Source organism: Cervus canadensis, chromosome 11 (assembly GCF_019320065.1).
Source record: "Cervus canadensis isolate Bull #8, Minnesota chromosome 11, ASM1932006v1, whole genome shotgun sequence".
NCBI lineage: Eukaryota > Metazoa > Chordata > Mammalia > Artiodactyla > Cervidae > Cervus > Cervus canadensis.
In genome coordinates, this window is record NC_057396.1 from 73,974,259 (window position 1) to 74,046,347 (window position 72,089).

The window sequence follows — 72,089 nt, forward strand, 5'->3', positions numbered from 1 at the left end:
GAGTAAAGTTAGAAGTGGAAGGTGCCTCCCAGGTGTTGTCTGTGGTAACAGGAGAAATCATTTTCTCACTTGTGACTCACAATCCTCTCATCTAAGGAAATGTGCCCTTGTCATCATTAAAATGGTTCAGTGTCTTTCTGTCCTGTGAGTCTATTTGACTTTGTGGCCGCTCTTGCTGTTGATGGGGCCAGGATGGAAGGAAACCTTGTTACGTTAATAACAGCAACCATCATCTGAATGGGTGTTCCTGGCTTATGAAAGTAATTTTATTTGCTTACTTTATTTGGTTGCCCCAACAAAGCTATGATGTAAATAGGCCAGGTAATATTATGTACCCACCTGTTTTACAGATCAAGGCAATGTGTGAGAGACATGGCCAATTTCACAGTAGGGTATTGAGGAGCTGAAATTAGGACTGAGGTTCCTGCCTTCTAATCCAGTCAGTCATCCTTACTTAATGCCCAACTGAAAATATGATTTCTCACTGCCAAAATGTTTCACATTTGGAAAAAAGGGAAGCTTTTGAGGAAATAGGATATCAGAGAAAAGCCATGTGAAGGTAGCCACAGGTAAGTTGGACTTTCCCCAGGTTGAGTTCATGCCATGTTACCACCAAAGCTCAGATCCATTTCTCCATTCCATTCTTCCATGTTTAATGCAGTGTCTCTCCCTTGAAAAGTTAAATCTCTGCTTGATTCTCCCCCACTGAAGAATCTGAGCTGGATAATACTCTTTTAGGATGGGGAGTAGTTGGTCAATGGGGACTGTTTCTATCTTGTCACATGTTCCTCCAGTCTTCCCCTCCTCACGTGCCTGTTCTTACCAAGGTGGAAAGATAGCTACCTTTATGCTAATTCCACCAGCTCCCGGGAAGCTATTAGAGTCCAAATGTGTCCACTGCTCATGATTGTAATACCACTTGATTCCCCTTTATTTTTGGTTTCTTGGCATGAATGTTAATGAGTATTGACTATGGAGTCAGACATCCCTGTGTCTGAAACTCTCCTCACCCTCTCCTACCTGTGCCATGAGGCAAGTTGCTTGGCCTCCCAAAGTAACAGGTTTTTATCTATAAAATGAGATTAATTATAGGACTTGCCCCGTGGAGCTGTTGTGAGGGCTAAATGGAATAATACCCATTCCACACATGAAAGGTGCAACTCAGTACTTACTGCTTGCTTGGTAGATGCTCATAAGTATTGGTAAGCATTTTAATAATTCAGAGTTAAAATATAGAAGCACTCTTCATATACTTGATAAAATTCATCTTACCATCTGGGCTTCCCCAGTGGCTCATTGGTAAAGAACCTGCCTGCTAATGCAGGAGATACCGGTTCAATCTCTGGTGGGGAAAATCCCCTGGAGAAAGAAATCTTACTGTCCAATTAGAAGGAATAACATTTACACACAGCTTTTTCTTCCTCCTCCCTTCCCTCCCTTCCTCCCTCTCCCTTCTCTCCCTCTTCTGTCCTTCATTTCTTCCCTCCCTCCCTCTTTCTCTCCTCCTCTCAGCCTTCCCTCTTTTCTTCCGTCCTGTAGACTGAAAAAAAGGCACAACATGAGAGCTGTGACTTAAGTTTTACTGGAGGCAAAATGAGGAATATTGCCCTGGAGACAGGATTTCAGGGAGCTCTAAGAAACTGTGCCAAAGAGGTAGCAGGGGAGTCAGTATACATGTGATTTGAGTGAAGAAGGGTAGATGCAATCAAGCACACCTTTTGGCAGAAGCTTGCTGCTAGTCACAAGGAGCAGATGTCACCATTAATGATCTTAGTGTTTTTCTCAGATGTGAGGAGTTGCAAGATTTGGGCTCATAAAATTTTCTCCTGGAAATATCTAACTATCTGAGTAACCCTTCTGCCAATTTTTCCCAGAACACAGTGCCTCATTCCTTATCTCCTCCCTGAACTCATTTCAGAGGGTGTTGAAGGTCAGCGGCTGCAATGGTTCATGATTTATTGCTTGTAGAGGTAGCAGGCAAGTGCCAGTTTTAAGTTGACACTTCATTTTTCCCCTCCTTCCTATCCTCAGCCCACCCCCTTCCTTCCTTCCTTATTCACATCTTTACTGAGCATCTCTATCATGTGAGGCAGTTCCTACTCTCATGGATGCTGCAGGTTACTGTAGAAGACAAATTATTAAAGTAATTACACAAATGGATGTAAAATTATACCTCTAGTAATTACTACAGAGCTACAGAGTATATCACAGGAGGTCTTGACTCAATAGGGAAGCTTCCCTGAAATTGTTACCAGGCAAAGGGCTCACTGCTTGATGTGCATAAAAGCCAACATTATATATACACAGTTGTTCAGTCATGTCCAACTCTTTGTGATCCCATGGACTGTAGACCACCAGGCTTCTCTGTCCATGGGATTTTCCAAGCAAGAGTACTGGAGTGGGTTGCCATTTTGGCACCAGCTTTTGAGAAGTTTTATTTTTAGGCTAACTGGCAAGGAGATGGGGGGCAGGGCTCAAATCTGTCTTTGATCTGGGGTCTGGTTAAACTTTTATGAATTAGTGGTAGCTGGGTTGGTCTGCAGAAATGCTGGTGGAGCAGGTTGCCATCAGTGAGCTTTGGAACATGGTCATCTATGGTAAAATATGGTTCAGGTTTCAACATGGGATCTTCAAGGACCATGGGCCCTTCACTTCTAAAAGTATTCTGGCATTCAAGTTCCAGCCATGCCCTGATCCTTTGGTTTCCTGGGGGTTGTGGTGGGACCTTTGGTTCTAGGCGTTATTTGAGGTCAATGATTCTCTCTTCTGCACTCACCTTGGCTGCCTGGCTTGCATTTGGTTCTCTTGTCTTTGAAAAAGTGTCAGAGACTTGTTAGAAACAGAACCAGTTAGGGGTGGTTCTGTGGTTCCAGGATTGCAGGTAAGTGGCAACTAACCAGGTGAGGAGTGAGGGCAGGGCTGGTGACAGAGCAGTTCAGACACTGGATTCAGAAGCCGAGACCCTTCAGCAGAAGAGTGTGTGAGCCTGGAAGGAAACCACCTGGGCTGAAGAAGAGGCAAGTAGTATAAGGTGGGGCAGGGCCCATGGGGGAGGACCGATATGTATAGTCTGTTGGCAGTCACCAGGTTTTCATCTTCATTTCAAGAGCCATGGGAGTCTGTTGAAGAACTGCAGGTAGGGCTGTAACATAACTTTCATGAACCACTTGGTATACAGGCATGTCAACACAAGTTCCTGTACCTGATGCCTAGTGAGGCCAAGGAAACTCAAATGGAGTTTGGAGCAGAGAAAAGTTCATTGCACGGCTGTGCCAGGAGAGGAGGTAGCTCAGGCCCTGAAAAGTCTAGACTTCCCAGAAGGATTTTGGCAAAGCAGCTTGTAAGGGCATGTGAGGGGGAGGTCCTGGGGTTTGGGATCAGCCTGTGTACAGTTCTCTGACTGGTTGATGGTGAGGCACAGAGGTTCCCATCCTCAGTTCTTGGTCAAAAAGTAGTTCCTCCTTTTGGGGGGGGGGGGGGGTTGGATAGGTTCCTATATGCAAAACAATTCAGGAAATTTGAAACTATTTTCTGGCCCCTCAGAGAGGAGCTAAAGCAGAGAATGTGCCATGATCACCTTTTGAGGGGAGCTGTTCCCAGGAGGCCCCATAGGGTCCTGCTTGGTTATGGAGACAGAAAGAAGTCTGGCCAATCAAACCATCTTTATTCCTGTGGCCAAAGAGCAGAGGGTGGAAATGATCTGCAGGATGGATAATCTGAATTCTAACCCAGTGCTCAGTGATCTGGGGAGTCATGAAATTTGCAGGCCTTGGGTCTCCTCCTCTCGGGAGATTATTGAACAAGCTGTTAGAAAACAAAAATTCAACTGAGTAAATTTGATGATTTAATTGGCTTTATTCAGTGACATGAATAAAGTTAATCAAATGGGGCTTTGAGAGGCTGGGCAAATGGAAGGCTTTTATTGGAAGAAGGGAGGGGCAAGGAAGCTCTCAGCAAAGTATATTTAGGGCAGACACCTTTTTTGGTGATGGGGAGAGGATAACAAGGGTTTTATCCTCTTCTTCTTCTGGGCTGGGGGCAAGGATGGAGAAGGGACAAAACACAACAGATTACCTCCTAGATAGCTGATCAAAAAAAAATTACAGATAGTTGATCAGAAAATTACAGACAGTTGATTAAAATTACACTTTGGGGAAGGTTGAAACTGCAAGTAAGTCAGGCGTTATAGAGGTTTGGTATCATGACCTTTAGCACAAGTGACACTTTGGGGCCTGAGACTTCCTCTTTAACACAGACTTACGCACATCCACATCATGTTTCTGGATGCTTGTAGTAAGCATCCATCCAGAGGGCTGCGGACTTCTTCAGGGCCCTGCGAGAGGAGCAGACAAAATTGTGAGTAGGTGAGACTCAGGTCAAAAGGGCTACTTCATGGAACATTTGCTTTTTTACTTAATTCAGGGCAACATCGTCATTTTCAGCTGTATCTGAAAAATGTCTTTTTATTTTGCCAGTAGGGTGAGTCAAATACACTGACTTATGTATTAGAATGTGAGTCCACCTTTTCTGGCTTCCCAGGTGACTCATTGGTAAGAATCCGCCTGCCAATTCAGGAGATGCAAGAGATGCAGTTTCTATCCCTAGGTTGGGAAGATCTCCTGGAGAAGGAAACGTCAGCCCATTCCAATATTCTTGCCTAGGAAATCCCTTGGACAGAGGAGCCTGGCAGTCTACAGTCCATCACCATTTCTATATGGAAGAGATTGAATTTTTCTTTCAATTATTTTTCTTCTGTACTCCAAAACATCACTTATCCTTTTCTCCATATTAAAAGAAAAATCTCTACTGAGTCTCTACAAGATAAACCATATATGTATACCAACCTATCCTGTATCCACCTACATCTCCTACTTTGTAAAGTTAAAGACTTTTCTAGGCTCTGGTGATACAGCTGTGAGTAGGAGTGGTGAGAGTCTTTCCACCTGGAGCTCTGGTCTACATTGAGAGATACATATTACATAATTTATTACCCAATATGCTATTAAATCATGATTGTAACAAGGATCAGAAATGAAAAGAAACAGGGGCTGTAAGAGCATGTGACAGGTTTAGTCTTGGGGGTAAGGGAGAACCAAGATGGAGAAAAGACCTTTTAGGTGAGCTTTGGAGGGTGAATGGAACTTGAGAAGATGACAGGAGGCAGGTGGCAAGTTGGGGGATTATTCTAGGTAGGAGAAAAGGTGACCAAGGATGTGTCATGGCCAGGGGCAGGGAGTTATGTAGCAGCTGAAGGGAGGTCAGGTATTGGGAGGGCAGGAAAGGAGGAGGGCAGTGGTAGAAAGTGAAGATGGGTCACTGTTCAGGGATCAGATCTGACCAGGTCTAGCCTTGCTGGCTTATTTATTCATTTTAAAAAGATACTCTTGCTTTTCTTTTTCCTAATTTTAAGATGAATTATACAACCAAAGTTTTGGCTGTTAATTTGACGAGCACAGGATTCTCTAGGGAACTATGAATGCTTCAGGATGAGTATGGATTCTCAGTTCCTATAGGAAGAGTCACCCCTGCCTGTCCCACTGAAAGGTTGTTGTTGAACGATAAGATGCCGGGATTCTTGGCCTCCGGAGGAGACGAATTCAATCTGGGGCCAGAGATGAGGCTGGATCGCTCAGAGCTTTTGTGTAATAAAGTTTTATTAAAGTATAAAGGAGATAGAGAAAGCTTCTGACATAGGCATCAGAATGGGGCAGAGAGCACTCCCTGCTAGTCTTCAGCTGGATGTTATATAGCCACTAGCAGTCTGTTAATGAAAAGAAAGGAATGCCTTAAAACTCAAAATGGCACCAGATAATTCACCCCAGGCCATAAAACGATTGACTTGAATCTTGTAGAAGGGCAGATTACCATACAAATAGTTTCATTTACATAGATTAGGGGAACAATATCTGACTATAACATACTGGTTTGTCAAGTAGGTTGAGCCACTTGGCGAACCAACTTGAAGACAGAGTCTGGGGTACATTAACAGAGCTTAAGACAAACATTTCCATAAGAAAAATGTATTGGTTAACTCAAGGTTTGAGAATAGTTAGCTTCAGGTGAAACCAGGTGTCATGGCAACACAGCATTTTAAGAGAAACCTCCTTTTAAATTTGTAGAGAAGGAGAAAAATATCGATAGTTTGTTTCCTCCTGCCACTTAAGACAGATAAAAATGTCTGGCACTTGCAGCCTATTTCCTCCATTTGGAGACCCCTGGCCTTCCTGCCTGTTACCTTCTCACCACCAGACCCTGCAAGCATCTTAGTCTGCAACCCTGGACCAGATAATTTGAGAGTCCCTCCCATTGGTTAAGTTCTAAAGCATATCAAGGCTCTGTGGGTGATACAAAGGCAAATAATACAGAACCCTGATTTATAAGAAGCTTGAAATTTAGTAGGCCATCAAGGCATTTTCACTAAGAAGTACCCAGAAGGCAGCAGGTAAATGGTAGGAATTACTGTTATCATTTCTGTGTTAGTGTTGCTCCTTATAGAGCCTCATGTCCATGCTGGGCACATGGATGTTCCTTAATAAATAGCCATTGGCTGAGTGATTCATAAAGCAGTGAAGAGTCTGGGGACCAGCAGTGAAGGGAAATGAGAGCTGTGGGTTGGAGGGACTGTTATTACCTGGCAATATCTCCAAGTGCCTTCAACATGGGCTTATTCACATATGGCAGTCCATGCTTGGCACACAGCGACTTCACCAGAGGTGCCACCTTGTGATAATTATGGCGTGGCATTGTGGGAAACAGACTAGGGAAACACAGAAAGGAGATATAAAACTTCTCAGACCTAAGGAGAAACCCAAAGTTTGCATTCCCCCTTTACAAAATAAAATGATATCAGCCACGCAGACCCAACCTTGACCTTGCACAATACTTTTGTTCTGGAAAGTTAAAAAACTTGCTGGCAGACTCATCTTATCCTTTAACCCACTACAAGCCTTTTGGGTGGCAGATGTTTAAGAAGAACTAAGAGAATATGTTTTAGCTCCTTCAGCTGTTTATTTTTGGCCTGATCAAATGAAAGTATACCATTTAGAACTTTCTACCATTTAGAACTACCCAGAGAACTGGAGATACTGAACTGCCCACCCCTCCCCTACTGATCTCTGTCTTAGTCTCTGTCTTTCTAACTTCCTTAGCAAGAATAGATGAATGCATATTAAGTCATGGTAAATAGCTAAAAGTCCTAGCAAAGGAATAGAAGTGAGGAGAGGTGGATTTTTAATTCCAAGTTTTCATTAGTCAACCAGATGACCATCTTGGATGTAAACCTCTCCTTTAATAAAACTGTGACTAATAATCTTTTTTGTTTGTTTGTTTTGCTGAAATTTTCAAGCCCTAATATGAGAAATAGAATGAAAAAAATTCCTTGAACAAATAGAAGTCTTGTTCCTTCTTTGACTATCATAGACTCACATGGTTTAGACAAAGAGAATGTGGAAAGCCTCGTCCCTGATACTCTGGAGAAATTGCCTCTTAATGTTTTAACTTGCATCAAGGTGTGAACTACCCGTTTCCTCTCTGTAACTGACCCATTGGTAAAGTATTTACAGATACCATTTAGAAATTGCAGCAGGGACTCCACTTCATTTATTTTGTAAACTTGGCTCTAAAGACACAGATAAGTAAATATTTGAAGTATAGCATAGTTAAGTTTGAACACAAGTTGGTTACCCAAGTGTCCTGATTTTTCTTAGGTTTTGCCAACAAAGCAAATGCAAAGAAATCACCAATTCCTAAGCCCATAGGAATCTGGAAACTGAGTCACTGATACTTTTCCAAGATTTCACTCCATTTACTCACAATTGTGACACTTCCTTCATTTCTTTCTTCCTTTCTTTATCATTGCTGTTAATCCTTTAGAGAGCCCGGGTTCATTTTTTTCCCTTAAGATGGTGAGTCTACTGCTCCTCCCTGGACTATATGGAGGGCAGTTATTAGTGACAGCCCTTTGCCCTTTATCGTGAACTATTTCTCGTACTCACTGGTGCTCAATTTGGAAGTTCAAGTGCCCAGTGAACCAGTCATTGAAAAAGGACTGTTCAACATTACAGGTGGCCAAGACCTGCAAAGAAAAAGCTTACGTTAGATGTAAATGAACTCATGTCAAACAAGAGATTTAGTTACTCTTTTAGTTATTCATCATTCAACAAGTGCTGATTGAGTATGCATTTTGTGTAACAAACCATGATGAATAGAAATTAGTCCCAGATCTCAGGGACCTTATAATTATAAGGGAAATAAGGCATTTTGCTAAGAAGTATAGATAAGGCAATAGATATGAAGAAGTAAATAGGATCTGAGAGGACTAAGTCACTATTTGCCCTCAAATTCAGAAGACTAAGGTATCACGAGTAAGGACTTTGGCAGATGGAAGTGGGATTGTAGGACTCTGGTAGAAATTATAGGAGTTTGAATATAATTACCACAGGATAGACTTAAAGGACTTCTAAATGGGGAATAAAGCATACAAGGGCTTTAATCAAGGGTTTTGTGCATATAAATGCATTTATTAATATATACAAGTAGCTTCCTTTTTAATCTAATGTATTTTATTTTATACAAAGACAGACTGAGAAGAAGTTCATGGGATTCTCCAGACTACTTGGAACACTTATGAATGTGACTTTTATTCAGTGCCTTTCTAAGATTTAATTCTTGTTTGGGTTGTTGCCATTTTGAATGTTATTTTTGCAGATGCTCTATGTCAGGGTTCCTCGAAGTGTACGTTAGAGCACCTTGGGATTCCCTAGAACACTTTCAGGGGATCTTCAAGGTCAAAATGATCCCCATAATACTTCTGAGACAGTATTTGCCTTTTTCATTCTCATTCATGCATGCTTATAGCATGGGTTTTACCAGAGGCTATTAAACATAGGATGATGTCATCACTCTGATGTTAACCTTTATTGGCTTTAAATTAATTAATAGATACTTTAAAACTCTGTTTCAATTTCAAATACAGTAAGTATCAGTGGATATATCCTCCACAAATGAAAGCTCTTTGATGTTCTCAGTAACTTTTAAGAGTGGTTTCTTGACCAAAATGATTGAGAACCACTGCTGTGTGGAGTGTCCACTGAATCTGGAAATGGGCATGAAGAAGGAAGCAGTATGATGCCTGGATTCTCCAGTTTACACAACACAGCCAGTGTCAGGCTTAGGGGGCAGTGGTATTCTGCATGGGTCACAAGTCTTTTAATTGTTAACAGCATGCTTGCAGAGAATGCAGAGGCTGTTCTCTGGGCCCCACTATCTATACAATGAAATGAGGAGGATTCCAGGGTTCTCCCTTCTGTTATTCTAGGAGTGTGAGATTTGTTGAAAGGCTGTATCATGTTGAGGCAGGTTTAGTAAACCTTGCCTGTAAAGTGCCACACAGTAAACGTTTTAATTCTGCATCACAGCTACACAGTTCTGCTGTTTTAGAATGAAAGCTATCATAGAGAATATGTAATGTATGAGTGTGGCTGTGTTCCAATAAAACTACAAAAACACAGACTGGACTAGATTGGCCCTGTGACTGTAGGTTATTAAGCCTTGGTTAAGAGCAAAGTTTCTGAAATCAAACTGCTGAAGTTTAAAACCTGCTTCTAGGGAACTCCCACTGGTCCACTGGTTAAGACTGTGTGCTTAACACAAGTTTGATCCCTGGTAGGATAACTAAGACCTTGCATGCCACACAGTGTGGCCAAATAAATACATAAAACCTGCTTCAAAAAAAAAAAAAAAAAAAAAAACCTGCTTCTACCACTTATCAGCTGTATGATCTTACACAAGTTATGCAACTTCTTCATGCCTCAATTTTCTCATTTGTAAAGTGGGAATACTCTGAGCATGTAGCTACATGTAGCTACATCTAACGTAACTACATGCAAAACAGTTGACGTGCCTGGCAAGCCTCCAATAAATATTATATGAGGTAAGCAGGTGGTAATCAGGATGCTTTGGTGGATACTTTCCCAAGAACAGCATTATTACCTGAGTGCTGAACCAGTCCTTGTTCTCCTCTTTGCTCATTTTCATTGGTATGTGGCTCATCTGGGTAACATATGCAATCCAGGGACTCTCAAGAAAGCTTTAAGAGAATAAAAGGAAGTTTAGATCATTCCTTGTGGAGTTTCAGTTCCGGTCACTGGGCTTGCATACCCGCTGGCAGATCTGGCCAAGCATTAGAGGGAATGGTAGTGACTCAAAGGTTCCAATAAAGTGGTGGTTATTTGATTTTCATCTTTGTAGACCTTTTATATCTGAATATTACACACTAGGTATCAGTCACACTCCCTGTCTTGCAGCCTACTGTACCAGAGCAGCGTCCCCAGTATTTTCTGTAGGCATTGGTGCAAGGCTCAGAAGATCCTAGATAACTGAAGGTCAGGCTTCCCTGGTGGCTCAGTGGTCAAGATTCCATCTGCCAGTGCAGGAGATCTGGGTTTGATTCCTGGGTCAGGAAGATCCCCTGGACAAAGAAATGGCAACCGACTCCAGTATTCTTGCCTGTGAAACCCCCAGAGCAGAGGAGCCTGGCAGGCTACAGTCCATAGGGTTGCAAAAGAGTCAGACATGACTTAGCGACTAAAGCAACAACAACTTAAGGATATATGCAATGTGTTTAACAGCTTGGCTGTTGTCATCAGATAGAACTGGGTACAAGTTGTGATTTGGCACTGCCACTGGCCCTTATTTGCTCTTGAATAAGTGATTTAATTTCTCTGAACTTTAGTTCTCTTACCAGAAAAATGAAATTGATACTATCTACATTGCCTGGTTATGTATTTTTGATTACATCAAATAAGATAATGCATGTAAAGCCTTTAGCAAATTGCCTGATGCATAGTAGCTACTGTTATGGTTATGAATAGTAATGCAAATGAATGAGGAAGGAATATATTGGGAAGTTGAAGAGGGTTATTAAGTTTAAAGTCATTCTGATTTGGGGAAAATCTCTAGTCATAAAATAACTTTTTAAAAGACTGGCCTCCTATTATCTTTGGTAAGTATTATGATGTCCAGCTGGATTACAGTTTGAAGGATTTGGTGATCAGGCAGAATGCAATTGTCCTTTGAGAAACGTGTAGGTCCACTTAAATGTGGATATTTTTAAGTAAACACATATGCTACTACAAGATTAGTGGTTGCCTGAATTCACAGTTGTGGAACCACATATATGGATAGATGACTATGGAGCTTGAATATCTTTGGATTTCGGTAATTTAGGTGGGTCCAGGGATTAATCTTCTTCAGATGCTGAGGGATTACTATACTGCAATTGGGAATTGATCACGTGGGAAAAAAGGCAAGATTGGGCAAATTCAGTTTCCAAGAAACTCATTCAACTATTTCATCTGTTTTATCCTACATTTTCTTGGAAATGTCTCAGCTACAAGAAGGAGGTCTGGTGTCATAATCTGCTAATCATTGCTAATCATAAATATCAGAAAAAGGTGAGAGGACCATCCGGGTAATAAGAGTAGGATAATATTATTGTTTTCTTACTTGATTAAGTATATGAGCCCCATGGTTCCGAAGATTCCATAGAAAGGACCAAATGTGATGAAATAGCGGATATAAAAGCTGCTGACCCAGGCAATGTCCTGCGGAAAGAAGTGCTTGAAAGTTAAGCTAGTGGAAATAAAACTGGCTAAATCTTATATCCTGGTACTCAAGGAAGCTACATCTGGAAAGGACCAAGCATTTACATTTTTCCCTTTTCTACCAGCCTGATCTAGCTTTAGAGAAGGAATCGAGTTACTCACCTTCCAGTCCCTTCCGTGGTACATCTCTAGAATGGATTTCAGGTTGAGATATACTGGTATGAGAAGGGGGGCCCCAACTGAAAACAAAAACAAAAACAAAACAAGAAGATGGTGAACAAATGAGCAGATATGATTCTTATGCAAGCTAGTGGGAGTTGATCTCCTTAACATGCTACCCCTGGAATATTGCCCCTGAGAAGGGATGCAAGGTGGAGATCCATAACCACACTCTGGATGCTGCTGGGCTTTTAGAGTCTCTGAGGCTCAACCAGGACTTTGGTTCAAGCTCCCTTAAGGAGACTAGGGAAGCTTTGAAGATCCGAGTCATTCTTGATGAAGGTATCCTGGAAGGGATTCTGCTCTGAGCCTTTAAGTTTTCTCAGGGTCCCTGGAATCCTTCAATCCTTCACGATCCTTCGTGTTGGACCCTGTCACAACATGTCAAGATGGCAGATACAGAGCGGGCATACTGTGTCTGGCCAAATAGTTATTTGCCTGCATCTCTCCCAGGACCAGTGAAGTTGCTTGGAGCACATAGGAGTCATATGGACAACCTTCAGATTTTGACAACTCTCTCCTTGATCAAACTTGAGTTGGATGCTCTGGACCCCCTTCCTGACTAAGCTTCACATTTGACCTGTAAACTTTCAAAGCCTGTGAACTGTCAGCACAGATGATTTTGTCCACCCTACACACTAAGAGACTTGCACAAATGTTAGAAATCGTTTCTAAGAACAGTTCAGGGCCATGCTCCTGGGATGACTCCAGTCCCCTTAAAATTCTTGAGAAAGTTCAAGACTGTCCAAAGAACTTACTACTTGTTCAGTAGGCTTCTGACCTTCTTTTTATTCAATCATTTGTTAGAAAACTTACAATTATAAAATTCATACTGTGTCCCTCTGGAATGGATTGTCCCTAATCCAGAAATGTCTTTCTCAAGGACATGGGAGTCATCTCTTTGAAGTACAGTCTTGGAGGATCGGGCTGTGTCCTGAGGCCTTTGGGAGGGTAAGGAGTTTGACTTTGATAAGCACCAGTGAGAAGACACACATGGCTTAACCACATGACCAGCTTTCCCTCCCTTTATCCTCTTTCCCTAATTTCCTTTAGCATGTCCCAGTGTTTTAAAAGTCTCCCCCCTTTCATTTCTGAGAGTTGAGCTCAGCTTATACTGAAGTACCTTTCCCTACTACAGGAATCTGCATGAAAGCTGTCTCGCCACCTTTAGGAAATGTCAAGCTTCATCTCTCTTTGACAGGTTGAGTAGGACTCATTTGTACCTGTCATACTAAGTTAAAGACATTTGAAAGAAAATGACAAATTAAACAGCTCCTGAGGATGATGTGGTTTGTAAGCTGGGCATGCTGCAGTGAAGCTACAATATTCATCCATTCCTCGTAAGCTAAGGCTGTATTGTTTTACTACACACAGGAGGAGAGTTCAGACAAGAGACCCCAACAGTTTTTTCTTATGTGAATACACATCTGTCTGGGCTGGAATAGTTACCTTTCAAACTGGGGCACCAATGTCCTCCATATCCTTTTTGATCATGAAAGAGAATAACCGCATTAGGATAAGTCCTCAGAATTCTAGCACTGGAAGAGGCTGCAGTGGTGGTTGAGCCTCGTGTCTCAGAAAATGGACTCACAGGCCACCCCGGTCAGGCAGGAGACAGATGACCACTGGTGGCCAGTGTTTGGGCGAGCCAGACCATCTGCAACCGCTTCTCAATCTTAACACTGCTGGCATCTTAGGGTCAGATAATTCTTTACTGTTCAGGGCTGTTCTGTGTCCTGTAAGGCATTTCACAACATCCCTGGCTTCTGCCCCATGGATGTCAGTACGATTCCCCCCACCTTTGTTGCAATAATTAAAAAAGTATCTATACGGTGTCAAATGTCCCAATGGGGGCAACTATGTTCTTAGGTGAGGACCACTGATCTACAGGAAATGTTTGGAATCTTCCCTAATTTGGGTTTCTTTTACAAATGAGTAAGCATGTTTTAGATGAGCATATTTTGGGGTCCTAAACTTTTCTTTGTGAGCTATCATGAGTTTGACTTGGTTAAGAGCAGAACATTTTTGCTTCTAATATTTTCATGGGTATTAGCATTATTCAGCTACCCTATTTTCTCTCAAGCCTAGAATATATCCAGATCTATCTTATATATGTGTGTGTGTGCATGTGTGTGTGTGTGTATCTGTCCACTAAAATACCTTCTCCAGCTGTATGTAAGCTGTGGGAACAGTCAACTTTCTTCCACACAGAAGCTCTGCAGGTGATTTTTATTCATGAGACTCTACCTATAGTCAGTGCTTGAGCATTCTTTTCCTACTTTTCCTCCCTATCCATATACCACTATCCTTTTCTTCTTCATAAGTATTGTATTTATCCAGGACGAGAATCACAGATACCAGACCCCTTGATTGGCATCCTGCCTCCCATCCTTCTTGGAACATCTCCTTCCCTGTACAGTAGCCAGAGTGATGAGATGCCCATTAAGAATGCCTAATCACTCTTCTATTTTCCTTTTCATATTTCACCCAGGTAAGTCTGAAATAAAGCATGCTGCTTTTTTGAGGCACAACTAGACATGGGATCATCTCTCTGTGGGAGATTTCAGTCATGCCTTCTGGTTTGACAACAGTTTGCTTCAAGGAAATGGGAAGATAAGGATTGTGGCCCCATGTGTGACTCACCCATGTAGAAGTACAGGTGCTGCTTCTCGTAGTTGATGTATTTGATTTTACTGTTGCCATACTGAATGGAGAGAAAATAAAACTAAAGTAAGAACAATATAGACTTCTGTTATTATACTCAAGGTCGTGTGTGTGTGTGCACCCATGCGTGTGTGTGTGTGTGTAGAATACCTATAGAAAGAGCCATCTGGTCAGAGTTCATTTACTGTCAAACTGAAGCCACTGAAGAACCAGAATTGAAGGGGAAGGAAATACTGTGGTGCCTTTTTCTTTATTTAAATGTGGGCAATTCTTGCAGGGGTGGCTTATTCCATTTGACTTCAGGGATTGTAATCGTTTATTATTATATCCATGGGAGCCATTTTGAAATTTTTGTCCTGGTGTGGAATGGAACAGTGATGGAGGAGAAATATTTCTGATAAGTTTTCAAGGTCTTTTTCAACCTATGTGCTTAGAATTCTGCTTGAAGCTCAGGCTACTTGTATCCATTCATCCATTTAACAGATATTTGTTGAATGGTTGTGTTATAAAACACATAGTCATAACCTCTAGTATCTACTTCATCTTTCCTCCTTTAAGTCCATTGTGGATCTCATCCTGTGATTTACTCATTTTTAAGGCATGATAATATATAATCTTACCACTGGAAATTTGAGTCATTTTCCAGGGGTCTTCTTAGTTAACTTAGTCTGTACCCAAATGCACAAGGGCAGCAAATATCTTGAGAGGAGGCATAGAAGTAATGGTTTATCTCTATTACCTAAGAGACACTTAATAAACGTCTAGCTGAAGTAATTAATGAATGAATGATAATTCAAATCTCTATAATTTTACCATATGTTTAGTCAGTTAAAACACTGTGAGCCAAAAACAACAACAACAACAACAACAACACTGTGAGCCATGTTTGATTTTTGCCTTTCCTCTTCTTTTAATGCTTTCCCTTCTACATATTTCTTCTGTTATTTGGATATTAGACTTGACCTTTCTTTCTCTTACTATCATGAATAAAAATAAATGTCATGGTGATAAAATAATGATAGTTATTTACAGTTACTCCCATCTGGATTTAAGTGGTAGGAAACTACAAACAAAGCTAGTTGAGGTGATGGAATTCCAGTTGAGCTATTTCAAATCCTGAAAGATGATGCTGTGAAAGTGCTGCACTCAATATGCCAGCAAATTTGGAAAACTCAGCAGTGGCCACAGGACTGGAAAAGGTCAGTTTTCATTCCAATCCCAAAGAAAGGAAATCCCAAAGAATGCTCAAACTACCACACAATTGCACTCATCTCACACACTAGTAAAGTGATGCTCAAATTCTCCAAGCCAGGCTTCAGCAATACGTGAAATGTGAACTTCCAGATGTTCAAGTTGGTTTTAGAAAAGGCAGAGGAACCAGAGATCAAATTGCCAATATCTGCTGGATCATCAAAAAAGCAAGAGAATTCCAGAAAATCATCTATTTCTGATTTATTGACTGTGCCAAAGCCCTTGACTATGTGGATCACAATAAACTGTGGAAAATTCTGAAAGAGATGGGAATACCAGACTACCTGACCTGCCTCTTGAAAAACCTGTATGCAGCAGGTCAGGAAGCAACAGTTAGAACTGGACATGGAAAAACAGACTGGTTCCAAATAGGAAAAGGAGTACGTTAAGGCTGTATATTGTCACCCTGCTTATTTAACTTGTATGCAGAGTACATCATGAGAAACGCTGGGCTGGAGGAAGCACAAGCTGGAATCAAGATTTCCAGGAGAAATATCAATAACCTCAGATATGCAGATTACACCACCATTATGTCAGAAAGTGAAGAGGAACTAAAGGGCCTCTTGATGAAAGTGAAAGAGGAGAGTGAAAAAGTTGGCTTAAAGCTCTACATTCAGAAAACTAAGATCATGGCATCCTGTCCCATCCCTCCATGGCAAATAGATTGGGGAACAGTAGAAACAGTGGCTGACTTTATTTTTTTGGGCTCCAAAATCACTGCAGATGGTGATTGCAGTTATGAAATTAAAAGACGCTTACTCCTTATAAGGAAAGTTATGACCAACCTAGACAGTATATTAAAAAGCAGAGACATCAATTTGTCAACAAAGCTTCATCTAGTCAAGGCTATGGTTTTTCCAGTGGTTATGTATGGATGTGAGAGTTGGACTATACAGAAAGCTGAGCACCAAAGAACTGATGCTTTTGAACTGTGGTGTTGGAGAAGACTCTTGAGAGTCCCTTGAACTGCAAGGAGATCCAACCAGTCCATCCTCAAGGAAACCAGTGCTGGGTGTTCATTGGAAGGACTGATGTTGAAGCTGAAACTCCAATACTTTGGCTATCTCATGCGAAGAGCTGACTCATTTGGAAAGACCCTGTTGCTGGGAAAGATTGAGGGAAGGAGAAGGGGACGACAGAGGATGAGATGGTTGGATGGGATCACCGACTCAATGGACATGGATTTGGGTGGACTCTGGGAGTTGGTGATGGACAGTGATGCCTGGCATGCTGTGGTTCACGTGGTCACAAAGAGTCGGCTGCTACTGAGTAACTGAACTGAACTGAAACTTGAAAGAGGGAGTTGGTGGGAAATTTTGGAGGGTTGGCTAATATAGGTGAAGGGTTGATTTTTGAGTATTGTTCCAAAGGAGAAGTCTAACTTTTCCAGAGTATGAACACAGGACCTGGCCCCTACAGGATTTAATTAATACTTGTTGAAGGAATGAATATTTGAAGAACGTGGTACAAACTGACAGTAAAATGGGAAGAACAGAAATGTTTAGGGCTTATCCTTATTAGTTTTGTTGTGAAACAATTGGATTTTAGAGATTAAATGATTTTAAGTAATGTGTTGTGCAGTTGCTTTGAAGTTAAAGTATACAGAAACCTAAGGCTTGAGGAATATGTCTCTAGAATGGTGGAGAAGTGATGATGTCTCCATCCTCTGTGAAGAGGCAGCATGTGATCTGGATACAGTTCTATGAAAGACACTTCTGGGGGGAGTCAGGCTGCCTCATGAACTCCAGTGAGACAAATCTCCATTGCTTTGAGGGAATGAGGAGAGAAGTCAAAATGTCATAAGTTTAGTGATCAGCCGAGGAGTTCACAGGGATTCCCTGGTGGCTCAGACTGTAGAGCGTCTGCCTGCAATGTGAGAGACCCTGGTCTGATCCCTGGAGAAGGAAATGACAACCCACTCCAGTATGATTGCCTGGAAAATCCCATGGGTGGAGGAGCCTGGTGGGCTACAGTCCATAGGGCCTCAAAGAGTCAGACATGACTGAGCGACTTCACTGCAGGAGTTCGCAAACTTTAGAGAGCTCTGACTTGTTTGTGGAGTCATGGTGAAGAACAACTGAGTGAAGACTACAAGGTTTCTTTCTTTCTTTATATCTCGGCAGGAGACTTTTTCTCCTAATTGAAAGAAGGTTGTCTTCCCAAACTGGGAAAACCTATTTTCAGAAAGTTGCACAATTCTGGTTACCACAAAGTCCACACAGCAACTGACCAAGCTACACTTCTTTGTTGTTAGAAAGCACCTAAATTCTTCCAGAAGGAGATAGAGCCTCTGCCTAAGCACTTAATTCTCAGGATTTATCATTTCCTCTCAAGGAAGGATAACTTTCTGGGTTATCCTTATACCTTCTATGTTGAAAGCAGACTCTAAAAATCTTGGTAATAATCCTTACATGCTGGTTTTTAAGCTGAGGTTTAAGAAAGTCAACAGCTGAGACATTCTGGAGTTTGTCTTCCTTTTTCTGTTGCTTAAGAGGTCTGAATTAGAGGTGAGGTCCTAAGTGTATTATGAGGCATTTGAGCTGAGTTTCATGTGTAAATGAACCAAAATGAACATAGAAATAAAAATAACAACTTAGTTTCTTCCAACAGCTATAATTAGTTGACATATGTAGACGTTTTGTGATTTAGCACTTGTTGAGTGTTCTGCCATGCCTTCTATGAGTGATTTAGCCTGAAAGACTTTTAAGATCATTTAGTCATTGATTCCACATTTTATTCTTTCTTTCAAAACCAGATTCACTTACTTAAAATCTATATCCTGGACTTAAAAGAAGAAGAGATGCTCTGAAATCATGCTTGAAGTCAGAATCTCCAGCCTGATCTCCTCAAGACAAAGGTGTAGACCTTTCCAAGAACGACTTCCTGAAACATTTCTCTAGTGCTTAGGATTTCTAAACATACCTTGACAGGTTGTAAATCTCCAATAACAAAAAGTGGGCCTACATCAATATCTGGGTCTTTGGGGTAGATGTTTGTTTTGACATGATGTTGGAAGTGCCGGTTATTCCACCATTTTGCAGATAGGCCCTGAGGAGAAGAGAACATTCATTAGCTGCAAGATTTCTCTCCTGAAATATCTTTCATTATCAGAGTTTTCCAAAACTAAAGAAAACCAACCCTGAATATTCATTGGAAAGACTGATGCTGAAGCTGAAGCTCCAAAATACTGACCACCTGATGTGAAGAGCCAACTCAATGGAAAAGTCCCTGATGCTGGGAAAGATTGAAGGCGGGAGGAAAAGGGGATGACAGAACATGAGATAGTTGGATGGCATCACTGACTCAATGGACATGAGTCTGAGCAAACTTTATGAACTGATGAAGGACAGGGAAGCCTGGTGTGCTGCATTCATGGGGTCAGAATGAGTTGGACATGACTAGCGCATGAATAGTAATAATCAGAGTTTTCTGCCTACATCTCCAAAGTTTAATTAAGATATGGATTCCTGGAACATGCTGTCCCTCATGCCTGGGTCACAGCATGATTCTCTGGCTAGAGGTTTTAAAAGCCTACCAGCAAATAATTATCTTATCCAGGAACACAAATTCCAGCGTAAAACAACTCCTGATAATGAAGAAGAATAAAAACCATTGAAATGTCTTTCCATCTTTCTTTTTATTGTCCTCCTTTTAAAAAGAAATATGAAATAGGTAGAGCAGAGAGTACACTTCTTATTTTATAAATAAAGAATCTTCAGCCCTAAAACTAATTAGTTCTGGGAAGGAAATGGCCCCAGGGTTCCTACTTCAATGAATATTTTAAAGAGTCATGGATCTGAAGTCATCTCCTATGGGGGCTTGCCTCTGATCATCACATGTTCAAGCTTCAATGATCTCATTAAATATAAGTGACAATAAAAGCATTTTAGTTGATGCTGAGCTCATATCACCTCTGATTAAGTTGTTTGGGATTTTCTATCTTTCAGTGAATATCTGAACATTTTAACAGAGAAAAGGATTTGGAAGCACATCAACTTAGTTGCATCCACTGGGTGTATAAATGCTTCTGTGTGGTTTGGGAAAATTATCTACCCTTTGATGTTCAACTTCATCTTCAGTAAATATAGTATAATATAATGACATTTACCTGTATGGGTTGTGTGAGGAAACATGAGATGCTGTAAGTAGAATGCTGGCATATTGAGATATTCAATTTCTCTTCTCTTCCTCTATTATGTTAATCATTTATAGAAAAATACGCAATAGTCATAGTTTTTATTGCATATTTGACATCTCTCAAAAATTGATTAACACGTATTTTAGATCTGCAGTGCTCAGTAGAGTAGCCATTATCTATGTGTGGCCACTGAGCATCTGACCACTCAAATTGAGGCAGGCCGTGTAAGTATATAATACATACTAGATCCAAAGCCTCAGAATGAAAAAAGAAATGTAAAATATATTAATAATTTTTATATTTCTTTCATGTTAAAGTGAAAATATTTGGAATATATACAGGAGTAATAATGTTGGAAGAGGGTGTTTGCTGTGACAGGCCAGTGTGTTCTCTTGGCAAAATTCTTTTGGCCTTTGCCCTGCTTCATTCTGTACTCCAAGGCCAAAGTTGCCTGTTATCCCAGGTGTCTCTTGATTTCCTACTTTTGCATTCCAGTCTGCTATAATGAAAAGGGCATCTTTTTTGGGTGTTAGTTCTAGAAGGTCTTATAGGTCTTCATAGAACCATTCAACTTCAGCTTCTTTGGCATTAGTGTTTGGGGCATAGACTTCGATTACTGTGATATTGAATGGTTTGCCTTGGAAATGAAAGAGATCATTCTTTCATTTTTGAGATTGCATCCAAGTACTGCATTTTGGACTCTTTTCTTGACTATGATGGCTACTTCCTTTCTTCTAAGGGATTTTTGCCCACAGTAGTAGATACAGTGGTCATCTGAATTAAATTCACCCATTCCAGTCCATTTTAGTTCACTGATTCCTAAAATGTCGATGCTAACTCTTGCCATCTTCTGTTTGACCACTTCCAATTCTCCTTGATTCATGGACCTAACATTCCAGGTTCCTATGCAACATCGCTCTTTACAGCATTGGACTTTACTTCCACCACCAGTCACATCCATGGCTTGGCGTTGTTTTCACTTTGGCTACATCTCTCCATTCTTGCTGGAGTTATTACTCCACTCTTCTCCAGTAGCACATTGGATACCTAATGACCTGGGAGTTCATCTTTCACTGTCATATCTTTTTGCCATTTCATACTATTCATGGGGTTATCAAGGCAAGAATACCGAAATGGAGTACAAAATGAAGCAGGGCAAAGGCGAGCAGAGTTAGCTAGACTTGGATTACTGTGATACTGAATGGTTTGCCTTGGAAATGAACAGAGACCATTCTGTCATTTGGTTCTTCACCAAATCCTAGAACATCAGAGAAAAGCTGAGATCCAGTTGAAGTCCTAATTTTAGAGATGAGAACTCTGAGAGCCAGAGATGAAATCTGACTTGTTCGGGGTTGCACAGTGAGCATTATCAGAGCCAGGGCTGAAACCGACGGTCATCAATCCTTGTACTGTTATCAGGTTTCCACCCATCATTCCATTCCTGCATCCATCCCTTCATGCATTCCACACATGCTTATGGAAGGCCTACTGCATGTTAGGCACTCTGCTAGGCGCTGCATTTCAGGGGTGCATAGGGCAGTGTGCCTATCCTCCTGGAGCATATGTGAGGAAGATAAGACCAACTGCCCCTGCTTTTTCCAGCAGTCTGGGTTTTGCAACCCTCAACTCTTAAACAGAGCCATCTAACTTTCCTTTGGTTTCTCTCTTTTGTTAAACTTTTCTCTATTCTGCATCTTTTGTTTTATTTATACATAGTCCTCCCATGGCTAAAATGGTTGGCTGGATTCCCCTAGCCCCCCAGAGGTACATGTCCAGATCCCTTCTAAGAATATCCCTACTCATGACTTTATAGGGTATATCTCCTGAGAGGTGTTTCTTTAGTGGTGTACCAGGGATTGGGCCAAATAGTTTATTGGCTAAGAAAAAAACAGAACTTCTTAATAAAAATAAACCTTTCCTCCTAAACAGTTAAAATTCTAATTTTAGCATATATGTTATAATGTTATGTTATATATATATATATACATATATATATATATATATACACTTATATATATTCACTACATTATTTGTATATTTACATTTACTTTTGGGATGTGTGCTAAAAATTTTTGCTGATAAGCATATGTAGAAACCACTGCTTAGGGAAATGACTTTCAGAATCCCATCATAGTCCTAGAACATTTACCTGGATATGACTCATCACAAATTTTTGCATCAGGCGGTTCCACTTGGACTTCTTAAATATGGATAGGTGTCCCATGTCATGTTGCAGAAATGAACCCTGAGCCTGGAAGAGACAGGGTTGCAGTCAGAGAAGTTGACAAGGAAAGAAGAAAGCAGTAAGTGGGCCCGCTGGTGGGTTCGGACCCCATGAGAACAGTGGAGATCTCTGTATCTGTCACACTTGCTGAGTGCTTTCCCGTCCCTGTACCTTTGCACAGGTGGCTCTCTAAGCCTAGAATCTTCTCTCTACTGTCAGAATCGTCCAGTGTGGAATGGAAGGAGGATGCCTTTGGAGTCAGGCTGACTAGGGCTCTGAACTGTCCTTCACCACTTTACAAGTTATACAACTCTTGGCAAGCTAGTCGGTGGCTCTGAGCTCAGTTCTTTGTCTGAGAAGCAGGGATTATAACATTATACCTTGCTCATTCAGCTGTCTTGCAGCCAAAATACATGTAAAATTCCTGATAATCCTAAGCAGTCAAACAAGTATTTGTTTCCTTTATTGATTCCAAAAGTTGCTTCTCAAAGAATAAAGCAGGTTGACTTTTCAAGAAAAAAATTAGCATATAAAATTTTGTAATTAACATTGATGTTAATTCTCCATGAAACCATCCCCAATTGCCTCAATTGGAATTAGATGCCTCTTTCTGCTCCAACAGCTCATGCTTGTTTCTTTCCCTTCTGCCTTGTATTGTGTCTAGATATTTAAATGACCATCTCCTCCACTGGATGACTGCTGCCCAAGTGCAGGGTCAGGTGTGTTTCCCTTTGTGTCCACAATACAGTGTTGTGGGCATAGAAGGCCCTCTTCAGAGATCTGTGCTTCATTCAAAGGATCTATCAATTGCCCTGATACATGCCAGTTGCTGATTGCCATTTCTGCAGAATCCATGATCCTATTATCATGTAATAATAAGTAGACTCTCTTCATAGACTGATGTATTGATAAGTATTGGTGAAGTGAGGCTTTTGGCTAGGGTCTCAGGGAATTTTTTTAAAAATACATATTATATATATAACATTTTAAGTAGAATCTTTTATTATTAAACAGCATGTATAAATAGTGAATACACACACACACACACACACACACACACACATATATAGATACATACATATAGGTATGAATTAATGCCAGGAGAAATATCAATAACCTCAGATATGCAGATGACACCACCCTTATGGCAGAAAGTGAAGAAGAACTAAAGGGCCTCTTGATGAAAGTGAAAGAGGAGAGTGAAAAAGTTGGCTTAAAGCTCAACATTCAGAAAACTAAGATCATGGCATCTGGTCCCATCACTTCATGGCAAATAGATGGGGAGACAGTGGAAACAATGTCAGACTATTTTTTTGGGCTCCAAAATCACTGCAGATGGTGATTGCAGCCATGAAATTAAAAGACGCTTACTCCTTGAAAGGAAAGTGATGACCAACCTAGATAGCATATTAAAAAGCAGAGACATTACTTTGTCAACAAAGGTCCATCTGGTCAAGGCTATGGTTTTTCCAGTGGTCATGTATGCATGAGTTGGGCTGTGAGGAAAGCTGAGCACTGAAAAATTGATGCTTTTGAACTGTGGTGTTGGAGAAGACTCTTGAGAGTCCCTTGGACTGCAAGGAGATCCAACCAGTCCATCCTAAAGGAGATCAGTCCTGGGTGTTCATTGGAAGGACTGATGTTGAAGCTGAAACTCCATTACCTTGGCCACCTCATGCAAAGAGTTGACTCATTGGAAAAGACCCTGATGCTGGGAGGGATTTGGGAGCAGGAGGAGAAGGGGACGACAGAGGATGAGATGGCTGGATGGCATCACCGACTTGATGGGCAAGAGTTTGAGTAAACTCCGGGAGTTGGTGATGGACAGGGAGCCCTGGCATGTTGCGATTCATGGGGTCGCAAAGAGTCAGACACGACTGAGCGACTGAACTGAACTGAACTGTATGTGGGGCTTCCTTTTTCATGGTGGCTAAGATGGTAAAGAATCTGCCTGTAATGTGGGAGACTCGGATTTGATCCCTGGGTCAGGAAGATTCTCTGGTAAAGGGAATGGCGTCCTATTCCAGTATTCTTGCCTGAAGAAATCCATGGACAGAGGAGCCTGGTGGGTTACAGTCCACGGGGTCTAAAAAAGTTGGAAACAACTGAGCGATTAAAAAGAAAAAAAAAAAAAAATAAGTTCACGTATGTGCATATAGTCTTAATAAAATCATTGAACAACCATTAAAAATGTTGGTTTTTTTAATGAATGAAAGATAAAGGCAAAGGTTACATGGTCTAGAACAGAACTTCAGTTACTGACATTGTGTGGATAATATCGGGCAAAGGGTAGCAACTGTCAAGGATATTTACCACATGCCAGTCTCTGTGCTAGGCACTCTACAGAGTAACTTGTTTAGTTCTCCTGAGAATATTTTCATAAAAAAATCATTACCCTGTGTTACAGATGAGAGAACTGGGGCCCAGTGGGTTTTGATAACTTGCTGGTGTCAGACACTGATGAGTAGCTTGCCAGGAAGTGCTGGGCAGCCACTGACACCAGTGTAAAGAGGGAAGAAAAAATTCTGAGGCTTCCCATAGATCCGCTGCCTGGGCTTAGGACACCTACTTACCTGAGCAACCGTGAGAAGAAGAGAAATGAGCATTGTGATAAGCCAGCCATTGCCAAAATGCCACACTATTACCCAAGCCAGGGCTTCCAAGATCAAGACCTGGGCGAAGTGAAGGAAGAAGAACCCCAGGTTGGCAGTGAACATATTCATGGTCTCTAATGTCCTCCGCAGTTCTTGGAAATCTTCCACCAACTGGGACTGTGAGATAAATATTCAAGAAAGGAATTAGTTCCTTCAGTGGAGAGGGAGTACAGATGAACATAATTATTAATCTATTTTAATAATTAAATCTATGATGCTTTAATTTTATGAATATACATTTATTTATTTAATAAGTATAATTATGCATAATTTAAACAAAAAAAATTTTTAAAAATTAACAGAAGCAAAATGCTTAAAATAAGTTACGAAATTTTTTTTTTCTGGAGAAGAGGCAGATGAGTAGTCATTTGTAAAGTGTCCTCAAATTGTTATGGGACTTATACTTCTTTTTTTTTTGGGGGGGTGGGGGGTTTCAATGAAGAGATACATATCTCTAACAATTCTCTTTTTAAAACTGATTAATTAAAAAATTTTTGACGCAGATCATTTCTTTGGAAGTCTTTATTGAATTTGTGACAATATTGATTTTATTTTATGTGTTTTTTTTTTTTTTGGCTGTGAGGCATGTGAGATCTTGGTTCCCTGATGAGGGATCAAACCTGCACCCACTGCATTGAAAGGAGAAGTCTTAATGACTGGGCTGCCAGGGAAACCCCCCAAAAGTAGTTTTCTACTTTTCAGAACAAAGAGTTTTATTGACATGTAGGTGATGAACAATGTTGCATTGGTCTCAGGTATATAGCAAATGATATATATGTGTGTTTATATACACATATTGTTTCTTCAGAGTCTATTCCATTCTAGACCATTATGAGATACTGAATATAGATCCCTGCCAAACAGTAGGTTTTTGTTGTTTGTCTGTTTTATATGTAGAAGTGTGTATCTATTAATAATAGTTGCCTTTTTAAATCAATGTGTTGTTTGATCTCTGATTATACTTTGGGGAACTTTGCTATCTACATGGATCTGTGTTACTTTCTAAGTTATCAGCTGATAACATAGATAAGTGGCTGGCTTATCACAATATTCATTTCTTTTCTTCTCACGGTTGCTCAGGTAAGTAGGTATCCTAAGCCCAGGCAGTGGCTTTATGACTGGCATATCAATATGCCAGTCTTTAGCATGTGCAAAAGACTTCTCTATGAATGACAGAGTTCACTTAGATTAGCTCAAAGGATGAATGTCCTGTGAGATGCTCAGAAGCTCTACAGGAGTAAGACAGGGTTTCCTGTGGTATTAGTGTGTGTGTCCGTTGGTTGGAGGAGTCCTGATTCTGTGTAGATGCACTGTGCTTATGTATGTAGGTCAAGTGCTAGCACTGATTTACAAACTTGCACATCATACTCGAGAGTCAGTGAAAGGCCTGGGAAGAAATATCTTCTTAGCTTAATGACTATAATGGGTTTGAAACTCAGACTGTTGAGAAAGTGACCAGGATATAACAATGAAAACTGGATTGTTCAGATGTAAAAGAGAAGAGAACTTTGAAATAATAATAAAAAAAGAGCTATGAATATAATCCTAGAAGCAAGAAAATTCATTTAAAAATTCACTGATAAAACTTTTAAATGATCCAATCCCTGAGAAAAATCTGGATGGTCTCATCTCTAGAGGCCCCATGAACATCAGAATTCTGGTGGCCATAGATAACTTTAATAGATCACACAAGTGTGCTAGTCAACAAAAGAGTCTGAAATACAGTACTTGGGTGCAAAATAAAAAATTAAAGATGATTTCTGTTCATTCCCAAGGGAAACCATTCAATATCAGAGTAATCCAAGTCTGTGCCCTGACCACTAATGCTGAAGAAGTTGAAGTTGGATGGTTCTCTGAAGACCTACAAGACCTTCTAGAATTAATAGCAAAAAAGATGTCCTTTTCATCATCAGTTCAGTTCAATCAGTTGTGTCCAACTCTGCGACCCAATGGACTGCTACATGCTAGGCTTTCCTGTCCATCACCAACTCCTGGCGCTTAATCAAACTCATGTCCATTTATTCAGTGATGCCATCCAACCATCTCATCCTCTCTTGTCCCCTTCTCCTCTGCCTTCAATCTATCCCAGCATCAGGGTCTTTTCAAATAAGTCAGTTCTTTGCATCAGGTGGCCAAAGGATCGTACTTTCAGCTTCAGCATCAGTCCTTCCAATGAATATTCAGGACTGATCTCTTTTAGGATGGACTGGTTGGATCTCCTTGCAGTCCAAGAGACTCTCAAGTGTCTTCTCCAACACCACAGTTCAAACGCATCAATTCTTCAGTGCTTAGCTTTCTTTCATCATAGGGGATTGGAATGCAAAAGTAGGAAGTCAAAAGATACCTGGAGTAACAGGTATGCCTGTTACAAAGTAACAAGCTTTGCCTTGGAGTACAAAAGGAAGCTGGACAAAGGCTAACAGAGTTTTGCCAAGAGAACTAACTAGTCATGACAAACACCCTCTTCCAACAACATAATAGATGACTCTACACATGGACATCACCAGATGGTCAATACAGAAATCACATTGATTATATTTTTTGCAGCCAAAGATGGAGAAGCTCTATATAATCAGCAAAAACATGACTGGGAGCTGATTGTGGTTCAGATCATGAATTCCTTATTTCAAAATTCAGACTTAAATTGAACAAAGTAGGGACAACCACTAGGCCATTCAGGTATGACTTGAGGGAAATCCCTTGCACTTATACAGTGGAAGTGAGAAATAGATTCAAGGTATAAGATCTGACAGACAGTGCCTGAAGAACTATAGACAGAGGTTCATAACATTGTACTGGAGGTAGTGATTAAAATCATCCCCCTGGAAAATAAATGCAAAATGGCAAAGTGGTATCTGAGGAGGCCTTACAAATAGCTGAGAAAAGAAGAGAAGTGAAAGGCAAAGGGGAAAAAGAAAGATATACACATCTGAATGCAGAGTTCCAGAGAATAGCAAGTAGAGATAAGAAAGCCTTCCTCAGTGATCAGTGCAACGAAATAGAAGAAAAAAATAGAATAGGAAAGACTGGAGATCTCTTCACAAAAATTAGAGATACCAAGGGAAAATTTCATACAAAGATGGGCACAATAAAGGACAGAAACCATATGGACCTAACAGAAGCAGAAGATATCAGGAAGAGGTGGCAAGAATACACAGTAGAACTATACAAAAAAGATCTTAATGACCCAGATAACCATGATGGTGTTGTGATCACTCACCAAGAGCCAGACATGCTGGAGTGTGAAGTCAAGTGGGCCTTAGGAAGCATCACTAACAACAAAGCTAGTGGAGGTGATGGAATTCCAGCTGAGTTATTTCAAATCCTAAAAGATGATGCTGTGAAAGTGCTGCACTCAATATGCCAGCAAATTTGGGAAACTCAGCAGTGGCCACAGGACTTGAAAAATCAATTTTCTTTCCAATCCAAAAGAAAGGCAATGCCAAAGGATGTTCAGACTTCTGCACAATTGCACTCATTTCACACAATAGGAATTAATGCTTAAAATTCTCCAAGCTAGGCTTCAACAGTATGTGAACTGAGAACTTCCAGATGTACAAGCTCGATTTAGAAAAGGCAGAGGAACCAGCAATCAAATTACTAACATCTGTTGTATCACAGAGAAAGCAAGAGAATTCCAAAAGACATCTACTTCTGCTTCATTGACTATGCTAAAGCCTTTGACCATGTGGATCACAACAAACTGAGGAAAATTCTTCAATAGATGGGAATACCAGAATGCCTTATCTGCCTCCTGAGCAACCTGTATGCAGGTCAAGAAGCAACAGTTAGAACTGGACATGGGACAATGGAGTGATTCTAAATTCAGAAAGGAGTACATCAAGGCTGTATGTAATAACCCTGCTTATTTAACTTCTATGCAGAGTATATAATGCAAAATGTCAGGCTGGATGAAGCAGAAGCTGGAGCCAAGATTGCTGGGAGAAATATCAATAACCTCAGATATGCAGATGACACCACCCTTATGGCAGAAAGTGAAGAGGATCTGAAGAGCCTCTTGTTGAAGGTGAAAGAGAAGAGTGAAAAAGCTGGTGTAAAATTCTACATTCAAAAAATGAAGATCATGGCATCCGGTCCCATGATTTCATGACAAATCACAGTAACATTATACTGGAGGTGTTGATCAAAATCATCTCCAAGGAAAAGAAATGCAAAAAGGCAAAATGGTGTCTGAGGAGACCTTACAAATAGCTGAGAAAAGAAGAGAAGTGAAAGGCAAAGGAGAAACAGAAAGGTACACCCAACTGAATGCAGATTTCCAGAGAATAGCAAGTAGAGATAAGAAAGCATTCTTATGCGAACAAAGCAAGAAGTAGAGGAAAATGATAGATTGGAAAAAGCTAGAGTTCTCTTCAACAAAATTGGAAATGTCAAGGGAACAATTCTTTCTAAGATGGGCATTGTAAAGACCTAACACAAAAGAAAATATTAAGAAGATGTGGCAAGAATAAACAGAATTATACAAAAAAACTCTAATGACCCAGATAACCAGGATAGTATGGTCATTCACCTAGAGCCAGACATTTTGGAGTGTGAAGTCAAGTGGGCCTTAGAAAGCATTGATATGAACAATGCTAATGGAGGTGATTATAGCTAATGGAGGTGATGGAATTCCAGCTGAGCTATATCAAATCCCAAAAAGATAATGCTACTATAGTGCTACACTTGGTATGCAAATTTGGGAAACTCAGCAGTGGCCACAGGACTTGAAAAATCAATTTTCATTCTAATCCCAAAGAAAGGCAATGCCAAAGAACATTCAAAGTACCACATAATTGTTCTCATTTCACATTCTAGCAAGGTAATGCTCAAAATCCTTCAAACTAGAGCTCAATAGTACATGAACTGAGAACTTCCAGATATACAAGTTGGATTTAGAAAAGGCAGAGGAACCAAAAATCAAATTGCCAACATCTGTTGGATTATAGAATAAGCAAGAGAATTCCAGAAAAATAAAACAAAACAAAAAACCTGCTTCACTGACTACTCTAATATTCCTCTGGGTTTAGTGTTTCTTCTGACCCTTTGTGGATCACAACATGCTGTGGAAAATTCTTAACGAGATGGAAGAGGTAGACCTGCCTCCTGAGAAACCTGTATGCAGGTCAAGCAGCAACAGTTCGAACCAGACTTGGAACAATGTGCTGGTTTAAAATTGGGAAAGGAGTATGTCAAGGCTGTATATTGTCACCTGCTTATTTAATTTATATGCAGAGTACATCATGTGAAATGCTGAGCTGGATGAAGCAGAAGCTGGAATCAAGATTGCTGGGAGAAATATCAACAACTTCAGATAAGAAGATCATACCACTCTGATGGCAGAAAGTGAAGAGGAACTAAAGAGTCTGTTGATGAAGGTGAAAGAGGAGGGTAAAAAAGCTGGCTTCAAACTCAACATTCAAAAAATGAAGATCATGGCATTCAGTTCAATCACTTCATGGCAAATAGATGGGGAAAAATAGAAAGTGACAGACTTTATTTTCTTGGGCTCAAAAATCACTGCAGCTGGTGACTGCAGCTATCAAATTAAAAAATGCTTTGCTCCTTGGAAGAAAAGCAGTGACAAACCTAGACAGCAAATTAAAAAGCAGAGACGTTACTTTGCCAACAAAGGTCCATATAGTCAAAGCTGTGGGTTTTCCAGTAGTCATGTGTAGATGTGAGAGTTGGACCAGAAAGAAGGCTGAGCACCAAAGAATTGTTGCTTTTGAACTTTGGTGTTGGAGAAAACTCTTGAGAGTCCCTTGAACAGCATGGGAATCAAACCTGTCAGTCCAATAGGAAATCAACCCTGGGTATTCATTGAAATGACTGATGATTAAGCTGAAGCTCCAATACATTGGCCACCTGATGGAAGAACAGACTCATTGGAAAAGACCCTGGTGCCTGGAAAGGTTGAGGGCAGGAAGAGCAGGGGGCGACAGAGGATGAGATGTTTGGATGGCATCATGGACTCAATGGACATGAGTTCGAGCAAACTCTGGGAGATAGTGAAGGAACATGGAGGCCTGGCGTGCTGCAGTTTATGGGGTCGCAGAGTCAGACGTGACTTACTGACCGAACAACAGCATCTCGGCTCCTACACCTTGTCACAGGAACCGGGCTCTGTGTCCAGGCTGTCTGCCTGAGGGCGCACTCATCCCAATACAGTGCATTGCTTCCTGACACACAGCCTTGAGGGATGCACATGGGCCTAAGGAGTCAGCCTAAGTATTCCTCTTCATCCTGCACGTAACCAGTCCTGTCTCCTCAGATTCCTCTTATCCCCTTGTGAGTTTGTTTCTTCATTTTTTAAAAGTGGAAATAATTCTTTTCTTTCTGCCTCACAGTGATATCTGGATCACCACTTTGTACAAAGTAGTTCAAAAGAATGGTACAATCGTAAGCTGTTTTAAAACATGAAGTGCAAAAAAAAAAAAAAAAAAGGAAGTGCTTAATATTAGCTAAAATCCCTTTAAGCTTTATGTGCAACCATTCTAGTGAATTCTAGTTTTATGGAGGCCCTGCCCTCTGAAGACAGTTTTTCAGTCAACCAAATCCTTGGTGAAAGAAAAGTGGTGCTTTTCATGGGGAATACCCAAATGTTTGGAGCCAGAAAGAGGTGAACTGGAGTTCCCGTTCTTTGCTTTTCAGAAGGTAGTTTATTCTCCTGGAACTGTAATTTCTCCAATTGTAAAAGGAACTATAGTTAGGATATAGTCACATCATTGATCCAACAGCTATTTATGGAATTCCTACGACAAGTCCAATCCTGTGCCGGTAGGCACTGAGGACTCAGGGATGAGCAAACCTGACGCAGCCTCTGCTCTCACGGAAACTGGTTCAGCAGGGAGCACCGAGCAGTTACAAGCAGACATGGAACAAGAAAGCTATGTGTAAGCTGCGGGGCAAGAAGTAGGTAGTTAGAAACAGGAATTACTGTTTGGCACAGGGCCAAGCATTCCATTCCTTTGTTTCTCAGAGGTTTAAGAATTCTGAGGATCTCAGGAGGATGACATTGCTTTGAAGTACTTGGAATCTACTCATTTATGCTATTGAAGGTCCTCCCAGGCAGGATGGCTAGTTTCCCACAGAAAATGATAAGTTGGCCCTGAAATATACCTCGTCCCCATCCCTCTGCATACTCTTGAGTCCCAGGACCTCACTCACGTTTTTGTTTCTCTCCTGATTGGGCTCTTCTGGAGCAAGCTCTCCGATGAGCAGTGGTTTAAGGTACAACCGCACAATGTCAGGGTCCGGATGCATGGCTCTGAAGACGTCCTGTGAATCAGAAAGAACTGTTAGAGGCTTAAAAATTACACGCTTACACACAGATATCTCCGCTTCCTTACTTTGTTCTGTATTGAGCTTAGGAATTAGAACAAACCATGTTATAGAGCATTTACTTCTAACTCTAGGTTGACACTTCAAGTTCATTGATGAGAATTACCCTTGGAATTCCTCTATGAAAGCCTCACACTGGAGATCCACGCATTGAGTGCATGGCTTACTAGGCAAGTCCTGGGTAGAAAGTTGATCCCCAAGCATTGGAAGAGATCATTGTTTATTTTATTGAGCACCAGAAGTAGTTGGCTTTGAGATTATGGGCCATGGTGAATCTTTAGAGTCAAATCTCAGGCATGGTGTGGAAGTTGCCCACATTATTTGGGGCATGCAGCAACCAAGACTGCCTATTGAAATCACATCTATCAGAGTTTCCCTTTTAGTTCTTGGTCAAGGACCAGTGGACAGAGGCTCTTGAATTAAGTTATTTCCAAGGAAAGACAAGTTAAAGTTGATGATGATAACAAATGTCTAAGAGAGCATGGGAGCAAAGCCCTCGAACCCTTAGTTGTCTAAAGTGGCACTTTCTTGGCTAAGTTTATCACTGAAGAAGCCTTAGCACTCTTTCTAAAACAAAACAAAACAAACAAAAAAACACCATAGCATTCTCTGTAGGGGCTTGAGACAGGCACAAAATAGAGCTGACCCACTATATTTTTCCAAATCCATTCCCATTTTAAGTAGTAACTCCAGGTGGCTATGAGAAGCAGTGTTGGTTCCCATGTCCTGCTTAAGTTTGGAAATAAGAGACAGTCTTTTTTTTTTTTTTTTTTCCTGCAGGGATTTAAACTGCTCTGGGGGGGAAGGAGGCTTCTCCAAGAGAAAGATAATGGACTTCTTGCTATTATGACTTTGAGAATAGGAAGGATTAAGTATGAAGAGAAATAACCAAGGTTTTAATTTGAATGTGTGGAATCCATACACAATACTTTGGAGTGGTGGTGTTGCTTAGTGCTGATTAAGAAACCAGATCCCTGAGCAGCCTTCCTACACCCAAGTTCGATACTTGCTGTGTAATTGTGGACAAGTCTCTAGACCAGTCCATGCTCCTGTTTTCTCTTCCCTAACATGGGAGTGACAGTAATAGCTACTCCATTTATAAAGTTATTATAGAAATTAAGTGAATTGATTAGAATCTGAGTGGCTTATAGTAAATTCTCAGACATATCAGTTCCCTTTCCTATGTGTATACCTCTGGGCTTCCTTGGTGGCTCAGATGGTAAAGAATCTGCCTGCAATGCAGGAGAGCCCTGTTAGATCCCTGGGTTGGGAAGGTCCCCTGGAGAAGGGAAAGGCTACCCATTCCAGTATTCTTGCCTGCAGAATTCCATGGACAGAGGAGCTGGTGGGCTACAGTCCACGGGGTTGCAAAGAGTTGTACACGACTAAGCGACTAAGACAGAGGGATAAGAGCTACCTTCCTTCCTTGTCTTCAATAAAGTAAAACAGTTCAGAGATTTTCTTTCCATACTCCAATGTCTAATGTGGAGTAAGCTCGGTATTATTTTAGTGAATATAATGAACCCTCCATCTTCAAAATCTAAAGCAACTTTAGGTATATCTAGAACTACATACAAGCCTACACATAAAACACTTTCATATGTGTAGGTTGTATGTGTGTGTATATATATATATATAATCAATGAGGTTATTCAGAGGGGTGCAATATCAACTCTTTAGACTCACTTTTCTAGATTCACTGATGTAAGAAGGGATTTGAATCTGCTAGAACCAGTCCAGGATCTACTGTTCATTCTGCCTTTGTACACTTTCTCTGACCCCCTCGGGAAATGCTGCTTTCAAAGATGTGTTTTCGTGTCACATGCAATGACTCTAAAGTTAGTTTACCTAACAGGATGAGAGTCATTCGGTGATTACCAATGTGACTAAATGTTTCAGGGTGGCCCATACTGAAAAATCATGTTCTGCCTGTTGTTAAGAAACAGATGAGGGTGAGAAACACTCTGAGGGATCAAGATCAGAGTGTAGAGGAGGCGTGAGGCCCTGGATGTGCATCTCACTCTGAGCAGTCATCCGGAGCCCTGAAACAGTGTGCTGACACTAATGTTCCTCTGGGTTCACTGTTTCTTCTGATCTTCAGCAAGATTCACAGGTCAGTACTGTGACAACAGAGACTGAAGACCCACAGAGTTTTCCAGAATAGTAAGAACTGCCCTGCTGTGTGGAACTCTTTTCATTGTATTAATGGGCAGCACAAAAGTGGCTTAGGTGGTCTTGGAATATTCAGTTTGAAGGAATTCCCTATTAGAGTCTGGATACTGAGTAAGTTGTATAATCTCCTTCTCAAAAGACCTTCAAAACTGAATTAATTTTTAAAAAATTAACATTATTTGACAAGTATGCTCCTCCTGAAGAAAGTCTGGGCTAAATGAAGGGGAGAGGGAGTAACACCTTTTTTTTAGTGTTTCCTGTGTACAAGGTGCTCTATGGGCCAACTCAGCATCATCAACTCATTTCTGTGAGGTTCCATCATTTTTGTTATACATATAAAGACCCCAAATCTCAGGACATTTCCACAGTAAGTGGGAGAGCCAGGATTTGAACTCAAGGCTTCAGTTCGGTTCAGTTCAGCCTCTCAGTCATGTCCGACTCTGCGACCCCATGAATCGCAGCATGCCAGGCCTGCCTGTCCATCACCAACTCCTGGAGTTTACTCAAACTCATATCCATCGAGGCGGTGATGCCATCCAACCATCTCAGCCTTTGTCGTCCCCTTCTCCTCCTGCCCCCAATCCCTCCCTTGGGGAGGCCCCCAAGACCTCCCAATCAGGGTCTTTTCCAATGAGCCAACTCTTCACATGAGGTGGCCAAAGTACAGCATCAGTCCTTCCAATGAATACCCAGGACTGATCTCCTTTAGGATGGACTGGTTGGATCGCCTTCCACTCCAAGGGACTCTCAAGAGTCTCCTCCAACACCATAGTTCAAAAGCATCAATTTTTCAGTGCTCAGCTTTCTTCACAGTCCAACTCTCACATCCATACATGACCACTGGAAAAACCATAGCCTGAACTCAAGGCTATGTGGCTTTAAAGCCAGGAAGCCATAAGGTCCATTCCAGCCTTAACATGTACAGTTCTTTTCTTGAAAGAAGGGGGACACAAGGTTGTTTTGGGAGGATATTAAGACCAGCACATGCATGCTAGGCAGTTAGTAAAGGTGTTTCCCACCTTAGGTTTTAATCACTTGCATCACTTTGTCTGTGGCCCCAACCTACTTCTCCAGGTTTACCTCTCACCATACCCTTCAGACCTCATCCTGTCCAGTGTAAGTCTCCCTGTTCTATAAACATTCCATGACCCTGTGTAGTTCTGAAGCTTCATGATACATACTGCTCCCCTTGTCTTGACTGCTTTCCTCCATTTATTTTCTACTTAAACTTCCTTCTCATTCTTCACCAACCAAATGAAATATGCCTTCCTAACACAGTCAGGAAAGTTATTTATGATCTCTTCTGGGCTCCCATGACACTGTGTTCCTAAAGCTTTTCAAATGATGTTGCAGTGAACCTGTGTATTCACAAAGGCCTTCTTAGTGGCTTTTGACTTTTTTGAAGACTGGGACCATGCATTATTGATTAAATTATACCTGATGTTTCTTGCTGTGCCTGGAATATGACATGTGATCAAGAGATGTCTCATGAATAAGGGAAAGAGTGAATGAATAGAGCAGTATATGATTTCTCTAACAAGGAGAAAGTTGAGAAGTATTGAGTTCAAAGGATATGGGTCTTAAGCACTGCTGTCTCTTCCCCACTCTCAGCATCTCTATTTTCTGACCTTTTAATTACTTTATCATCTCTCATTTTCGTCTGTTATCTTTTGATTCACTTCTCAACCATCATCACTATTTCCTAACCTATTCATAAATTTACACTGTACCTTCTCTTAAGACTGATTATTTCCCAAACAGTATCAACACAGAGGAAAGATGTGATTGTCTTTGCTTTCACAAGTGAGTTTGGAAATCCTGCTGATTTTTTGCTGTTATTTAGTGGGGGATGGAAAGGTGTCCTTTATTGGAAGAGCAGTATGATCCCTAGTGGGAGAGACAAGTATGTAAAGTGAGAAGGCCTGAGAAGGATCATGTCCTTACAATTTACCTACTGTATACAGGCTGTGCCCTGCATCAAGGCACTTGGCCTAGAGGGCACATGTGGGTTGAAATCCAGGAGCACTCCCTTTGCCAAATCTTGTTCTGCAATCAACCAAAGTGTGTGCCTATTAAGTTTACACTAAAATACAGCATAGGGAGCAGTGCAGTGTGTTGTTTATATTGGGGAAATGCTTAATCTCTGAAGTTTCAATTTGTTTTCTAACTGTGGATATTATTTATTCTCCCACATGGGCTCATTTATTCTTTCATTCCTTTATTCAGTCATTACAAAACCTTGCTGAAGACTTAGCCTAGCAACAAAAAGCTTAAGCTTTGGAATCACATGCCATTAAATGATGATATTTTTATATAATTATTATTTGGTTCATCTGAAGTGGGTTGAAATTTCCCCAAATTCAGAAAAAAAACCTACCCATGGTGAATATATGTATATAGTTACAAAACAATGTAACTAGAACATAGATTTTGATTTACTTAGTTCAAAAAGCTCACTCAGGGACTTCCCTGTCAGTCTGGTGGTTAAGACTCCATGCTTCCAATGGAGGATGTGGGTTCAATCCCTGTTGGGCAACTAAGGTCCCACATGCCTTGCAGGACAACCCCCTCCCCCCCCCAAAAAAAAACCAAAACAAAACTCCCCAGAATATTCAATACCCAACCACGAACACCGAGTCCTACACCTTGCGTAGTTCCTCTTGTTTCTTCTCAGATCTGACCTGTTTCAAGGCAAATGCTAAATCAAGGCCCCTCGTATTTCTGGAAGATCACAAGTTTTGAGTAGGCTGATTTATGGGGAGAATATTGTCTTTGCCTTTGTTGTGGAAAAGAGCCACTTTGGAGTGGAGAATGTTTACATGAAGTCACCAAGATTCCCCTCCACCCACAGGGATAAACAGAGGGTTATTATTATTATTATTATTTTTGCCATAACTCACTCTATTATTTGAGAACTTTCATCATTTGAGACTTTTTCCTGTGATATACTTAACTGAGCTCCAGGCCAGACTCTCTCTCTCCACTGTCCCCACCAAACCTGTTCATCATCCTGGCTTCATTACTTCGTAATGGCAACTGCCACCCACTTACCTACATAGACATCCACCAGGCAGTTTAGACTCCTTACTCCTGCTTACTTACCCAGCCACTTATCCCCTGTTATAAATTATGTCTCCTGGTTATCCATCCCCTCGCCCTCATTCCTGTTGTCAGTGCCTTGTTCAGGACTTCAGCATGTTCCCTGGACTCCTTCCTTCATTTTGACTCTTTTTATTTTATTTCACATGGGACCATAGCCTATTAACAATGTTGTGATAGCTTCAGGCAGACAGCAAAGGGACTCAGCCATTCGGATACCTGTACCCATTCTGCCTTGACTTACTCTTCTTGATCTTCAACCTTTACTTAACCTCCAGGCTGGCGTTTGAAAAAGAGTCCCTCTTCATGGCCATTGTCACCCATTAGCACTTTAACTGCACTTGTCTCTTTACTCTCATACCTATTTTTCAACCTGAACCATCATTCAAATGAGAATCAAATTAAATTTTAATTTTAAAGTAAAAAAAAAAATGTTAACAGCCCACAAAAGATGCAGTTATTACTGATGACAACTTTCCTTTTATAAACAGCTGGAATCCTGGTTGGTTTCCTTGTAGGACTGCATGTAGGGAGGGATGCTGTGCTGGAGAAGTGTCATTACCTGCAGCAGGAGGAGAGGAAGACCTACAGTGATGGTAAAATCCAGGGCCCTTCGCTCAGAACTCAGGACCCTGTCTCCCCCTCCTCCTTCTCTTGTCTCTTTCTTTACCTCCCACACCCTTCATCCTCTCTTCCTCCTTCTCTTCTCATCCTCAAGCCATCATGTTGACCAGGACTGTGCTAAGCAAAGGATGTGGCCAAGCCGGGACACCTATTCTGCTGGTGCTTACTCACGATGTGAACCTGATCTGTATCCCACCTCTGTACGCATCCTCTCTTGCCCCGCCCCAGCCTTGCCTCTGTGATTCCACATGACTCTTTTGGACTTTCACACAACTCGTTCCTCTTCCACCTTGCATTCTTCCAAGCAGATGAAATAAATTTTGCTATATTTCCTCTAGGCTTTTGTCATCTCTTTCCTGTCATATTGGATTTTTACTCTGATGAAGAATTTGAGTTCCTCAGTGTCCCTCTCAGAGCATCATGTTCAGACACAAGGAGGTGGCTGATCATGCACATTGGGTGATAACCCTGACTTCTTTGTTCTGAACATGCTGCTCTTGTGCACACCTCACAAGATTGTGTTTACTTCTTTTGTGGAGCCCAGAAATATTGTTGACTTACTGATATAAAATTTGGGGCTTCCCAGGTGGTGCTAGTGGTAAAGAACCCTCCCCCCAATGCAGGAGACGTAAGAGATGTCGGTTTGATCCCTGGGTGGGGAAGGTCCCCTGGAGGAGGGCAGGACAATCGACTCCAGTGTTGTTGCCTGGAGAATCGCCAAGGACAGAGGAGCCTTGGGCTATAGTCCACAGGGTTGCCCAGAGTCAGACAGGACTGAAGCAACTCAGCACAACTTAGCATGCAGCATGCTTCATATGGACATGTTGTAATCCATATAATCAATTCCTCTTGTTGGACTTATAGGCTGTTTCTGGCTTTTCCTAGGTAAGCTTTTCTAGGTGAGAGGATCTGAGCCTCGACTTTAGTTATGAGCATTGTGCATTAGTTTTAAATCATATAATTTGAAAAAATCAGATTAATATGTGCAATAACAGGAATTGATGCGCCTGTGTTTTGTATAATAGACTTATTTTTCTTAATACTATTCCTTGGACAAAATGACAACTTATCTCAGAATAACTAAGTAATAATAAACACCATTTTTTGAGTGTTTGATTTGTGCCAATATAAGAAGAAAACCTTTATCTCTGCCAACTTTGACAACCATAGTAAGATAAAAGTATCATTATCCCACTTTCTAGACAAAGGAGCTGAGGTTCCAAGAGCTTCAGCAAGCTCCTCAGGACATACCTAGTAAGTGGTGGAGCCCACATGCAAACCACACCTCTTTCATTCCCAAATTTGTACTCTTAATCATTAGAGTGGACACCTAAAAAAGTTTTAGAATGACTGACCATATGAATGAATGAATGAATGAATGAGTGACCCTATTGAACGAACTACCTTGATATCATTATATACTTTTCATGAGAAGGATGGAGGCTTGGGGAAGAGTTTCTATGTAAATAATGAAAGACACCCCCCTCTGGGCAGGTGCAGCTATGGTCCAGGGCTTGTGCACAGAGATCATATTTGGTGCACATTTGCCTTTCAGGGCACAGCCTGCAAACACTTTTTAGGCTGTAGAGAGAGAGCATTTGACCTCAGGTTCTCTGACTTAATGTCCTCCTCTCCTTCCCTAGAGAACATGCCGTTTCTCCACCAAGTATTCCTCTGTTACCAGTTGGCAACAAACAATCAGGATTTCTAAGCAGGTGGTAAACAGGAAATGTGAATCACATCTCTGAGGCTATGGATGCTGTGATGTGAATAATAATAGCTATGATTTAATGAAAAGTGTGTCTGGCATTATGCTAAACACTTTACAAGCTTTAGTCTCATTTTCTAATTAGATGAGTAAGGTCGTCCCCATTATGCAGGTGATGAAGCTGAGTTCCAGAGCATTCCAGTGACTTGCCCATGCTTATATAACCAGTATACTGCACCTCAGGCTCCACGTACTCTTGAGTGGCCATGGAATACCGTGGTTGTCAGAGTTCTCCTGGCACCCTTCCATTCTTCTCTAGCCATCATCCCCTGGAGACTTTTCTCTGAACATTCTGGATCTGCCTTCTAAAAGTGTGGGGCACATGACTGACCATGCTCAGGGTGTTCATCCTCAAGACACAAATCCTAAGGTGTCATGCGTATTTTCCCATAAGGTTCTGGTTGTTTCTATTTTATTAATCAATTCTACCTTCTTGACTAGAATTGGATGCAGAATCGTGGTCTTTCTCTAACTTCTGGGAGATAAAAACTCACCAGCAAATGACAAATTCATCAGCTGAGCTGCTTGCTGCAAGCTACGTCTACCAGTTATATTTAAGGTGGTTGAAGGTACATATTTTTCTAACACATCCTCTGAGCTGATTCTGTGACTTGTGTTAGAAAAGCATTGTCCATATTTTCTTTGTGTTGTGGAGATGAGATCAGTGGTATTTTCTTCCTCTTTTTTGCCACTTTAGTTTTTTAAGTGAAGTATAATTTCTTTACAGAATTTTGTGGTTTTCTGTCATACATCAACAAGCACTTTTTCCCTTTATTTTTGTTAATCTTTCCCCTGATTCTTGCACAAATGCCTGTCACTTGGCTGCTTCTATCCTCAGCTCTCTGGCTTCCTAGGGTCTTCCTGACACATGTGAGACTCCCATTATGGGCCACAGGCTCATGTGCACTTTCCCAGGAAAAGGTTGAGCTTTGTCTTAAAAATATCAGATCAGACCGGAGTGGTGGGCATGTGGAAGGGTCTGCTCAGAGAGGCATTCCTCTGGCTGCAGAATCAAGATGAGAAGATGGTAGAAGACCCCGATTAGACAGAGAAGTTGAGAAATTGGGGAAAATGAGAATTGGGGAAAGATGTTGCTAGTGTCAAAAAACAAAATCTTTCTTACTTTGCAAACTTGCCGCATGCTTGTGTATTCTGTTTTCATCAGTCAGGTAACACTCACAGAGCAGAGCTTCATGAATCAATATTTTTAATCGTATGCTTTGACAACAGTTGGAAAAATTATATACTAACATGAAAACAACAAGGGTAATGTAAAAAATCTGTTTAAATTTCTACTCTATAATATGCTAATTTTCTGATCTTGAATTAGTTTATTTAACACCTTTTATTCTCCTTTTCTTCATGTGTATAATATGGAGGAAAAGTTCCTGATTGGGCTAAAACCAACTTTCTTACAGAATATTTTAGAAGGGATTCCTAAATGCTTCTAAGGATTGAAAAACCTCCCTCTTAAATATTAAATGGAAATTTTATTTTTAATATCAGCTATAAAGGGCTTTATGGTATAAAACCTATCTGATTTAAAAATTTGTCACTGTTATTTGTGGACTGTGAGATACATTATTTTCATGTTTTAGCATTAGTCTTTTTTTTTTTTCTTTAATATGGGAATACTATTCACTTTCATTATGGTGAGGTTTAAGTGAGGTCATGCATTTGAATGTGTCTATAGTGTCTTCGGGCTTCTCACGTGGTGCTGATGGTAAGAACACTCCTGCCAATGCTGGTGAGGTAAGAGATACAGGTTCGATCCCTGGGTCAGGGAGATCCCCTGGAAAAGAGCATGGCAATCCACTCCAGTATTCACATCTGGAGAATCCCAAGGACAGAGGTGCCTGGTGGGATGTGGTCCATAGGGTTGCAAAGAGTTGAATGTGGCTGAAGTGACTTAACATACATGATGTGTGGTATTTTAGGAATCCATTGAAAGTCTATTTTTTTTCAGCTATTTTGGTGAAGGAAAGTGGTTAAGACTGAAAGTTAAGAAAGATAAGTGTTTTGAATCTGAGATCTGCTGGCTGGGTGAACTTGGGTCAGTCACTTGACCACCCTGATTTCAGTTACTTCTTCCAGAAAAGTGGGTTGTATTACCTGTATCACACTGAATGAACCACACAACAAAAAAGAACTCTACAAAGTCTAAAATCCTGTGTCACTGTACGCTTTAAACATTGTTCAACGTTTTGATGCTCGCCAGATGAATTGCTGTCTATTTCACGCAATCCAGTTGCAGGAGTCTGAGAAGTTTCTACTTGGGTGAAGTTGTTTTTTCCAGATTTTACTCACCTATTTGTAATGTTCTTCTTATAAGACAATGACTCCATTTCAAAACAAAACAAATAAAACAAAACAAAATCATAATGCCAAGAACAAAAACCCAAACCTGAATTACACATAGTATCTACTGTCAGCATCTGGGCCCATCCCAAATCTAGTGTAAATAATAGTTAGACCTTGAGGCTTAATTAACTTTCAAGTTTTTCTGGATGGGAATCCTGAAAAATTGCTTTGGAGGGAGATGAGTGATCATGGAACTTGAACATGTATTTGAAATGCTTTTGGAAAGACAGCCAAGCTCCCAGCCACCCAGCAGCTGGAAGAGAGAGAGAGAGGGCAGACTTTGAGTTCCTTACCGTGGCGTCTTCCCCAGCGTAGTAGTTGAGGACCTTGCGCCCACCGGGATGCCTGTCCGCCCAGCCAGTAACATCGTACACCTTGCGATTGATCACCAGCCACTGGTGAGTCTCCTGACTGTGTCTCTGGATCTCCTGCCAGCTGTACCTGTTGAGGCTTTTTCTGGGCAAGTCGCACTTGTCATTTGCCTCCTGCCTTGCAGAGAGCCTGGCTTTCCCACTTGCTCCTGGTTTCCCGTTTGCCTGATGCCTCGCACCTAGGTACAGCTGGTTCTCATCTACAAGGCTCCCATTGCCCTCAGGCTTTTCTTCAAATGTCATTGTCTGTGTACTTTTAGAATCTCTGGCTTGACACCTGGAATTTCTAATTCTCATGTGATTGAACTACAGAATGACCTTTTCCCTCTCCTTTTATTCCATGAAGTAAGAACCTACACAGAAAACTTTTTAGCCAACTTGACTCTTGGCAAACCTGATGCTGAGCTCCTTCTCAGCCTCTCACTTCTCTGTCCTGAGTCTTTTTTGTCCTGATGAAGACTGGACTACCTTTCCCCTCACCCCAGAACATTAGTCTACCTTTCTCTCTTCTCTCTCCCTGCTGGCTGACCTTTTAGCAGCATTCTTATTCATCATTAAATGTCCCTTAGTCAAGAGCTGGAGCCAATCACAGCCCAGAGGATGGTGTGGCCTGACCCTGGAAGGAGAGGCTGGGCTCCCTCTCTGCTGACCGCCTACACTGGCATCATGCTGGGTCAGGTGCGTTAGCTCTCCCCCATGTCTCTGAAAGGAACAGTTGTTTTCATTCAACACATGAGCAGAAGATTTCAAAACATTTAGGAGGATATGAACGCCTCCTGGAATTGGGAAATGTTCTTTCTTTGTTGTTGTTAAGATTGGAAATTTACCTTTTGTTCTGGTTTTCTCAGATTACTTAAAATTTTTTTTTTTTTTTCTCGAACTGAAGGATAATTGCTTTACAGAATTTTGTGGCTTTCTGTCATACATCAACAAGAATCAGCCGCAGGTACGACCATATCCCTTGTATCTCCCTCCCCCTCCCACCCTTCTGATTGTCATAGAACCCTGTTTGAATTCCCTGAGTCACATAGCAAAGTGTTCTTTTGACAGCTGTTCTTTCTCCCGAAGGGTTTTAAATTTCTGAAAAAAGCATTTTTGACTTTCACATGTTTGTAACACCCTATTGAGGTTACATTGGTTTATAACATTATATAAACTTCAGGTGTGGAAAATGATAATTCAACTTCTGAAACACTACAGCAGGCTCACCACCAAAAGTTTTATTTTCCATCAGTCACCATACAGTTGACTTTCTTTACCCATTTTATCATCCTCCCAACTCTTCCACTAGAGTAGCCACTTCACTGTTCTCTATGTTTGGTTTTAACATTTCAAGTTTATATTCCAGAAAGGAGTGAAATCATATGGTAGCTGTCTTTCTCTGCTTGATTTTTTTCACTTAGTATAATATTCTCAAGAAAGTGAAGTTGCTCAGTCATGTCCAAGTCCATGCAACCCCATGGACTGTAGCCTACCAGGGTCTTCTGTCCATGGGACTTTCCAGGCAAGAATACTGGAGTGGGTTGCTGTCTCCTTCTCCAGAGGATCTTCCCAATCCAGGGGTTGAACCCAGGTCTCCCCCACATTGTGGGCAGATGCTTTGCCATCTGAGCCACCAGGGAAGTCCAAATTCTCAAGGGCCATCGCCATTTCCAAAAGTGTTAAGATTTTATCTTTCAATCATTTTAATTATCTTTTAATGATTTCTGATCACTTTTATCTGTTTTGTTTTCTTTGCTTTATTCTTCGGTTAGCACTCTGCTTTGGTTTTGTTTTATTTATTTATTTTAGCTTTTAAAAAATTGTTTGATTTCCTTTTTATCTTCTTTAGTTTGTCTGGTTGTTCTCTTGTGTTTTGTTTTGGTTTTCATTCTGTTTTTGTTTCTTTTGTGTGTATGTATTACTTTGTTCTTGTTTCTATTTACAATTTGGGGCTTTGTCTTTTCTTTCTTTTTTCCTTTTCTTTAATCCTCATTAAAGGATTTTGATTTGCATATCCCTGATGACTAACAGGAGAAGGCAATGGCACCCCACTCCGGTACTCTTGCCTGGAAAATCTCATGGATGAAGGAGCCCGGTAGACTGCAGTCCATAGGGTCACTAAGAGTCGGGCACAACTGAGCGACTTCACTTTCATTTTTCACATTCATGCATTGGAGAAGGACATGGCAACCCACTCCAGTGTTCTTGCCTGGAGAATCCCAGGGACGGGGGAGCCTGGTGGGCTGCTGTCTGTGGGGCCGCACAGAGTCGGACACAATTGAAGCGACTTGGCGGTGGCGGATGACTAACAATGTTGAGCATCTTTTCGTACATCTGTTGGCCATCTGCATATCTTCTTTGGAAAAATGTCTATTCATTTCTTCTGTCCATATTTTAACTGGGTTTTCTGTTTTTTGGAGGTTGAGTTGTATGAGCTGTTCATGTTTGGACCCCTTTTTGCTCATATTATTTGCAAATATTTTCTTCCATTCAGTAAGTTGTCTTTTTTGTTCTGTTGGTGGTTTCCTTTCTGGTGGAAAGCTTTTAAGTAGGTCCCATTTGCTTATTTTTATTTATTTATTTATTTTATTTTTCGCTGTGCTTGGGCTTCATTGCTGAGCGTGAGCTTTCTCTAGTTGCAGTGAGCAAGGGATACTCTTTGTTGAAGTGGCCTTCTTGCTGTGGAGTATGGACTCTAGGCTCATTGCTGAGCACGGGCTTTCTCGACTTGCAGTGAGCAAGGGGTGCTCTTTGTTGAAGTGGCCTCCTTGCTGTGCAGTGTGGACTCCAGGCTCACAGGATTCAGCAGGTGTCTTGTTGGCCCTAGAGTGTGGGCTCAGTAGTTGTGTGGAGTTGTGGCTTAGTTATTCCATGGCAAGTGGGATCCTCCTGGACAAGGGATTGAATTTGTGTCCCCTGCATCGGCAGGCAAACCCTTAACTGCTAGACCACCAGGGAAGTCTCCTGTGTGTTTACTTTTGCTTTTATTTCTTTTATTTTATGCTGTTCAGTCACTCAGTCATGTCCAACTCTTTGTGACCCCATGGACTGCAGCACACCAGGCTTCCCTGTCCTTCGACATCTCCCAGAGCTTGCTCAAACTCCTGTCCATTGTACATGTGTGAACATGTATGTTCACCCAAGTTCATGCCCAAGTTCAAGAAGAATGAAAGTGGAGAAGCCAGTTAAGAAGCTCTTGCAGTACTCCAAGGGAGAGGTGATGATGGATTACACATGAGGAGTGGCAATAAAAGTGGAGAGATTGTGCAAATGAATTTATTCTTTAAGATTCTTCTCTGATATATTGCTTTTCTAACAAGGAAAAAAAAAGTTGAATTTAAAAAGCCAGGTCTTTATTCCATGTAGGTATTTTCCCATGCTCCAACAATACCCAGTGATTAATCCCATCAGAACCCTCATTAGTTGGAATCACATATAATCGCTGCTTTTTAAATGTCAAGCCAAATTAATTAGTGTCTTATGGCTCAGTGTAGGAAACAAAATTCACATGAGCATACTCATGTTGAGCGTCTATTTGCCAGCATTGTGCTGAATCCTACAACCTTGTATGTGTTCATTTTAATCATCTGACTTTCACCCAGGGGTACTTAATAAGGACCATGACCTTTATATCTGCATTTCTAACCACCTATACAGTGACTGGCAAATTTTAACAGAAAGAGCCCTATTTGTACAGAAGAAGCAAGTTTGGGGTCCTTGGCAAAGCTAGAAATAAAAGAATCAACAAAGATAGTGGTTTGGGGATGGATTTTTCTGGTTCCAAATGATATTGTCCTCATGCTTGGTAATTTACTGAAGAGATAAAGGATTGGCAGGAATAGAAACAATTCTCTAACTCCTACTAAAACCTAAGGGAACTTTGGTCTCATCCCTTGAGCCAAAGTCCTGAGAATATGCAGAAACTAATTCTAAAGTTGGAATTTAGCTGTCTCTGTGGTGTGGTGTTGTGTTTTTGAGATTGGTTCATGCTTTGGAACATTATTCTGAAATAATGAAGTTAGATCCTGGTTTATAGATTCCATGGTGGGGACTGGGCTGAATGACAGGTATAGTCAGTAAAAATCTTTCATGGAACCAAGTAGAATTGGTAATTCATGGTAGGAGTATATGATTATGTAAAAACAGCATGTGTTTTTTTGAAGAATGGAATTTCCTCTGCTAAGTCTATGGCATCTACCATGACCTTGTCAGCAACCTAATGTTCGTGATCTTTGAACTTACTCCTTTGCACCTGAGCCACATCCAAATCACAATATTTGTGGTATGATGGTAAATAAAATGGGCTCTCCTCTCACAAGTAAGAGAAACACTCCCAGGAACATTACATTTCTTTGAAATGATGGTGATCATGATTTGACAATGGTAACAATAATAAATCATTTATTAAGCCCCAAAGATGTGCTAACTGTATTCTAAACCCTTCACATGCATTAGAAAAGTTAATCCTCACAACAATCCTCTGAGACAAGTACTAAAACTTGAGTAACTTGCTGTTAATTTACATAACGCACAGTGGCAGGACTGGCAAATCACTTACACAATGACTAATCTTCTAGCCATTGTTACACTTCTCAACCATGAAACTGCCTTCTGCTGCACAAAAGCTTTGTTTCGACAGTATGATTTGTTTGGAAACCTTCTCTCTTTACCTGGCCAGGAAAAGGTCTATATATCCATTAAGACTCATTTAAGGACACATGAAGATTTCTTTAAGTTTCTTTTGTTTTCTTGGTACTTAGAATATTTCGCTACAGACTAATGTTCATATGGGCCTGTTTGCCTTCACTGCTAATCTCTAACCAATTCTTGCTTCTCTTTATCCTTGGGACCAGGTCAATGCATAATAAATGTTTTATCAGTGAATAATGAAAGAATGACAATAAGAGCTTAATTATTTGAGCAGAGCCAAAATTCAGACAGTAAGCAGCCCAAATGAATTGTCCTCAGAGAAGTGCAGTTGAAATGTATTTAATTGTCTATCCATCATCTCTTTCTAATAGAATTGCCCCGGCCTCTGATGATGTAGTTCAACTGGAGCAACTATGTCTCTGTAAGGTGACCCTTCACCTCTAAGCCACAGAGGCTGATTCAGGAGAGCTACTCAGCTCCAGCTGAGCCAGAGAACTTCTTTTGGAATTAGCTATTATCTTGAATGGAGGATATGTAGACTTAAGTTATTGACCACAGTTGCTCTCCACCACTTGGGCCAGGAAGCCTAAAGGCTTGTCTGTAACAAGTGCAAAAAGTGAGACAAAAAAAAAAAAAAAAAAACCTCAAGATATAAATTCAGGAAAATTTCCTGGCTAGATCTCTTGTAGTATTCCAGTGACTGAGAGCAATAAGCTCCATGGGAAAATAATCATTTTTGTTGTGTCCACTATCATATTCTCAAGTCTAGCAGACTAGGTCATTAATAATTATTTGTTTAATCAATAAATAGGCAGGGTCCTAAAAAGAAGAAATACCTGGAGGAAGGAAAGGGACAGCAGATCTAGTCCTTATATCTCGTGTAGGATTATAATTGATTACCACAGTTGATGCCATCATTTGAACTTAGAATCTTCTGTTCTGAAAAATGTTGCAAGAATTTACTTGGGTGGATTAGATAATTATGAGTTACCTGGAAAGCTTTTGTAAATGTTGAATTCTGGGTATCAGCCTGTGGAAATTCTGATTCAGTTAGTTCAAGGTGGTGTTTCCAGATTCTGCATTTTCTGAAAGTTCCCCAGATGATTCTATTGAGCAAATAGGTTTTTAGAGTTTCTTAAATTCCCACACCCTATGGTTCATTCATCTCCCAGTTCTAGTACTAGATTTTTTATTCCATTAAGTGTGTTTTAGATAACATCAAATTGCCATTCATCAGGGACTACTGATGAAGTGATGAAATGTATGTAAAGAATAGCACAAACTGATTGCTCTGCTTTTAAAATTCCCTGGTGAAAATTCAGTTACCACCATCCTTCAATGAAGAAAACAACAATTCTTACTTTTGGCTCTGAAGTCTCAAGGTACCATCTAATCAGAATGTAAGACAAACCCCTGTTTTACATGTGAAGGCACAAATCAGTAATATGACAAGGGCAGAGAATGTGGGATTTGTAAAAGCCCTCTGTTTATCATTGTAAGTTGGCCCCATTTATCCTGACTGTTTCTGTTTGCTTTCCACAGACTTAGTTTTAGTTCAAGATAAACTGGAAGCTGAAACTCTGACCATAAACATAAATTGCTCCATTGTGAATTGTGAATGGGTCTTTACTTAGAGATCCTGAGAGTCATGGTGCTGGTGGCTGCCTTTTCAAACAGGTGGTGCCTAAACTGTGATAAAGCAAATATTACTCAAGGCATCTGGGTTCTAACCCTCATTATTGATTGTTGTTGTTGTTCACTCGGTCGTGTCCAACTATTTGTGACCCCACTGACTGCAACACCCCAGGCTTCCTGTCCTCCATCATCTTCTGGAGTTTGCTCCAACTCAAGTCCATTGGGTCAGTGATGCTATCCAACCATCTCATCCTCTGTCATCCCCTTCTCCTTCTGCCTTCCATCTCTCCCAGCATCAGGATCTTTTCTAATGAGTCAGCTCTTCACATCAGGTGGCCCAACTATTGGAGCTTCAACTTCAGCATCAGTCTTTCCAATGCATATTCAGGGTTGATTTCCTTTAGGATTGACTGGTTTGATCTCCTTGCTGTACAAGGGACTCTCAAGAGGCTTCTCTAAAACCACAGTTCAAAAGCATCAATTCTTTGGTGCTCAGCCTTCTTTACGGTCCAACTCTCACATCCATACATGACTACTGGGAAAACCATACTTTGACTATATGGACCTTAGTTGGCAAAGTGATGTCTCTGCTTTATAAGACACTGTCTAGGTTTGTCATAGCTATTCTTCCAAGGAACAAGTATCTTAATTTTGTGGCTGCAGTCATCATTTGCAGTGATTTTGGAGCCCAAGGAAATAAAATCTGTCACTGTTTCTAATTTTCCTCCTCTATTTACCATGAAGTGATGAAACTGTATGCCATGATCTTTATTTTTTGAATGTCGAGTTTTAAGCCAGCTTTTTCACTTTCTTCTTTCACCTTCATCAAGAGGGTCTTTAGTTCCTCTTCACTTTCTGCCATTAGAGTGATATGATCCGCATACATGAGGTTGTTATTTCTCCTGGCAATCTTGCTTCTAGCTTGTCATTCATCCAGCCTGGCATTTTACATGATGTACTCCGCATAGAAGTTAAATAAGCAGGGTGAAAATATACAGCCTTGATGTACTCATTTCCCTATTTTTAACCAGTTCATTTTCCCATCCCGTTCTATTATTTCTAGTCCTACATACAGGAGGCAGGTAAAACAATCTAGTATTCTGATCTCTTTAAGAATTACCCACAGTTATGATCCACACATCAAAGACTTTAGTGTAGTCAATGAAGCAGAAGTAGATGTTTTTCTGGAATTCCCTTGCTTTATCTATGATCCAACAAATTTTGATAATTTGATCTCTAGTTCCTCTGCCTTTTCTAATTCCAGCTTGTACATTTGGAATTTCTTGGTTCACGTACTGCTGAAGACTTGCTTGAAGGATTTTGTGCATTACCTTGCTATCATGTGAAATGAGTGCAATTGCACGGTCGTTTGAACATTACTGATTAGCTGGATGCATTGCACAACCATTTTTCTTTTTGGGGTCTCTGTGTCCTCATCTTGCATTGAGTGATGCATTAATGTTGTTCTCAAGGACTCAGTGATCCCAAAGGATACTGAATTAGAAATCAAAAGCAATTTTTTGGCTGATCATTGAACACTGCATTGAATAATATCTGAGATTCCTTCCAGCTCTTAGATAAAAAGAAGCCCTGTTTTCCTTGCTCTGGTAAAGTTAGGTCTTCATTGTTCTCGCTTAACCATAGACAAAGTATACTTCTGATTCTGCTCTATTGTTTATGTGATTAAATCTTCAAATAATATGACATTTCATAATAAATATTTAAATCCTGTGAACATATGTGCCAAACAGCCTGCAAGGCGTTCTCAGGTGACACACAGGAAAGGCCACGTGTGTGACCTCTGCTCACAGTGGTTTCCTGTCCCCACCCGCTCACACCTTCTGCACTCCTGTTAAGGTCTATGTGTGACGTGACAAAGTCACCATGCCTATGTCAGTCCACACCACACTGCCTTTCTAGGGTACTCCTGCTCATTCTTCAGAATTCAGTTTAAGCAAACACTTGTATTGTTTCATGGTCAAGCTTGATAGAGAGAAACTCCTTCTTTGTGTTCTCACGATTCCTTCGGCACGGTGAGATTATTGCTTTGGTCACGTCTTGTTTGGGTTTCTGTCGCCACTGTTGTCCCTTTCCTCCTCTAGATCATCAATTGTTTGGAGGCAGGGAGCATTCCTTTTCCACTTCTGCATTTTTTAAACCAGGCACTAACTTGTGTTCAGTATTTGCTTACAGAGTGAATGACTGGTACAGTGGATGGCTAAGGCCCAGAGTTGTGCACACTCCACTCTGTCATATATGCTTTCTGTGATGGAGGTGAGGGGGTGAGTGCAAGCCCCACTTAAACCCCCAGCTCCTGTCTCACTTTAGCAGTACCAAGCCTTGTGACTGATTTCAGTGAGATCCCTGCCTGCTCTTTCTCACCTGGTCAGAGTGTCCTTAGGTCTTTAATTCTCAGTGCACTCATTTATCTTTGGATGTGCTGTTTCCATTCTTGTATCATTTACATAATCTTTAAGTCTGAAGATAGTTGAAAAGTCTGCTAAGCAAATTCTCATGAAGGGCAAAAGGTGATTTCTGAAGGCCTAACAGTCTTCAGGTGACAAACTAAAGACCCAAACTGTGGTTTTCTAAGGAGCATTTGCTTTTGCAAGTGGCAGATTCATGCCTTTGCATTCAGTACTGCAGTTGCTCTTCTGATTCTCATAGTTGTTTTTACCTTTTATTGCACAACTGCTGTGTTCCAAAACGTTAATTGCAATTTCTCAATCAGTCTTAACAGTTGATCCTTAGCCCCATTTTGCAGATGAGTTTCAGAATAGATATGAACTCCTCAAAGTCACATAGCTGGAAAGTGACTCAATTAGGATTTGAACTTGGTTGTGGTTGGCTTCATAGCTGAAGCTCTTTCTGTTTTACACAGTGTTATTCCACTATGACAAATTTTATTACATATCAGTTTATTGTCAAACTTCATCCTTATGACCCTCCTACTTTCCCCATGACTTTGAGCAGAGCCACTGGATATGTCAAGTAGGAATCTTCAATTTCTGACATCTACAGGGAAAAAAAAAATAGTAAAAGTAGAACTACTACATTAACCATCAGTTTCACTCCTAGGTATATATCCAAGGAAAACAAAAACACTAATTCAGAAATGATATATGCACTGGAATTTATAATTGCCAAGCTATGGAAGCAACCTATGTGCCCATCCATACACAGATGAATAGATAAAGATGTAGCAAATAGGGGGAGTTTTATAATCACAATTTCAATTTTAATAATGGTGATTAGTCTGTTTACATTTTCTGTTTCTTCATGCTTCAGTCTTGGGATATTCTTCATTTCCAACAATTTGTCCAGTTATTCCAGGTTGTCTGTTTTGTTGGCATGTTGTTTGTAGTTGCTTGTAATAGTCTCTTATGATGCTTTTATTTCTAGGGTGTCTGTTGTGATTTCTTTTTCATTTATCTCTTTATCAACTTGAGTCCTCTTCCTTTTTTTTCTTGATGATTCTAAGTAGAGGTTTATCAATTTTGTTTATCTTCTAAAAGAACCACTTTTAGTTTCATTGATTTTTTTCTATCATTTTCTTCATTTCTATTTCATTTATCTTTGTCCTGATCTTTTTGATTTCTTCCCTTCTGCTAACCTTGAGTTTTCTTTCTTATTTCTCTGTTCGCTTTAAGTATAACATCAGGTTGTCTTAGGCTGTTTGTGATTTTTCTTCCTGCCTGAGGTAAGACTATATCACTATAAAATTTCTTCTTAGAACTGCTTTTGCTGCATCCTATAGGATTTGGATGATTGTGCTTTCATTTGTCTCCAAGTGGTTTTTTTTGTTGTTGTTGTTTTGTTTTGTTTTTTATTAGTTGGAGGCTAATTACTTTACAATATTGTAGTGGGTTTTGTCATACATTGACATGAATCAGCCATGGATTTACATGTATTCCCCATCCTGATCCCCCCTCCCACCTCCCTGGGAAGACTCCAAGTGGCTTTTGATTTTCTGTTTTATTTCTTCTGTGATCCACTGGTTGTTTAGTAGCATATTATTTAGCCTCCACCTATTTTACAGTTCTTTTTTTTTTTTTTTTCTTGTAGTTGATTTCAAATCTCATAGTGCTGTGGTTGGGGACAATGCTTGATGTGATTTTGATTTTCTCAAATTCATTGAGGTTTGCTTTGTGGCCCAGCATGTGATGAATCTTGGAGAATGTTCCCTTGTGCACATGAGAAAAATGTGTATTCTGCTGCTTTTGAATGAAATGCTCTATAAATATCAATTAAGTCTATCTGGTGTAACATGTTATTTAAGATCCGTGTTTCCTTATTTGTTTTCTGGATGATCTGTCCATTAATGTATTACTGTCATTTTCCCTTCTCCTTTTTTTGGCTGTATTTCACTTATGTATTGAGATGCTCTTATGGTGGGTGAGTATAAGTTTCAGTTCAGTTCAGTCACTCAGTCGTGTCCAACTCTGCGGCCCCATGCATCGCAGCACACCAGGCCTCCCTGTCCATCACCAACTCCAGCAGTTTACTCAAAACTCATGCCCATCAAGTCGGTGATGCTATCCAACCATCTCATCCTCTGTCGTCCCTTTCTCCTCCTGCCCCCAATCCCTCCCAGCATCAGGGTCTTTTCCAATTAGTCAACTCTTCGCATGAGGTGGCCAAAGTATTGGAGTTTCAGCTTCAGCATCAGTCCTTCCAATGAACACCCAGGACTGATCTCCTTTAGGATGGACTGGTTGGATCTCCTTGCAATCCAAGGGACTCTCAAGAGTCTTCTCCAACACCACAGTTCAAAAGCATCAATTTTTCAGTGCTCAGCTTTCCTCACAGTCCAACTCTCACATCCATACATGACTACTGGAAAAACCATAGCCTTGACCAGATGGACCTTTGTTGGCAAAGTAATGTCTCTGCTTTTTAATATGCTATCTAGGTTGGCCATAACTTTCCTTTCAAGGAGTAAGCGTCTTTTAATTTCATGGCTGCAATCACCATCTGTTGTGATTTTGGAGCTGAGAAAAATAAAGTCAGCCACTGTTTCCACTGTTTCCCTATCTATTTGCCATGAAGTGATGGAACCAGATGCCATGATCTTAGTTTTATGAATGTTGAACTTTAAGCCAACTTTTTCACCCTCCTCTTTCACTTTCATCAAGAGGCTTTTTAGTTCCTCTTCACTTTCTGCCATAGGGGTGGTGTCATCTGCATATCTGAGGTTATTGATATTTCTGCTGGCAGTCTTGATTCCAGCTTGTGTTTCTTCCAGCGTATATGTTTACAATTATTACATCTTCTTCCTGGGTTGATCACTTGATCATTATATAGTGTCCTTCTTGTCTTTTATACTGGTCTTTATTCTAAAGTCTATTTTGTATCACGTGAGTATTGCTACTGCAACTTTCCTTTGATTTACATTTGCATGGGATCCACTTTTCCATCCACAGAAACTTTCAGTCTGTATTTGTCCCTAGATCTGAACTGGATCTCTTAAAGACAACCTATATACAGGCCTCATGTTTTTAATCCATTCAGCTAGTCTGTGTCTTTTGGTTGGAGCATTCAATCCATTTATGTTTAAAGTAATTATTGATATGCATGTTCTTATTGTCATTTTTGGTAACTGTTACAGATTATTTTCTGTAAGCCTTTTTTCTTCCTTTCCACTTTTGTCCTCTTCTCTTGTGATTTGATGGCTAAGTTTAGTGTTGTGTCCGAGTTCCTTTTTCTTTATCTGTGTGTGTCTGTTGTATTGGGTTGGCCAGAGTGTTCATTTGGGTTTGTCTGAAGACCTGAATGAACTCTTTGGCCAACTCAACAGATTTTTGGTTTCATGTTATCATGAGGTTTTGATAGAGCAGTCTCTATGTAAAAAAGATTGCTTTAAATTGTTGGTCTTTTTTTTTTTTTTCACTATAAACCATATTATATTTATTTAGAAGCCAAAAACAATATGATGAAACATGAAAACACACACATTTCAGAAAACAGCTTGTTGTGTTCATCAGTCTGATCAATTTTGCACAATGAAATATTGTGTATTTTTATATATTTCTTATTTTTATATAAGAAATATAAAAGTTATAATATAAACTATAGTATAAAAACATAAGAAACTATTATTTTAAAGAAGGAAATTGCAAGAGACGTGTTACTACTGCAAAAACTTTAAATAGAAACTTTAAATGCCATGCTAAAACTAATTTTTTCCTAGTATTATGCATCAGGCCTTAGAATGTAGGGATGTAGCAAATAAAAATGAAAAGTTTATATAGTAAACTTTCTGAATACTATTGTCTCACTTGTTATATCAAATGTCATACATCATTATAAGAAATAATATATCCATCTATTTAAGACTACAAGTACCTTTCCAAATAAAATTATTATCTTAGAAAGCAACAGATTTTACTTTTTTTTTTAGAAAGCTAACAGTAGCATATAAAAATGAACATTGCAAGAAACTGGGTAAAATAACACTTATCATGAAAACATGAATATAATTTAAAAATGAGGCATCTTTCTTTCACTTCAATACAAACTTCAATAGGAAATTCAATGGGCAAAGGCTTTCATCTCATACTTAAGCACATTCAGTCTTGCTTCTTTTAATAAGCAGCAGCAGAACACATTCCATTCTATATACTTGTTGTGTTGAAAGAACACAGTTCTTGTCCAAATAGGAAACTAAAGTGCAGTAGAGGCAAGCTGATTTATCAGAGTGTGTTCACTAAGTGTGCTTTTAGCTAATACAAATAAGTATAATTTTTACATTTACTATGTTAGTCTAAATAACCTTTACTGATAAGCTATAGATCCCAGAGAAGTAGCATGTTTGCTCTTTTATCATTTTCTTTTCCTAGATACAGATTTATCTATCATTTAAATAAAAAACAGCAAAGTAATATTACACAGTATCTGCTTTTGCAGTTTTTGCATTTACAAAATGCTACAGAGAATGTCACATTTCAAAATTTAAAAGTGAAACTCCTACTCTTGCAATTTGAACAGCCTGGTTTGAATCAGGCATCTTCTTTTAAGAGAAAAAAAAAATCATCTCTTCTGTGTCATATCAAATGAGATACAAAGGTTTAACAGGCAGTCCTAGAGATTTGACCAAACCTATTTTATATGTAAGTCATCTATAGCCAAGAGAGGTTAAATGTATCAAATGAAAGCTTCTCATAAGGGCACTGATGTCTCTAAATTGCTCAGAGATCCAGATTGGTCATGGCCCTGGTCACCTCTTTTCCTGATTGTCTGACCCTATCTTCATAGGGAGACAGCTCCTGATTGTGTATGCTAGTAAATGAAGCATGGGAAATATAACTTTATGATATAAAAAACATGTTTTATTTTGTAATAAAATAAAAATTTCCATGGAAATTTTCATAAGTTTGCAAAACAAATTTTTGATACATTTGCACAAGTAAAATTTTTCTTGTGCAATAAAACATAATATTTCTATCTGCCTTCCTTTTTGCTTTTAATAATGAAGTGTATCATTCTTTTCACCTGAAATCAAACTTGTCTTCAGCAACTGGACATGATGGAGAGGAAAGGGTTAGAGATAGAGCGTATATGACTCTATCTCAACAAAGATTGCCCTTAAAAGTCTATCATTTTACTATCAATTAGTGTAAGAGCTTTGGGATTCCTCTTATCTCATGTTTAAAGTGTTTGGAAGTTCACCATATATATGAATATATATATATATATATATATATATATATTCACTTGGTTAATGAGTCATAGTTTTTTCATGGCAAACTCCATGTCTACCAAGCAGACAGATAAGCAACTGAAACACGTTTAGATGTGTTCTTCCACTTACACTCTCAGCCTACCTGTCAATGCTAACATCCAACAACATTAATCTTCAAGAGCAGATAAATATATATGTGAATAGTTGAGGGCTGACTATGAGCCCAGGCAACTTTTCTAAATTTTTCTTTAATTAATCACCATTGCTGATGTGCGGTTCCATCAATCATGATGAATGTTTGAACGTCGTGGTGGAGAGCTTTCAAAATACATGAAGTCAATGAGGAAGCAAGCTCCAAAAATCATGGCTTTCATGGTCACATCCAGGTCTAATGGGAAGTGAATTTCAAAGTGGTCAGCATCGCTCATTGCTGATAACACACCATTCCACTTCCGAGTGATACTGCCAATAATGGAAACACCATCCAGGGACAGGATCTCAAAAACAGAATCTGAACCACAGCCATAGGTGGAACACGGCCCAAGTACTCCCATCATATCTTCTTTCTTCTCATTTTGGAGGCTGTACACGGCCCTGCACAGGTTCCAGTGTTCGGCTACAAAGCCCATGGTGATGCCGGGAGGACACTGCACCTCCAGCTCTTGCCTGGTGGAGGGGCAACAGAAGCAGCAGCAGGTGCATCTGAAAGGTCTTTGCATTGTCATGACTTCCCGGCCCATACAGTCAGTGACCCGGAGCACGAAGGGCCTCAATGTCCGGTAAGCATTCCTGGTGTAGTCATCTGTGTCTTCAGTCACAAAGTAAACCATCTGGCCCATGTTGTTTTTAATATCATATCTATTATTAGTTTCAAAACCTGTTATCATTTCCAGGGGTTCAAAATGCTGAAGAACGTGTATGTTGTCCAACTGGGCAAGGCATTCCAGACCCGGAGGACAGTGTGGTATGGGAGTCGGCGTTGGCATCCATATTACTGGAGCAGAAAGTTGTGGTGCAGGATATTTTCCAGGTTGGTACTGGATGGGGCAGATACTTCTAGTCTGCATGTACAAGGGGAAGGTACTGGGCTGATGTGGACCATAGTATCCCATAGGCAAGCCTCCTGGGTAGCCTGCAGGTGGAGGGATAGCTGGTCCAGTGGGCCCTGGTACAAAACTGGAACTGTACTCAGGAGGGGCACCAGGCCTTGGATCAGGTGACTTTATTTGATTCTCTGTTTCATCTGCAGGTTTCTTAGGGGTTGTGGGGAGATCTGACATTTTGAAGAATTCCAATTAAACCGCCCGCCAGCTGTCCGCTCAGCATCCGGGACGCCAGGCCCGGGGTCTGATTTTATCCGCGGAGAAAGACAAAGGGGCGGGGCGGCGAAAAACAAAGAAGGAAGAAAAGGATTTTGAAACGAAAACCCGAAGAGTCCCGCGGGGGAGGGGCGCGGGCCTAAATTGTTGGTCTTTTAATTCTAAATGCATTTCAATATACTGCACTTGCGCTCTTTATCACAGTTGCTGCTTTTGATATTATATTTGTGTGCAAATGATGTCCCACCTTTCCGGTAGTCATGTATGAATGCGGAGTTGGACCATAATAGTGGTTGAGCGCCGAAGAATTGGTGTTTTCAAACTGTGGTGTTGGAGAAGATTCCTGAGAGTCCCTTGGACATCAAGGAGATCAAACCAGTCAATCCTAAAGGAAATCAACTCATTTAGGGGAATTGAGAGGAAATTCTAAAAGAAATCTCTCATTGGAGGGACTGATGCTGAAGCCTAAGCTCCAATACTTTGGCCACCTGATGTAAAGAGCCAAGTGGTTGGAAAAGACCCTGGTGCTGAGAAAGATAGAGGGCAGGAGAAGAAGGGGAAATAAAGGATAAGATGGTTGGATGGCATCATTGACTGAATGGACAGGAGTTTGAGCAAACTCTGACAGATAGTGAAGGACAGGGAAGCCTGGCCTTCTGCAGTCCATGAGGTCACAAAGAATTAGGCCCAACTTGGCAACTCAAAAATGGCAGCAACTCTATGTTTGCCTTTACTGGTGAGCGTTTCCATTTGTAATTTTTTTGTTTCTGGTTGTGGTCCTTTTTTTTTTTTTCTGCTTAGAGAAGTTCCTTTAACATTTGTTTGCAAAGCTGTTCTGGTGGTGCTGAATTGCATTAGCTCTTGCTTGTCTGTAAATCTTTTGGTTTCTCCATCAAATTTGAGAGGGAGCCTTGCTGGTTAGAGTATTCTTTCTTCTAGGGCCTTCCATTTCATTATTTTAATATGTCGTGCCACTCCCTTTTGGCCTATAGAGTTTCTGCTGATAAATCAGCTGATAATCCTATGGCGTTCCCCTTGTATATTATTTGTTGCTTTTCCCTGTTTGCTTTTAATAGCTTTTCTTTGCCTTTAATTTTGGTCAATTTGCTTGCTATGTGTCTCAGTGTGTTCCTATTTGGGTTTATTCTGCCGGGGACTCTGCTGCCAACACTTAGGCGAATGTTTCCTTTCTCATGTTAGGGAAGTTTTCGGCTATTATCTCTTCACATACTTTTCTCAGGTCCTTTCTCAGGTTATTTGTTTAAGCTTAACAGCATGACTTACCTCACATAGGAAGCATTTGGAGTTGTTGTTCAGTCATATTTGGAGTAAGAATTAAGTAAAATTTCAAGACTTTTTCAAAGAAAGGCCACTTTCCTGCTCCCTAGATTGACCTTCTACATTTAATAAGACTTTCAGTGTTTCCCCAGTCGCATTACAATCTCACTCTGGTTTTGTTCCACAACAGATGGAAACCAAAGAACCTTGTCCTCTCTAAGGTGCAAGCTCAGGGGGAAAGCAGCTCTGCAGCTGCTTGCACCTTGGTGTCAGATAATCACTCATAATTCATCTGCATATCTTATCAGAAAAGAGTCTAATTGTCTTCTCCCCCTACAAATTCTCTGGAGAGAAACTTCCCCCTCCCTAAGAAAAGTAATATATTTGAGCTTAATTTAACTTGGGGAAGCAGAAGAGAGAGAGAGAGAATGTAATTTTTCTTTATTCATGTAAATAGCTTTTTTTTTAAACCCTGGTTTTCTGATTTTATAGAGAAATATTTAAAGTACTTAGACCCTAAAAACAATGTGCTATCAGGGAAGCTATGTGTGCAGTGGTGTAAATTAAATTCTAATTCACATATTTCTTCCCTTGAACTAAATTTTTCCCCATCTAAGCTGACTGGGGCCAGGGGGACACTTAAATTAAGTTGTATATTATGATGTCATATTAGATAACATTTCAAGTGTGGGTTTGTGTGTGTGTGTATAGCTTTAGCATAATGAGGTGGAGAGAAGAGTTTTTCCCAATCACTTTGCCTAATGTCACCAGCTTAGATGAGTAATTCAGGCCTCTCAGTGGCAAATTTTCAAGTGTTCATTATCTGGTTGATTGCTTCAGCTTCCCACTGCACAGATGTAGTCTAAATTAATGAGGAGTACAAGCTGGGAGATTTATATACAATATTACTGACATTGCACAATGAAGTCTTTAAAGATTCTGCTTTGTACCTAAGAGCTTACCAGAAATGTCCAAGATGTGAGTTTGGAGAGATATTTGCTTTCTGTGACATCCATTTCCATCCCCATGCATGTGTTATATTTCTCATCTATCTGGTGTTTGAGGAAATAAGGTTTTGTGCAGGTGCTGCTTTCATGGGTCAGGTTATTGGAGATGATCAAATGATTCATTTCAAGGTAAGAGACTGAAATCAAACCCTCAGATTGTCCTCAATTGGAATCTTTTTTCCCCCCAGCATGAAGAAAACTGATTTCTGATAAGCCAGAGCAGTAAGCAGAGAGTAAATCAGGTGAACCTGGAGCACTATTGTATTAGATTGTTAAAAGTACAAGGCAGGCGATGTGCTTTATTCAAATCTGTACCTTGCAGTACCATATATATAGTGGGCAATCAACTGATGGTATTTTTCAGTATGCATATAGCAATGGCTTTGTCTTAAAAAGCACTTTGAAGTGCACCAGTGTCTTTAATGTTTATTACTTAATACAAATGCTTGTAGATCAAAGCTTGGTAGATGATCCTTATTTTGTAAATAAGGAAACAGACTCTGGTAATTTAAGAAATTGCTCCAAGTCACAGATCAGTGCAGTTCAGTTGCTCAGTTGTGTCCAACTATTTGCAACCTGAAGGACTGCAGCATGCTAGGCTTCCCTGTCCATCACCAACTCCTAGAGCTTGCTCAAATTCATGTCCATCAAGTCAGTGATGCAATCCAACCATCTCATCCTCTGTTGTCCCCTTCTCTTCTTACCTTCAAACTTTCCCAGCATCAGGGTCTTTTCCAATGAGTCTGTTCTTCACATCAGGTGGCCAAAGTATAGGAGTTTCAGCTTCAACGTCAGTCATTCCAATGAATATTCAGGACTGATTTTCTTTAGGATTTACTAGTTGGATCTCCTTGCAGTCCAAGGGACTCTCAAGAGTCTTCTCCACCACCACAGTTCAAAATCATCAATTCTTCATGACTACTGGAAAAACCAGAGTATGACTATAAGGGACTTTGTTGGCAAAGTAATGTCTCTGGTTTTTAATATGCTCCCTAGGTTGGTCATTGCTTTTCTTTCAAGTAGCAAGCATCTTTTAATTTCACGGCTGCAGACACCATCTCCAGTGATTTTGGAGCCCAAAAAAGTAAAGTCTCTCAGTTTCCATTATTTCCCCATCTATTTGCCATGAAGATATAGGACCGGATGCCATCACCTTAGTTTTTTGAATGTTGAGTTTTAAGCCAACTTTTTCACTCTCCTCTTTCACTTTCATCAAGAGGCTCTTTAGCTCTTCTTTGCTTTCTACCATAAGGGTGGTGTGCTCTGCATTTCTGAGGTTATTGATATTTCTTCCAGCAATCTTCATTCCAGCTTGTTCTTCCTCCAGTCTGGCATTTCACATGATGAACTCTGCATATAAGTTAAATAAGCATGGTGGCAATATACAAATAAGCAGTCTTGCTGTACTCCTATCCCAAATTGAAACCAGTCTGTTCCATATCCAGTTCTAACTTGTTTCTTGACCTGCATACAGATTTCCCAGGAGGCAGGTGAGGTGATCTTGTATTCACATCTCTTCAAGAATTTTCCAGTTTATTGTCATGCACACAGTAAAAGATTTTGGCATAGTCAATAAAGCAAAAGTAGTTGTTTTTCTGGAACTCTCTTGCTTTTTTGATGATGCAAAGGATACTTGCAATTGGATCCCTGGTTCTTCTCCCATTTCTAAATCCAGCTTGCACATCTGGATATTTACAGTTTACATACTGTTTAAGCCTCTCTTGGAAAATTTTTAGCATTACTTTGCTAGCCTGTGAGATCAGTGCAATTGTGCAGTAGTTTGAACATTCTTAGGCATTGCCTTTCTTTGGGATTGAAATGAAAACTGACCTTTTCCATTTCTGTGGCTACTGCTCAGTTTTCCAAGGCACAGAGCAGGTTAAGGTTAGGGTTATTAGTGCCTCTGAGGGCTGGCAACAGCTCTTCCATATTTCAATTTATTCCTTTTTTTCTGCTTCTGCTGCTTTCATTTTTTCCAATGTTTGAAAGAAACATGAGTGAATGAATGACTGATGGATAGGGTAATATGCCATGTCTCTAGATTGGAGAGATTACCCTGGAAACCTTATTTAAGTTCTGCTTAATTAATAACACCCTGCTTATCACTTCATGGAAAATAGATGGGGAAACAGTGTCAGATTTTATTCTTTTGGGCTCCAAAATCACTGCATATGGTGATTGCAGCCATGAAATTAAAAGACACCTACTCCTTGAAAGGAAAGTTGTGACCAACCGAGACAGCATATTAAAAAGCAGAGGTGTTACTTTGCCAATAAAGGTCCATCTAGTCAAGGCTATGGCTTTTCCAGTAGTCATGTATGGATGTGAGAGTTGGACTGTGAAGAAAGCTGAGCACCGAAAAATTGATGGTTTTGAACTGTAATGTTGGAGAAGACTCTTGAAAGTTTCTTGGACTGCAAGAAGATCTAACCAGTCCTTTCTAAATGAGATCAGGCCTGGGTGTTCATTGGAAGGACTGATGCTGAAGCTGAAATTACAATACTTTGGCCACCTCATGCGAAGGGGTGACTAATCGGAAAAGACCCTGATGCTGGGAGGGATTGGGGGCAGGAGGAGAAGGGGACGACAGAGGATGAGAAGGCTGGATGGCATCACCGACTCGACGGACATGAGTTTGAGTAAACTCCAGGAGTTGATGGACAGAGAGGCCTGGCGTGCTGCGATTTATGGGGTCTCAAAGAGTCGGACATGACTGAGTGGCTGATCTGAACTGAACTGAACTGAACTGCTCATCTAACTTCTATGCAGAGTACATCATGTGAAATCCTAGGCTGTACGTTTCACCCTCCTTATTTGACATCTATGCAGAGTACATTAAGTAACATGCCAGGCTGGATGACTCACAAGGTAAAATCAAGATTGCCAGGAGAAATATTTACAGCTTCAGATATGCAAATGATACTACTTATATGGCAGAAGCTGAAGAGGAACCAAAGAACCTCTGATGCAGGTGAAAGAGGAGAGTCAAAAAGCTTTCTTAAAACTCAGCATTCAAAAAATGAAGATCATGCCATCTGATCCTATCAGTTTCAGTTCAGTCGCTCAGTTGTGACTGACTCTTTGTGACCCCATGGGCTGTAGTATGCCAGGCCTCCCTGTCCATCACCAACTCCTGGAGTTTACTCAAACTCATTTCCATTGAGTCCGTGATGCCATCCAACCATCTCATCCTCTGTCATCCCCTTCTCCTCCTGCCCTCAATCTTTCCCAGCATCAGGGTCTTTTCAAATGAATCAGCTCTTCACATAAGGTGGCCAAAATATTTGAGTTTTAGCTTCAGCATCAGTCCTTCCAATGAACACCCAGGACTGATCTCCTTTAGGATGGACTGGTTGGATCTCCTTGTAGTTCCAGGGGCTCTCAAAATTCTTCCCCAACACCATATTTCAAAAGCATAATTTCTTCAGTGCTCAGAGCTCTTTATAGTACAACTCTCACATCCATACATGACTACTGGAAAACCATAGCCTTGACATGATGGACCCTAGTTGTCAAAGTAATGTCTGATTTTTAATATGCTGTCTAGGTTGGTCATAACTTTTCTTCCAAGGAGTAAGTGGCTTTTTATATCATGGCTGCAGTCAACATCTGCAGTCATTTTAGAGCCTGAAAAATAAAGTCTGTCACTGTTTCCACTGTTTCCACATCTATTTGCCATGAAGTGATAGGAACGGATGCCATGAAATATGTTTTCTGAATGTTGAGCTTTAAACTAACTTTTTCTCCTCTTTCACTTTCATCAAGAGGCTCTTTAGTTCTTCTTCACTTTCTGCCATAAGGGTGGTGTCATCTGTATACCTCTCCCAGCAATCTTAATTCTAGCTTGTGCTTATTCCAATCCAGCATTTCTCATGATGTACTCTGCATATAAGTTAAATGAGCAGGGTGACAATATACAGCCTGACGTACTCCTTTTCCTATTTGGAACCAGTCTGTTGTTCCATGTCCAGTTCTAACTGTTGCTTCCTGACCTGCATACAAATTTCTCAAGAGGCAGGTCAAGTGGTCTGGTATTCCCATCTCTTTCAGAATTTTCCAAAGTTTGTTGTGACCCACACAGTCAAAGGCTTTGGTTCATAAAACAGAAAAAGATGTTTTTCTACAACTCTCTTGCTTTTCCGATGATCCAGCAGATGTTGGAAATTGATCTCTGGTTCTTCTGCCTTTTCTAAAACCACCTTGAACATGTGAAAGTTCATGGTTCATGCAATGTTGAAGTCTGGCTTCGATAAATTTGAGCATTACTTTACTAGCATGTGAGATGAGTGCAATTGTGTGGTATTTTGAGCTTTCTTTGAGACTGGAATGGAAAGTGACCTTTTCCAGTCCCATGGCCACTGCTGAGTTTTCCATATTTGCTGGCATACTGAGTGCACCACTTTCACAGCATCCTCTTTTAGGATTTGAAATAGTTCCACTGGAACTCCATCCCCTCCACTAGCTTTGTTCTTAGTGATGCTTCCAAAGGCCCTCTGAATTGACATTTCAAGATGTCTGGCTCTAGGTGAATGATCACACCATCATGATTATCTGTGTCATGATGATCTTTTTTGTACAGTTCTTCTGTGTATTCTTGCCACGTATACTTAGTACCATCTGTTACTTTTAGGTCCATAGCATTTTTGTCCTTTATCGAGCTCATCTTTGTGTGAAATGTTCCCGTGGTATCTCTAACTTTCTTGAAGAGATTTCTAGTCTTTCCCATTCTACTGTTTTCCTCTATTTCTTTGCGGTGATCACCGAGGAAGGCTTTCTTATTTCTCCTGGCTATTCTTTGGAACTCTGCATTCAAATGGGAATGTCTTTCCTTTTCTCCTTTGCCTTTCACTTCCCATCTTTTCACAGCTATTTGTAAGGCCTGCTCAGACAGCCATTTTGCTTTTTTGCATTTCTTTTTCTTGGGGATGGTCTGGATTCCTGTCTCCTGTACAATGTTAGAAACCTCTGTCCATAGTTCATCAGACACTCTGTCAGATCTAATCCCTTAAATCTATTTCCCATTTTCACTGTATAATCATAAGATATTTGATTTAGGTCATACATGCATGATCTAGTGGTTTTACCTATTGTGTTCAACTTAAGTCTGAATTTTGCAATAAGGATTCATGATCTGAGTCATAGTCAGCTCCCAGTCTTTTTTCTGCTGACTGATAGAGCATCTCCAACTTTAGCTGCAAAGAACATAATCAATCTGATTTCAGTGTTGACCATCTGGTGATGTCCATGTGTAGTCTTCTCTTGTGTTGTTGGAAGAGGGTGCTTGCTATGACCAGTATGTTCTCTTTGTAAAACTCTATTATCATTTGCCCTGCTTCATTCTGTACCCCAAGGCCAATTTTCTGTTACTCCCGGTGTTTCTTGTCTTCCTAACTTTGCATTCCAGTCCCCTATAATGAAAAGGACATCTTTTTTTGGTGTTAGTTCTAAGAGGTCTTGTAGGTCTTCATAGAACCATTCAACTTCAGCTACTTCAGTGTTATTGGTCAGGGCATAGTCTTGGATTACCGTGATACTGAATGGTTTGCCTTGGAAACGAACAGAGGTCATTCTATCGTTTTTGAGATTGCATCCAAGTACTGCATTTCGGACTCTTTTGTTTACTATGATGGCTACTCCACTTCTTCTAAGGGATTCTTGCCCACAGTAGTGCATATAGTGGTCATCTGAGTTAAATTCACCCATTCCAGTACGTTTTAGCTCACTTATTTAAAATGTCGATGTTCACTCTTGCCATCTCCTGTTTGACCACTTTCAATTTGCTTGATTCATGGACCTAACATTCCAGATTCCTATGCATTATTGTTCTTTACAGCATCGGACCTTGCTTCCATCAGCAGTCATATCGACAACTAGGTGTAGTTTTCGCTTTGGCTTCGTCTCTTCATTCTTTCTGGAGGTATTTCTCCACTGATCTCCAGCAGCATATTTGGTACCTACTGACCTGGGGAGCTCATCTTTCAGTGTCCTATCTTTGCCTTTTCACCCTGCCCATTGGGCTCTCAAGGAAAGCACACTGAAGTGGTGCTCCATCCCGTCCCCGTGGACCACACTTTGTCGGAACGCCCCAGCGTGACCCGTCCGTCTTGGTGGCCGCGCAGGCGTGGCTCGTCCTCTCACTGAGTGTGACAAGGCTGTGGTCCACGTGATCAGACTGGCTAGATTTCTGCGGTTGTGGTTCTCAGTCTGCCTGCCCTCTGATGGAGAGGAGTAATAGGCTTATGAAAGTCTCCTGATGGGAGAGACTGACTGCAGGGAAACTGGATCTTGTTCTGATGCTGGGGCCGTGCTCAGTAAACTTTTAATCCATTTTTCTCTTGATTGGTGTAGCTGTGCTCCCGTGCTGTCATTCCCTGCCTGGAAATCTGTATGCAGGTCAGGAAGCAACAGTTAGAACTGGACATGGAACAACAGACTGGTTCCAAATAGGAAAAGGAGTACGTCATGGCTGTATATTGTCACCCTGCTTATTTAACTTATATGCAGAGTACATCATGAGAAACGCTGGGCTGGAGGAAGCACAAGCTGGAATCAAGATTGCCGGGAGAAATATCAATAACCTCAGATATGCAGATGACACCAACCCTTTGGCAGAAAGGGAAGAAGAACTAAAGAACCTCTTGATGAAAGTGAAAGAGGAGAGTGAAAAAATTGGCTTAAAGCTCAACATTCAGAAAACTAAGATCATGGAGCCCGGTCCCATCACTTCATGTCAAATAGATGGGGAAACAGTGGAAACAGTGGAAACAGACTATTTTTTGGGGCTCCAAAATCACTTTAGGTGTTGACTGCAGTCATGAAATTAAAAGATGCTTACTCCTTGAAAAGAAAGTTATGAGCAACCTAGACAGCATATTAAAAAACAGAGACATTACTTTGTCAACAAAGGTCCATCTACTGAAGGCTATGGTTTTTCCAGTTGTTATTTATGGATGTGAGAGTTGTACTATAAAGAAAGCTGAGAGCTGAAGAATTGATGGTTTTGAACTGTGGCAATGGAGAAGACACTTGAGAGCCCCTTGGTCTGCAATGAGTTCCAAACACTCCATCCTAAAAGAGATCAGTCCTGAATATTCATTGGAAGAACTGATGCTCAAGCTGAAACTCCAGTACTTCAGCCACCTGATGTGAGGAGCTGAATCATTTGAAAATATCCCGATGCTATGAAAGTTTGAGGGCAGGAGGAGAAGGGGACAGAGGGTGAGATAGTTGGGTGCCATCACCCACTCAATGGACATGAGTTTGGGTAAAGCTCAGTAGTTGGTGATGGACAGGGAGGCCTGGCGTGCTGCAGTCCATGGGGCTGCAAAGAGGCGGACATGACTGAGTGACTGAACTGAACTGAAATTATGGTGGAAGTAATGAAGATAATGGTGATCTCCTTCAAAAAATCCCATGCATGTACTGCTACACTCAGTGCCCCTACCCTGTAGCAAGCCACCACCAACCCACACGTCTGCTGGAGACTGGACACTCACTGGCACATCTGGGTCAGTCTCTTTCGTGGGCACTGCTCCTTTCTTCTGAGTCCTGGTGCACAAGGTTCTGTTTGTGCCCTCCAAGAGTCTATTTCCCAATCCTGTGTAACTTCTGGCAGCTCTATGATGAGGCTAATGGCGACCTCCTCCAAGAGGGCTTATTCCATGCCCAAGTCTGCTGCACCCAGAGCCCCTGCCCCTGTGACAGTCCACTGCTGACTCGCACCTCCACAGGAGATGCTCAAACACAGTTCTGTCTCAGTCTCTGTGGGGTCCCTGATTCCTGGTGTGCACAAGGTTTGTCTGAGACCTCTGAATGTCTTTGGTTGGAATGGGGTCTTACTTGGGTTTCTCTGATCTTGGATGTGGTTGTCTTTCAGGTGAGATAGAAGTCACTGAGGTCTTGAGCAGGAGAGTGACTTGTTCTGATTTCTTTCTTTCTTTACTTTTTTTTAAAGAATAACCTGCCTGATCACAGTACTGAGATCCTACTCTACTACTATTCAGGGGAAGGTGGAATCAGAAAAACCACCTGGGAGGCTGTCGTAATAATCTCAATGAGAAAGTTAGTAGTATCTTGAACCAGGGTAATGTCAAGGAAAAGAGTAAGAAATAATTGAATATGAATGTAGTATTTTGTATCAGAATCAACAATATTGTTGAATGGAATTTACGCGAGGTGGAAGAGAAGGAAGAAAATCAGGGTGACTTCAACATCTTTGGCTTGAGGAACTAGAAAAGTGAAAACATTGTTAATTAATATGTGGCTCCTCTCTGCATGGAATTCTCCAGGAATGAATATTGGAGTGGGTAAGCCATTCTCTTCTCCAGGGTATCTTTCTGACCCAGAGAATGAACCTGGCTCTCCTGCATTGCAGGCAGATTCTTCACCATCTGAACCACCAGGGAAGGCCAATATGTGGAAGGCTGTAGATGGGTCAGGTTAAGAGAGGATGATCAAGAATTTGATTTGGGATATGTTAATTTTGAGATGCCTATAAAATATCCAATAATATTTGCTGAATAGGTGTGTGGAGTGTGTGTTTAGGAAAACTTCTACTGGATACATGAATTTGAGAGTCAAACCCTCAATGAAATTGACAATGAAATTAGATGAGCTAATCAAGGGACTAAGTATAGACAGAAACAAAACTTAATAACACAACAGATACCTTTCTCAGCAATTCCAGACCCTTAAATCCAACTTTCTACTGGATGTCCTTTAAATATCCTGCAAACATCTCAAATTCAACATGTTGAAAACACAGTGCACGTTTTGACCCATCCTAAAGCTTCCTAAGTAATCACAGTGTTAATACATAGTTCAATTATTTTAGTAATGATATTCTTATTGTGTATCTGGAATAGTAAAGAATCTTCCTGCCGTGCAAGAGATCTGGTTTTGATCCTTGGGTGAGGAAGATCCTCTGGAGAGGGACTGGTTACCCACTCCAGTATTCTTGCCTGGAAAATGCCATGGACAGAGAAGTCTGGTGGACAGCCCAAGGGGTTGGACAACATTGTGTGACTAACACTTTCACATACATTATTTTCACCCTCAAAATGCCGTTTGGAGAATATTACTATTTTCTTTCTATTGAAAATAAAGATAAGTGAGGTTCAGTTAAGTCACTCTGTCGTGTCTGACTCTGCGACCCCATGAATTGCAGCACGCCAGGCCTTCCTGTCCATCACCAACTCCTGGAGTTTATTCAAACTCATGTCCATCGAGTCAGTGATGCCATCCAACCATCTTATCCCCTTCTTCTCCTGCCCGCAATCCCTCTCAGCATCAGGGTCTTTTCCAGTGAGTCAACTCTTTGCATGAGGTGGACAAAGTATTGGATTTTCAGCTTTAACGTCAGTCCTTCCAATGAATATTCAGGACTAATTTCCTTTAGGACTGACTGATTTGATATTCTAGTATTCCAAGAGACTCTCAAGAGTCTTCTTCAACACCACAGTTCAAAGGCATCAGTTCTTTGGCACTCAGCCTTCCTTATGGCCTAACTCTCACATCCATACCTGACTACTGGAAAAACCATGGCTTGGGCTAGATGAACCTTTGTCTGCAAAGTAATGTCTTTGCTTCCTAGTATGCTGTCTATGTTTGTCATGGCTTTTCTACCAAGAAGCTAGCATCTTTTAATTTCATGGTTGTAGTCACCATCTTCAGTGATGTTGGAGCCTACGTAAAGAAAGTCTGTCACTGTTTCCATTGTTACCCACCTATTTGCCATGAAGTGATGGAACCGTATGCCATGATCTTAGTTTTTTGAATGTTGAGTTTTCAGCCAGCGTTTTCACTTTCCTCTTTCACTTTCATCAAGAGGCTCTTTAGTTCCTCTTGACTTTCTACCACAAGTGTGGTGTCTTCCGTGTATCTGAGGTTATTGATATTTCTCCTTGACATACTCTTTTCCAAATCTTGAACCAGTCAGTTGTTACATATCCAATTCTAACCGTTCCTGAAAATGTTCCTACATCTCTCCTACCCTGTCCCTACTAAATAAAACTAGTTTCCAGTCATCTGCATAGCAAGAGCATGTCTTCACAAAACTGCTATAACACATCACATCCTATTATATCCCTTTTTCTCCTGTTAGACTAAAATTTGGTAAGACAGCAATTCTTTTTATTCATTTGCATGACCCTACCTACTTTTAGCAAGTCTCTTATAGAAGTATGTACTCATTAAATACATGATCAAAAAAACGAATGAATTAACAAATAGCTCTTTAGAGAGAAAAGAATTCCTTCACTTTGAAGAATTACTGAGTGTTTACTGACTGGTAAGAATTTCCCAGGTGTATTTGCATTCCAAATGTAGTAGGCGAATAAAACCTTAAGCTAAAGTCATGCTACTTAAATTATGCCATATCAGATATTGCCAGTGTGTAGGTGAGTCAACTGAGCAAGTGTTTGCATATTTTCTTAAGCTGGGGCACCAAGAACATTCACAGGGAGGTCAAATCATGCCCTGTGGATGACTGTGAATACACTTTGGAACCTGGAAAGATCAGTGAATGTTAATCTGACTTATGTTGGAGTCATTTCTACCCTTGATAAAATCTCAGTCTTATTTCTCTTGAGGTCATTTATCACAGAGCTAATTTGCCCTTTGTCAGCCTTCAGCTTTGCCACAAAATGGTTACAAGACCACATGTCATATGACTTTTGTGAGACCTTCACTTGCTTATTTGTAAAATAAAGTTTTCTATAATCTCTGGAGTGCACTTTAGCTAAATATTTTATCTGCCCATGGCTAAATGAATTACCCATATTCACTTGACTAGAAAGGCAAGTATTTCATGTGATATCAGTGAGATAATAATCTTTCACTGTCTTGACAAATGAAAGAAAGTAGCTGTGTTAGAGGATTAATGAAACACATGACCTCATTCATTCAGGCCCCCTGAAGAACATCTATGTTTGTGTGTGGGGGGCATATGCTAGCTTTGAGCTTGCTTGGTGGATATGGAAATGGGAAAGGGAGGGATGGCTAAAATTTGAATATTTAGTGGCATCTGGTTAAGCTGCCTTAAGAATAATAATACATAGTTCCTTACTCCATATAACACATTTGAATAGGAACTTTCACCTATAGCCTGATTTTAGAGGTGTTTGTGTGTGTGCACGTGCATGTGTGTGTGTGTGTGGGTGTGTATGTGTGGTTGTATTACTGGTCAACTCCTCTTCTAATTAAAGTACTCTCTCTTTAGATAAAACAATAATTTAATCCTATTTCTGTCCTATGTAACAGGTTATATTTTTCAAAAGTGACAGGATATTTTCTTGTCCTCAATTATTTTCCACTCATGTTTTTACTATCAGAATGGGCAAACCTAATTTCCTTCTATTGCAAACACATTAATTTTAGGAGGAGAGGATTTCTGGAGGTACAAATGTGGAGCCTTAATGATATCTCTAGGGGCTTTCCAGGTGGTGGAATGGTAACATAGTCCATCTGCCATTGCAAGAGATGCAAGAGATGGGAGTTCAATCTGTGGGTGGGGAAGTACCCTGGTGTAGGAAATGCAATCCATTCAGTATTCTTACCGGAAAATTCTGTTGACTAAAAAATATAGTTACAACCTGAAAGTAAACAGTTATTTGGTGGGAATGTATAGGACTCTGGGCCTGGGAGACAGCACCTCAGCAACTCTGAGAAAACTGCTCCAAGGAGGCAGGAGGGGAAGTCAGGGTATACAGAAGTTTGCAACAAAGAGAGCAGGCAGACTGAACATCAAAGATCACATATCAAGTTTAAAAAAAAAATTCGCATGCTGTGTATGGGAAGTTGCAAGCTTTCTGGACTCACTGAATTCATTCCTTTCATAGGCACCTCAAAATTCTCCAAGTCAGGCTTCAACAGTATGTGAACTGTGAACTTCCAGATGTTCAAGCTGGATTTAGAAAACTCAGGAACAGGAGATCAATTTGCCAACATCCATTGGATAATAGAAAAAGCAAGACAGTTACAGGAAAACATCTACTTTTGCTTTATTGAGTATTCCAAAGCCTTTGAATGTGTGGATCACAACAAATC

At 40.6% G+C, this 72,089-nt stretch overlaps 2 protein-coding genes across 3 annotated transcripts; both read right to left on the minus strand.

Moving 5' to 3' along the window:
• Nucleotides 1-3,927: 3,927 nt before the first annotated feature.
• On the minus strand, nt 3,928-42,971 carry LOC122450480 (fatty acid desaturase 2-like protein FADS2B). Its single transcript, XM_043482855.1, has 12 exons — nt 42,415-42,971; nt 31,924-32,034; nt 24,673-24,870; nt 22,025-22,126; nt 18,660-18,785; nt 14,466-14,526; nt 11,766-11,842; nt 11,506-11,603; nt 9,991-10,087; nt 7,995-8,074; nt 6,632-6,757; nt 3,928-4,333 (listed from the first exon to the last, which is right to left on the minus strand). The coding sequence occupies exons 1-12, from the start codon at nt 42,787-42,789 to the stop codon at nt 4,273-4,275; spliced, it is 1,512 nt and encodes a 503-aa protein (XP_043338790.1). The 5' UTR covers nt 42,790-42,971; the 3' UTR covers nt 3,928-4,272.
• Nucleotides 42,972-56,295: 13,324 nt separating this feature from the next.
• LOC122450484 (phospholipid scramblase 4-like) lies at nt 56,296-57,891 on the minus strand. 2 transcript variants are annotated; one of them, XM_043482860.1, is made up of 2 exons: nt 57,742-57,881; nt 56,296-57,605 (listed from the first exon to the last, which is right to left on the minus strand). In XM_043482860.1, the coding sequence occupies exons 1-2, from the start codon at nt 57,764-57,766 to the stop codon at nt 56,722-56,724; spliced, it is 909 nt and encodes a 302-aa protein (XP_043338795.1). In that variant the 5' UTR covers nt 57,767-57,881; the 3' UTR covers nt 56,296-56,721. The 2 variants fall into 2 exon arrangements, with proteins under 2 accessions (XP_043338795.1, XP_043338794.1); XM_043482859.1 differs by having other exon boundaries at nt 56,297-57,891.
• Nucleotides 57,892-72,089: the final 14,198 nt, after the last annotated feature.

What these genes read in the sequence shown, in the direction of transcription:
- LOC122450484 (XM_043482859.1), bottom strand. Translation starts at nt 57,720, where the DNA reads ATGTCAGATCTCCCCACAACCCCTAAGAAACCTGCAGATGAAACAGAG.
- LOC122450480 (XM_043482855.1), bottom strand. Translation starts at nt 42,789, where the DNA reads ATGAGAATTAGAAATTCCAGGTGTCAAGCCAGAGATTCTAAAAGTACA. An exon ending in TTGTGATGAGTCATATCCAG is followed by an intron (nt 18,786 to 22,024) that starts GTAAATGTTCTA and finishes TCTTCTCCTCAG; the next exon opens with GGCCTATCTGCAAAATGGTG. An exon ending in GGGCTCATATACTTAATCAA is followed by an intron (nt 10,088 to 11,505) that starts GTAAGAAAACAA and finishes ATTCTCTTAAAG; the next exon opens with CTTTCTTGAGAGTCCCTGGA.